This window comes from Coregonus clupeaformis, chromosome 18, assembly GCF_020615455.1.
Source record: "Coregonus clupeaformis isolate EN_2021a chromosome 18, ASM2061545v1, whole genome shotgun sequence".
NCBI classification, from domain to species: domain Eukaryota; kingdom Metazoa; phylum Chordata; class Actinopteri; order Salmoniformes; family Salmonidae; genus Coregonus; species Coregonus clupeaformis.
Genome location: NC_059209.1, coordinates 32,647,265 through 32,718,570, shown reverse-complemented (window position 1 = coordinate 32,718,570; position 71,306 = coordinate 32,647,265). Strand labels below are relative to the sequence as shown.

General features: G+C 43.1%; 5 protein-coding genes across 8 annotated transcripts; 2 read left to right on the top strand and 3 right to left on the bottom strand.

Annotated features, from left to right (window-relative positions):
* Positions 1–11,832: 11,832 nt before the first annotated feature.
* Positions 11,833–16,614, bottom strand: LOC121583160 (60S ribosomal protein L37). Its single transcript, XM_041899364.1, has 4 exons — positions 16,510–16,614; positions 15,883–16,018; positions 15,439–15,523; positions 11,833–11,939 (listed from the first exon to the last, which is right to left on the bottom strand). Exons 1-4 carry the CDS (start codon positions 16,510–16,512, stop codon positions 11,870–11,872), a joined length of 294 nt encoding a protein of 97 aa, XP_041755298.1. The 5' UTR covers positions 16,513–16,614; the 3' UTR covers positions 11,833–11,869.
* Positions 16,615–24,203: 7,589 nt separating this feature from the next.
* LOC121583159 (lipoxygenase homology domain-containing protein 1) lies at positions 24,204–25,102 on the top strand. The gene is made up of 3 exons (XM_041899362.2): positions 24,204–24,283; positions 24,367–24,538; positions 24,770–25,102. Exons 2-3 carry the CDS (start codon positions 24,403–24,405, stop codon positions 24,970–24,972), a joined length of 339 nt encoding a protein of 112 aa, XP_041755296.2. The 5' UTR covers positions 24,204–24,283; positions 24,367–24,402; the 3' UTR covers positions 24,973–25,102.
* Positions 25,103–34,923: 9,821 nt separating this feature from the next.
* Positions 34,924–53,408, bottom strand: LOC121581875 (E3 ubiquitin-protein ligase RNF165). Of its 4 annotated transcripts, none has more exons than XM_041897261.2 (9): positions 53,069–53,408; positions 48,262–51,585; positions 47,800–48,115; positions 47,200–47,310; positions 46,564–46,684; positions 46,200–46,304; positions 45,724–45,819; positions 36,076–36,179; positions 34,924–35,941 (listed from the first exon to the last, which is right to left on the bottom strand). In XM_041897261.2, the coding sequence occupies exons 2-9, from the start codon at positions 48,347–48,349 to the stop codon at positions 35,824–35,826; spliced, it is 1,059 nt and encodes a 352-aa protein (XP_041753195.1). In that variant the 5' UTR covers positions 48,350–51,585; positions 53,069–53,408; the 3' UTR covers positions 34,924–35,823. The 4 variants fall into 4 exon arrangements, with proteins under 4 accessions (XP_041753195.1, XP_041753193.1, XP_041753194.1 ...); XM_041897259.1 differs by having other exon boundaries at positions 48,262–48,318; XM_041897260.1 differs by having other exon boundaries at positions 47,200–47,307; positions 48,262–48,318.
* Positions 53,409–53,484: 76 nt separating this feature from the next.
* LOC121581874 (ATP synthase subunit alpha, mitochondrial) lies at positions 53,485–57,866 on the top strand. Its single transcript, XM_041897258.2, has 11 exons — positions 53,485–53,635; positions 54,326–54,407; positions 54,700–54,869; positions 54,995–55,168; positions 55,414–55,580; positions 55,769–56,069; positions 56,207–56,431; positions 56,532–56,639; positions 56,794–56,938; positions 57,026–57,176; positions 57,309–57,866. Exons 1-11 carry the CDS (start codon positions 53,576–53,578, stop codon positions 57,385–57,387), a joined length of 1,662 nt encoding a protein of 553 aa, XP_041753192.1. The 5' UTR covers positions 53,485–53,575; the 3' UTR covers positions 57,388–57,866.
* A 1,091-nt stretch (positions 57,867–58,957) lies between these two features.
* Positions 58,958–69,870, bottom strand: LOC121581873 (phospholipid phosphatase 1). Its single transcript, XM_041897257.2, has 7 exons — positions 69,668–69,870; positions 69,336–69,505; positions 63,218–63,369; positions 62,782–63,065; positions 62,552–62,609; positions 62,260–62,436; positions 58,958–61,800 (listed from the first exon to the last, which is right to left on the bottom strand). Exons 1-7 carry the CDS (start codon positions 69,694–69,696, stop codon positions 61,678–61,680), a joined length of 993 nt encoding a protein of 330 aa, XP_041753191.1. The 5' UTR covers positions 69,697–69,870; the 3' UTR covers positions 58,958–61,677.
* Between the last annotated feature and the right edge of the window lie 1,436 nt (positions 69,871–71,306).

Sequence of the window (71,306 nt, the reverse complement as noted above, 5' to 3'; positions counted from 1 at the left end):
CGTCCGATGACGCCGGTGGTTGGTGGTCCAGAAGTCCTGGGGGAGGAAACACAGACACAACGGGGCGGAATGAAACCAGGCAGCAGTACAGTTCAAGGGAAATCCAAAATACGTAGTAGCAAGGCAGAAGGCTGGTCAGAGTTACCGGGATAGAAGAGTAGTCAGGAGTCGTAATGGCAGAAGCAGGTCTGGATCTCCAGAGGCAGAAGAGTATCCAAAAACCAGGCAGGTCCGGGGTCACAAAACCAGGGTGAGCCAGAAGCGCGAGCAAACAGGTTCCGGGTGTGAGCTTTGCAGACGATCTGACACAGGAGAGCTGAAAGACAGGGCTATAAATACTGGGAGAGGTTAGTGGGTAATGCAGCGCAGCTGGCAGAGTAATTAGAGCCGAGCAGAGCAGGGACAGGTGGAGCTAGTTAGGCTGAGTAGAGAGAGAGTGGTGAGCAGAGTGGAAACAACTTAAGGTGGTAACCCAGTGGAGTGAGAGGGCTCATGACAGAACCCCCCAAGGGACGGCCCCAGAAGTCCCAAGAGCAACACCACGCCGGGCGGGAGGAGGGGAGCCGGAGGAGGGCTAGAACTCCTCCGAACGGTCCGAGCGAACGTCCTCATCCTCGGAGGAAGCCGGAGGGCCGTGGTCGGGAGATGGGACAGGTCCCGAGACAGGATCAGGCACAGGACAGGAAGCCGAGCGGGCAGGACGGTTAGAGACCCCTCTGGGGCGGCCCCTACGGATTGCAGGTTGATCAGGATGCCGTTGGTGGAAAGCGGTGATGAGAGTCCTATCCACAATCCGACTAGCTGGCACCCAGGTCCTTTCCTCAGGTCCATAGCCCTCCCAGTCAATGAGGTACTGGAGACCCCTACCCCTCCATCTGGACCGAAGCAGGCGGCGGACGGTGTAAACCAGACCACCATCGACGAGCCGTGGAGGAGGAGGACAAGGCGCAGCAGGGACCAGCGGACTCCTGGGCACAGGCAGGGCTGCAGCAATCCGGCTGGGGGGCTGGCAGGACGACTTGTGTTGGTTGCAGATGGGGCAGGCTTGGACGAATTCCCGTACATCCTTCCTCAGAGAGGGCCACCAGAACCTCTGGGCGAGCAGGTTGTAAGTGCGGGTGGAGCCAGGGTGACAAGCTAGGCGGGAGTCATGTCCCCACTGAACGACCTGGGACCTCAGGTCTTCGGGGACAAAAAGGCGGTCAGCTGGGCAAGTGCTGGGACCTGGCTGGTTACGGAGAGCCTCCAGCACCTGTTCCTCAACAGCCCAGGTCAGAGCTGCAACGATGCAGGGACTTGGCAGAATCGACACAGGGTCCTTGGAGGGTCAGGAGCGGAGTTAGTAGGTACTGGCCGAGGGGGTAGTGCGGCGGCAAGCAGGCAGGTTCGGTGGCAGTCCTCTCCCCACTCCCTGATCACCCCGGTCACCCAGTCGAGCTGAGGGTTGTGCCAGGCGGAGCCATGGGTAACCCAGGATGAGGGTTGGCCTGGAGAGGGGGAGCAGGTGAAACTGGATAGTTTCTTGATGGTTTCCGGACAGACCCATCGAGACCGGGGCCGTGACATGAGTGACCGATCCGAGTAAGTGTCCGTCCAGTGCCCGGGCAGGAATAGGAGGTGTCAACCGGAGGTTCTCCAGTCCCAGTTGGCGTGCCAGCTTGATGTCCATTATGTTGGCTTCGGCGCCAGAATCCACCAGAGCAGCCAGGGTGTGAGTTGAGTCAGGGAGGCGGAGGTGAACTTGCAGCAGGGGTTTGCGGTCGGAGGACTGGATGGTCATTGAACTCAACCGGACTCCCCTATGCCCGGTGAGCTTCGGCCCTTTAAAGGGCAGGTTACCACACGATGTCCATCACCTCCACAATAGAGGCAGAGGTTTGAGGTGAAGCGTCGCTGGCGCTCTGCAGGAGTGAGAGAGGCTCGCCCAATCTCCATAGGCTCAGACTGATCAAGCTGAACTGGGTGAGTGGCAGTAGATGACAGGAGCCCAGTCGGATCTCTCCGAATGCCGGTAGTAGGTGGACCTTGGCGCCCCCTCTCACGACGACGGGTCTGTATCCCTCTGTCGATCCTGACAGTCAGTGCGATGGCTTCATCAAGAGTGGAAGGCAGTTCATGGGAGACCAACTCGTCCTTGATATAGTCAGCCAAACTATGGAAGAACGCGTCCACCAACGATGGTGTGTTCCAAGAACTTCGTCTAGCCAGGGTTCGGAAGTCGATGGAATGGTCTGCGACTGTACGTCTGCCTTGTCGAATACTGAACAGTTCACGAGACGCCTCTGCGGTTGGTGAATCCAGGTCAAACACCTTCAGCATCTCCTCGGCAAACCGGTCGAAGGTTGCACATGCGGGGGTTTGACGTTCGAACTCTGCTGTTCCCCAGAGTCGAGCTCGGCCCGTCAGGTGAGTGATGGCATACCCAACCTTAGCCCCCTCCGTGGCGAAGGTCCTTGGCTGCAAGGAGAACTGAAGTCGGCAGCTAGTCAGGAATGGCCGGACCTGGGTAGAATCGCCGTTGAACCGCTCGGGGTTTCCAATCTTGGGTTCCGAGCAGCGGCTGCAATGACCGGGGCAGGTAACTCGGGGGCAGGGCTGGTGGGCAGACTGGCTGGGGTCAGGTTGGTGAGGAGTTGAATGATCATGGCGAGTTGTTGTTGCTGCTGCTGGGACTGCTGCTGGTGCTGCTGGAACTGCTGATGCTGTTGGTAGCCGGCCTGAAGCAGAGAGGTGATGTCGCCGCTCATGCGGCCTAGCTCTCTCTCAGTGTGTTCCAGGCGTAGCATGGCGGTGGGTTGCTCAGGTTCTTCGGTTTCCATGTCGGGGGAAGTGTGCTGCTGAGTCCATAATGGTCAGATCGTACTGTCACGGTTCAGACAGACGACAAGAGGACCACAATTAGCGTCACACCAGAAAGTTTATTTAAACTTAAGGGAAAGGGATGTAGGGGAGTGAGTGAAGGCTCCAGGGGTTATCCCCGTCCGATGTGCTGGGTCTGTGCCTCCCCCAGTGGCAGCGATCGTCCGATGACGCCGGTGGTTGGTGGTCCAGAAGTCCTGGGGGGAGGAAACACAGACACAACGGGGCGGAATGAAACCAGGCAGCAGTACAGTTCAAGGGAAATCCAAAATACGTAGTAGCAAGGCAGAAGGCTGGTCAGAGTTACCGGGATAGAAGAGTAGTCAGGAGTCGTAATGGCAGAAGCAGGTCTGGATCTCCAGAGGCAGAAGAGTATCCAAAAACCAGGCAGGTCCGGGGTCACAAAACCAGGGTGAGCCAGAAGCGCGAGCAAACAGGTTCCGGGTGTGAGCTTTGCAGACGATCTGACACAGGAGAGCTGAAAGACAGGGCTATAAATACTGGGAGAGGTTAGTGGGTAATGCAGCGCAGCTGGCAGAGTAATTAGAGCCGAGCAGAGCAGGGACAGGTGGAGCTAGTTAGGCTGAGTAGAGAGAGAGTGGTGAGCAGAGTGGAAACAACTTAAGGTGGTAACCCAGTGGAGTGAGAGGGCTCATGACACTCAGAAGACTGATGTGAAACAGTATTTGTTGGGGAATAATATTTAACATGGCTTCCCTCCCATCAGGTGTGTGATTGAATGAGATAAATGTCTGACAGCCAATGGGAAGTGTGGGAACCTTATAGTAAGCAGTGGACATGGGGAACTGGATCTGGTAGAAGGGTCACCACGGCAGACAAGACAAAACAACAACTGGTCATAGATTCAGCAGCTTTCAGACACCCTGACATGGTTTAACAGTTAACATGAACTCAGTGCTTACCAATATTCTGACTTTTTTATATATATGGGAACTTCTTATTATGTACAATCAAACTATTGTGTGTGTGTGTATGTGTGTTAATGTACTCTATGCAAGCTATTTGTGAAGTTGGTACAGTAAAGTTGCAAACACAAATGTACTGTATTATTGTGAAATAGTGATTTTACTAATTTGATCAAATGTCATAATTTGGATAGAGCTCTGGCATATCTGTCTATGGCTGAAGTCAGCTGTGAGCTTCCCCAACCTCCTTTCTCTCTCTCTCTCCCACTCGTTTCCACTGTTTGGGCCAACGATTCTAATTGTAAGTGGCATTGACCAACACAAATGGTAAGTGCTTTACCAGAGGTTGGGACCGGATGACAAGTGCGCTTACTCACACACTGTATCCAATGTCGCCTCTAAGTGTGTTTGCGGGGAGCTGGGCCTAGCAAATACGTCAAGATCTAAGGGACTGCAGATGTGGGGTGAAGTCCTCCAATGAGGGCCAAGCCAAAAAAGGTTTATGGGGAGGGAGAGCCTTTAAAAGGAGCCATATTAGGGTACTTCTGGTCACAATGAGTTTTATAGGAACTGTGATCTCCTCCACTGTGGTGGTTGCCTCTGAGTACCTCTATCCTTCTTAGTGAGGGAAACCGGACCCTTCACGCTAACAGTGAAGTCATGCTGCTATGATAAGGATATATATTTCATTAAACTTAGAATAGCTGAACTGTAACTTCTTTGTTGTTTTTCATTGTATTATCATTATATTAATCATGTAATACAGATACTTTCTCAGCAATGAACTTTGAGATTTGTCAGTTGAACATTGTTACAGTTCACCTCTGTTCACCTGGAACCCTAAACATATTTCATGTTGAGTATTCACTGGTTGAGGATCAGGTTTTGGAGTCTAACAAATTGCCGTCTCATACAAGGACATGCTGAAACTTGTACTACACACACTATAAAATACAAGGTTAGATCCTCCGGGCTCAGGTGTGCTAATCAGGAATTCACTGTCACTAGGATGTGAAATACAAATAAATAAACCTATAAATAAGTCCCGCTGAATGTGATGAGCAAACAAGGCAATCGGACCAGACAATCCAATTTTAACTCACTTTGAGCTGATGTGAAGAACATGAAAAATAACATATTGCTGCCTAATAACAAACCTGGGTTTGATCATCAATAATGACGTAACCAAAATTAGGAATTATAAAAAAAATACGGTTTGATCATTCTGAACTTTGCACTAATATCAACCACAACCCTAGACTTTCTGTGCCAGTGGTTTCCTTATTCAACTATTTCAAAAGGGCCTACATTCTTTGTAGCAACATTCACTTATTTCCTTTCAGTCCGATTCCAAATTGCAACGACCCTGTCCCACAATAATATCAAGTCTGGCTGTTATGAATCTGAGTGGAAACTAAAGGAGTAGCCTAAATAATGAAACGGCATTTGGACATATCAGGCTGTTTGAAATGGATCCATTGGTAGGCTATATAACCCTTCTACAAAGGGGCCTCTGAAGTCCAGCTATCTTTTGTACCTCGTTGATGCTGACATACCAACAGACTACATTGGAGTAAAATTCCTCACTGTTTGTGCACTTAGTATCAAGTTTAGTCTTTTAAAGAGTTGTCTTATTGCAACACTGTCAGTAAGAAACATGAATGCAGGTCGTTCCTCCTGAGTGTTGACAGACACACACCATAATGATTATCATACTCTCTCCTAACCAGCCACCTCTAGACACACACCATAATGATTATCATACTCTCTCCTAACCAGCCACCTCTAGACTCACACCATAATGATTATCATACTCTCTCCTAACCAGCCACCTCTAGACACACACCATAATGATTATCATACTCTCTCCTAACCAGCCACCTCTAGACACACACCATAATGATTATCATACTCTCTCCTAACCAGCCACCTCTAGACACACACCATAATGATTATCATACTCTCTCCTAACCAGCCACCTCTAGACACACACCATAATGATGATCATACTCTCTCCTAACCAGCCACCTCTAGACACACACCATAATGATTATCATACTCTCTCCTAACCAGCCACCTCTAGACACACACCATAATGATTATCATACTCTCTCCTAACCAGCCACCTCTAGACACACACCATAATGATCATACTCTCTCCTAACCAGCCACCTCTAGACACACACCATAATGATGATCATACTCTCTCCTAACCAGCCACCTCTAGACACACACCATAATGATTATCATACTCTCTCCTAACCAGCCACCTCTAGACACACACCATAATGATTATCATACTCTCTCCTAACCAGCCACCTCTAGACACACACCATAATGATTATCATACTCTCTCCTAACCAGCCACCTCTAGACACACACCATAATGATTATCATACTCTCTCCTAACCAGCCACCTCTAGACTCACACCATAATGATTATCATACTCTCTCCTAACCAGCCACCTCTAGACACACACCATAATGATGATCATACTCTCTCCTAACCAGCCACCTCTAGACACACACCATAATGATTATCATACTCTCTCCTAACCAGCCACCTCTAGACACACACCATAATGATTATCATACTCTCTCCTAACCAGCCACCTCTAGACACACACCATAATGATGATCATACTCTCTCCTAACCAGCCACCTCTAGACACACACCATAATGATTATCATACTCTCTCCTAACCAGCCACCTCTAGACACACACCATAATGATTATCATACTCTCTCCTAACCAGCCACCTCTAGACACACACCATAATGATTATCATACTCTCTCCTAACCAGCCACCTCTAGACACACACCATAATGATTATCATACTCTCTCCTAACCAGCCACCTCTAGACACACACCATAATGATTATCATACTCTCTCCTAACCAGCCACCTCTAGACACACACCATAATGATTATCATACTCTCTCCCTAACCAGCCACCTCTAGACACACACCATAATGATTATCATACTCTCTCCTAACCAGCCACCTCTAGACACACACCATAATGATGATCATACTCTCTCCTAACCAGCCACCTCTAGACACACACCATAATGATTATCATACTCTCTCCTAACCAGCCACCTCTAGACACACACCATAATGATGATCATAGTCTCTCCTAACCAGCCACCTCTAGACACACACCATAATGATGATCATACTCTCTCCTAACCAGCCACCTCTAGACACACACCATAATGATGATCATACTCTCTCCTAACCAGCCACCTCTAGACACACACCATAATGATTATCATACTCTCTCCTAACCAGCCACCTCTAGACTCACACCATAATGATGATCATACTCTCTCCTAACCAGCCACCTCTAGACACACACCATAATGATTATCATACTCTCTCCTAACCAGCCACCTCTAGACACACACCATAATGATGATCATACTCTCTCCTAACCAGCCACCTCTAGACACACACCATAATGATTATCATACTCTCTCCTAACCAGCCACCTCTAGACACACACCATAATGATTATCATACTCTCTCCTAACCAGCCACCTCTAGACACACACCATAATGATTATCATACTCTCTCCTAACCAGCCACCTCTAGACACACACCATAATGATTATCATACTCTCTCCTAACCAGCCACCTCTAGACTCACACCATAATGATTATCATACTCTCTCCTAACCAGCCACCTCTAGACACACACCATAATGATGATCATACTCTCTCCTAACCAGCCACCTCTAGACACACACCATAATGATTATCATACTCTCTCCTAACCAGCCACCTCTAGACACACACCATAATGATTATCATACTCTCTCCTAACCAGCCACCTCTAGACACACACCATAATGATGATCATACTCTCTCCTAACCAGCCACCTCTAGACACACACCATAATGATTATCATACTCTCTCCTAACCAGCCACCTCTAGACACACACCATAATGATTATCATACTCTCTCCTAACCAGCCACCTCTAGACACACACCATAATGATTATCATACTCTCTCCTAACCAGCCACCTCTAGACACACACCATAATGATTATCATACTCTCTCCTAACCAGCCACCTCTAGACACACACCATAATGATTATCATACTCTCTCCTAACCAGCCACCTCTAGACACACACCATAATGATTATCATACTCTCTCCTAACCAGCCACCTCTAGACACACACCATAATGATTATCATACTCTCTCCTAACCAGCCACCTCTAGACACACACCATAATGATGATCATACTCTCTCCTAACCAGCCACCTCTAGACACACACCATAATGATTATCATACTCTCTCCTAACCAGCCACCTCTAGACACACACCATAATGATGATCATAGTCTCTCCTAACCAGCCACCTCTAGACACACACCATAATGATGATCATACTCTCTCCTAACCAGCCACCTCTAGACACACACCATAATGATTATCATACTCTCTCCTAACCAGCCACCTCTAGACACACACCATAATGATGATCATACTCTCTCCTAACCAGCCACCTCTAGACTCACACCATAATGATGATCATACTCTCTCCTAACCAGCCACCTCTAGACACACACCATAATGATTATCATACTCTCTCCTAACCAGCCACCTCTAGACACACACCATAATGATTATCATACTCTCTCCTAACCAGCCACCTCTAGACACACACCATAATGATTATCATACTCTCTCCTAACCAGCCACCTCTAGTTTGAAAATGTTCCAGAATAATTCAACATTTTACCCTGACCCGAGAACCCACATCAACAACTGTCATAATGTCACTATCAAGGTCTTTGACACAAACCGTAGTCGCCGTCTGGCCAACATGATTGACAGGGGACACGTTCTTCTCCTTTCCTGCTGTGACAAACTGTCTCTTAATTTCCGCCTCTACATCCTGTATGGACTTACCATGGTGTTTATTTTGAATGTCTTTTTAGAGTCTTTCCTGTAAAGACCACCAGCTACTTTGTTATGAAAAAGCTCCTTCTGGATTCTGATAGAAAATAAGCATATACAACCATGGAAATCCAATTAAGTTGGAGATCTACTATGCCATGGGCTAAAGGGAAACTGGATAAGACGGAGAGAGAACTTTCACTGTAAGGTAAAACACCACTCCCACCTTATATGGTGTCAGCTACTAATATCGGGCCCATATTCCAATTCTACATTTCTATCAAGCGTCTCAAAAACAGTCTCATGGACATGTTCAAATGTAATATAACTCCACTACCACATACCTTTACACTAAAACACTGTTGACATGTAGATATGAGAAGGTTGGCTTCATCTATTATAAATGAAAGCCAAATAAATGTCCTGTTACAAGGACTTCTTAACTTCTTCTACTGATAATGTTCAGTGAAAGGAAGAGGCAATAAACATTGTGGCTTTGAGACACTCTCCAAGTGGCCATGCTGGAAAACCTTATGTACATCTGGTCTGGCAAACTGACAATGTCACCTGGGAGCTATAGCGCAAGGATGAGCAACTGTAGTCCTCAGGGGCCAGAGAGGTGTCACACTTTCCCCCCATCCTTAGTAAACACCGCTGATTAAACTAATTGCATTCTAAACTGAAGATCATGATTAGTTGAATATTGGAGTCAAGTGTGTTAGCTGGGGCTCGGGCAAAAGTGTGACACCAATCAAGCCCCAGAGGACTGGAGCTGCCCATCCTTGCTATAGAGGATGTATGGGTTTGGGCCTATTGAAAACAGGCACAGCATAATGTTTAGTTAACCACAAGGATCACTGTCTGGATAGCAGCTGTAGTGAAACCCTTTGAATTTACTGTAAAACATATCAGTGATTTGTAGTTAATGCATTGAATCGAGCCGACTAGGTGAAAAATCTGTCGATGTGCCCTTGAGCAAGGCACTTAACCCTAATTGCTCCTGTAAGTCGCTCTGGATAAGAGCGTCTGCTAAATGACTAAAATGTAAATGTTACTATTGCAGTTATAGTCTCTCTCCATGGAGTCACTGAGACCCATGTCATTTTCACATCTCATCTAGTAGTTGTGGGAAATATATTTCTTTATAGAACTGCTAAATATCTATTCAAACATGTTTACCCCATTATTCATGTCTCCTTTGTCACATCACAATACTTTGACTTTTAAAAAATCTTTTTAAAAAAATCTGCCTTTGAAGTATAACAGTGGATTATTTCAAATTGTTTCTAGAAGATCAAAACTTATATACAGGTAAAAGTCAGTAAATTAGAATATTTTGAAACACTTGATTTATTTCAGTAATTGCATTCAAAAGGTGTAACTTGTACATTATATTTATTCATTGCACACAGACTGATGCATTCAAATGTTTATTTCATTTAATTTTGATGATTTGAAGTGGCAACAAATGAAAATCCAAAATTCCGTGTGTCACAAAATTAGAATATTACTTAAGGCTAATACAAAAAAGGGATTTTTTAGAAATGTTGGCCAACTGAAAAGTATGAAAATGAAAAATATGAGCATGTACAATACTCAATACTTGGTTGGAGCTCCTTTTGCCTCAATTACTGCATTAATGCGGCGTGGCATGGAGTCGATGAGTTTCTGGCACTGCTCAGGTGTTATGAGAGCCCAGGTTGCTCTGATAGTGGCCTTCAACTCTTCTGCGTTGTTGGGTCTGGCATTCTGCATCTTCCTTTTCACAATACCCCACAGATTTTCTATGGGGCTAAGGTCAGGGGAGTTGGCTGGCCAATTTAGAACAGAAATACCATGGTCCGTAAACCAGGCACGGGTAGATTTTGCGCTGTGTGCAGGCGCCAAGTCCTGTTGGAACCTGAAATCTCCATCCCCATAGAGCAGGTCAGCAGCAGGAAGCATGAAGTGCTCTAAAACTTGCTGGTAGACGGCTGCGTTGACCCTGGATCTCAGGAAACAGAGTGGACCGACACCAGCAGATGACATGGCACCCCAAACCATCACTGATGGTGGAAACTTTACACTAGACTTCAGGCAACGTGGATCCTGTGCCTCTCCTGTCTTCCTCCAGACTCTGGGACCTCGATTTACAAAGGAAATGCAAAATTTGCTTTCGTCAGAAAACATGACTTTAGACCACTCAGCAGCAGTCCAGCTCTTTTTTTCCTTAGCCCAGGTGAGACGCTTTTGCGCTGTTTCTTGGTCAACAGTGGCTTGACACGAGGTATGCGGCAGTTGAAACCCATGTCTTTCAAGCGTCTCTTGGTGGTGGATCTTGAAGCCCCTGACTCCAGCAGCTGTCCACTCCTTGTGAATCTCCCCCACATTTTTGAATGGGTTTTTTTTCACAATCTTGACTAGGCGCGGTGATCCCTATCGCTTGTACACTTTTTTCTGACCACAGTTTTTCCTTCCCTTTGCCTCTCTATTAATGTGTTTGGACACAGAGCTCTGAGAACAGCCAGCCTCTTCTGCAATAACCTTTTTGTGTCTTTCCCTCCTTGTGCAATGTGTCGATGGTCGCCTTTTGGACAGCTGTCAAATCTGAAGTCTTCCCCATGTTTGTGTAGGCTTCAGAACTGGACTGAGAGACCATTTAAAGCCCTTTGCAGGTGTTTTGAGTTAATCAGCTGATTAGTTTGTGGCACCAGGTGTCTTCAAAATGTAACCCTTACACAATATTCTAATTTTGTGACACACGGAATTTTGGATTTTCATTTGTTGCCACTTCAAATCATCAAAATTAAATGAAATAAACATTTGAATGCATCAGTCTGTGTGCAATGAATAAATATAATGTACAAGTTACACCTTTTGAATGCAATTACTGAAATAAATCAAGTTTTTCAAAATATTCTAATTTACTGACTTTTACCTGTATATATATATATATGAATCATGGAGAAATGAGTCCCTCTGCTGGTTGCAGGAAAACCCTTCCATCAAACAAGTTCTAGTGATACAACGGAATGTCCTATGACTTACTGGTTGCTGCTAGGGTTATTGTCAGAGATAACATTTCAATGTTGCTTATCTTCATTGTATAACTTATAACTGACCAAAGAAGAGGACGAGAGGCCATGAAGTTGTAATTTTATGGTGACTTTATTTCAGACTCAGAGCCTAGGAAGAGGTGGAGGCAGCCACTGCTGCTCTCTTGGGCTTGGGGACAGTTCCCTCACGGAATCCATTCCTGGAAAAGACCAGAGAAAACACATTGAGGAAGGATGACAATGAATTGTAAACTATACTGAACAAAAATATATAAAACGCAACATGTAGTGTTGGTCCCATGTTTCATTAGCTGAAATAAAAGATCCCAGAACATTTCCATATGCACAAAAAAGCTTATTTAGCTCATTTTGTGCACAAATGTATTTACATTCCTGTTAGTGAGCATTTCTCCTTTGCCAAGATAATCCATCCACCTGACAGGTGCGGCATATCAAGAAGTTGATATTTTTACAGATGCACAATTGAGAGCATCCTGTCGGGCTGTATCACCGCCTGGTACGGCAACTGCACCGCCCACAACCGCAGGGCTCTCCAGAGGGTGGTGCGGTCTTCCGAACGCATTACCGGGGGCAAACTACCAGCCCTCCAAGACACCTACAGCACCCGATGTCACAGGAAGGCCAAAAAGATCATCAAGGACAACAACCACCCAAGCCACTGCCTGTTCACCCGCTATCATCCAGAAGGCGAGGTCAGTACAGGTGCATCAAAGCTGGGACCGAGATAATTAAAACCAGCTTCTATCTCAAGGCCATCAGACTGTTAAATAGCCATCACTAGCACATTAGAGGCTGCTGCTGCCTATTGAAATCACTGGCCACTTTAAGAAATGGAACACTAGTCACTTGAATAATGTTTACATATCTTGCACTACTCATCTCATATGTATATACTGCATTCTATTCTATAATATTCTACTGTATCTTAGTCCATGCCGCTCTGTCATTGCTTGTCCATATATGTATATATTCTTAAATTCCATTCCTTACTAGATTTGTGTGTATTGGGTATATGTTGTGAAATTGTTAGATATTACTTGTTAGATATTACTGCACTGTCGGAGCTAGAAGAACAAGCATTTCGCTACACCCGCAATAACATCTGCTAAACACGTGTATGTGACAAATGAAATTTGATTTGATTAAACAGCATGATCATTACACAGGTGCACCTTGTGCTGGGGACAAGAAAAGGCCACACTAAAATGTGCAGTTTTGTTACAACATAATGCCACAGATGTCTCAAGTTGAGGAAGCGTGCAATTGGCATGCTGACTGAAGGAATGTCCAGAGCTGTTGCCAGAGAACTTAATGTTTTTCTCTACCATAAGCCGCATCCAACGTTGTTTTAGAGTATTTGGCAGTATGTCCTACCAGCCTCACAACCACGCCAGCCCAGGACCTCCACATCCCGCTTCTTCACCTGCGGGATTGTCTTGAGACCAGCCACCCGGACAGCAGATGAAACTGTTTACATAACCGAAGAATTTCTGCACAAACTGTCAAAAAACGTCTCAGGTTAGCTCATCTGCATGCTCGTCATCCTCACCGTCGATGGCCACTGGCACGCTGGAGAAGTGTGCGCTTCACAGATGAATCCCGGTTTCAACTGTACCGGGCAGATGGCAGACAGCGTGTATGGTGTCGTGTGGGCGAGCGGTTTGCTGATGTCAACGTTGTGAACAGAGTGCCCCATGGTGGCGGTGGGGTTATGTTATGGGCAGGCATAAGCTACGGACAACTAACACAATTGCATTTTTTCGATGGCAATTTGAATGCACAGAGATACTGTGATGAGATCCTGAGGCCCATTGTCATGCCATTCATCCGCCGCCATCACCTCATGTTTCAGCATGATAATGCACGGCCCCATGTCACAAGAATCTGTAAACAATTCCTGGAAGCTGAAAATGTCCCAGTTCTTCCATGGCCTACATACTCACCAGACAAGTCACCCATTGAGCATGTTTGGGATGCTCTGGATTGATGCTGAACGACCGCATGTTCCAGTTCCCGCTAATATCCAGGCACTTCGCACAGCCATTGAAGAGGAGTGGGACAACATTCCACAGGCCACAATCAACAGCCTGATCAACTCTATGTGAAGCAGATGTGCCGCACTGCATGAGGCAAACGGTGGTCACACCAGATACTGACTGGTTTTCAGATCCACGCCCCTACCTTTTTTTAAGGCATCTGTGACCAACAGATGCGCATCTGTATTCCCAGTCATGTGAACTCCATAGATTAGGGCCTAATGAATTTATTTCAATTGACTGATTTCCTTATATGAACTGTAACTCAGTAAAATCTTTTAAATTGTTGCGTTTATATTTTTGTTCAGTGTACATTTATATAGTGGCCCTTACTGGGTCTCAAAGGTTTTACAGGTAGGTAACCCCATCCATCTACGAACACGTACCACCTGCTAGGAAGACGCCGCAGAATATTGCTATTTTCCTTTCCATATGATACAAGCCTACTCTGCACCTTTACAATCTTCTGGATGTGTTATAAAGCAGTGTCCAACTCCAGACCAATATTTTACATTTTAGCCATTTAGCAGACGCTCTTATCCAGAGCGACTTACAGTAGTGAGTGCATACATTTTCATACTTTTGTCCCATACTGGTCCCCCGTGGGAATCGAACCCACAACCCTGGCGTTGCAAACGCCATGATCTACCAACTGAGCTACATGGGACTATAATATCCAAATCGGAAATAACCTGGAACGTTCAACTTCTGTATGGGTTAAAACTGCTCATAGGAGGATTATACAAGCAATGTGATAGCTACTCACCAATTCAGTATCCCTGCACATTGTACATCTGGTATTGGCACTGACCCTGTATATAGCTTACTTACATTCTCGTGTTCTTATTTCTATTTCTTGTGTGTTTTTGTTCTATTTGCTTTATAGTATAATATTTTTACTACTGATATTGATTAGTGCATTGTTGGGAAAGAGCTTGCAACGAAGGCATTTTACTGTACTTGTGCACGTGACAAAATTTGAAATGAATCTAACATCAAGTCTTAGGTCTGAGTATGTGATATGAGACTGGTCTTTCACCAGCAACATACATAGCAACAATATCTACTCATGCCAGGTAAGCGAAATAAGCCTTCCAATTTAGCATTCACGATATCAAAAAGTCAAATGTTTTGTCAGCAAGCACTTAAGTCACTCACTGCAGTGACACATCATTCATAATGCAGAAAAACACATTTGATGAGTAGTTTACCTAAAAGTCACCAACTCCAATTGTGTATCATATGAACAATCATGCCTATTATCTCAACGTCAACAAAACTGAGAGGGTTCAACCAAGCACTGAAATGCATCTGTGCAGAACAACCTAATCCACTTTAGCAAAACTAGCAAGGGATATCACATCTGTTACATTACATAGGGCCAATTAAGGACAGAAAACATTTGTCTCAACTGATTCCGCAGGTCAGAAATGGGGGGCAAATCAAGTGCTTATCTGCAGTTAAAAACAATACCAATTTCACATTCAACACACACAAAAAGAAGCGAGAAATGGAGATACATAATCCTGCCTAAAGAACAGCTCATCTTTGTATTCCATAGGAAACATTTTTCTTCTGTTTGCACATGATGTATTATGCAAACCAGCCCTGAAATTCAATGCAGGGAGGATGTTGGACTCACCTGAATCTGCGGTATACAACCCTCAGGTGTCTGATACGACCAGACCCGGTGGTGTTGCGTCTCTTGGCCTTGGCACTCCAATTATCTGCAAGAGCGAAAGGATGAGCATGTTTGCTAGAATCGATTAAGAGCAAAACTGCTATACAGACACATACATCAGTGTGACAACAAGGTCAGCTTCACCAAACCCCACCAAAACAAAAGTCTGGAAGTGCAAAAAGTAACTTCTGCGTGCAAGGACATCCGGAATATTTCAGCTTGTTGGACATATGCATCACTGGAAACTTCTGACAGGTTGTGCTCTGGTAAGATCCCTGGTAGGATTACCTGCAGCATTCACCCATCTAGCTAGTGTCACTGATGATGGTCCCTATTGGTAACATGAATGGACTGCACTGACTGATCAAAAACAACAAAACTATCTACCAAGTCAACAGCACTCACACTTTCTCTTGCGCTTTTCGGGGTAACCACACTTTCCGCAGGAGGACTTCTGGAGGTGGTATGCCTTTGAGCCGCACCGACGACACAGGGCGTGCGTCTTGTTGCGACGTTTACCAAATGATGACGTTCCCTTCGTCTGTGAAACAGGTGAAAACATATTTATGGTGACCAATTAGAATTGACAGTTATTCAAAACAATACATGACATACTATGGCTGTATACTTTAACTACATGCTAGAAGGCTAATGTTACATGATGCTAGCTGCTTCCACCAGATAAAACTACACTAGCTACTTTCCCTTTTTTGCAGGATGACATGGGCATGCTAATGAATGCTATTGTCAAAATCGTTTCCTTTATGGGGACCAAAAATAATAGCAGCCAATTTGAGAGGCTGATTTAACATTATTTGTTAGCGTTTGGGACACACGGTAACTAACGTTAAGTGCTTGTTACGTTAGTTAATTCATCGGGTTTGTACCGATTATGAAACCAAAACCGTCAAATACTGGGGTCTGTGAAAATGCATTGCTTTCATCTTCACAACAACAATTTAGATGATACATGTGAACGTTCATTAAAGCGGATGATTTCAGATTTTCAGGGTACACTGCGTCCGAGCTTACCATCTTCTTGCCGAAGTTGACACGATAGAGGCCGGAAAAGGGTTATGTGTTGCAGTAAATTCAGTGCGTACTTATTCCGGTGCAGCACTCTGGTATGCTGTAGCGACACAAGAGCAGCCAATATGTGTTCCTTTCACTAGCACTTGAAGTCACTAAATTAATACTTAAATATAAGTAGAATATACTGTAATACAAGTTGTATTGTATTATAAACTGGCTACCAACGTAATTCGAGCAATATAACAATAAGTGTTTTGTCATACCCATGGTATGTGGTCTGTTATAAACCGGGTGGTTTGATCCCTGAATGCTGATTGGCTGAAAGCCGTGGTATATGAGACCGTATACCACGGGTATGACAAAACATTTATTTTTACTGATCTAATTACGTTTGTAGCCAGTTGTGGGCTCCCGAGTGGCGCAGTGGTCTAAGGCACTGCATCTCAGTGCTTGAGGTGTCAAGTAGCTCAATTGGTAGAGCATGGCACTTGTAACGTCAGGGTAGTGGGTTCGATCCCTGGGACCACCCATATGTAAAAATGTATGCACACATGACTGTAAATTGCTTTGGATAAAAGCGTCTGCTAAATGGCAAATTATTATTATTACTACAGACCCCCTGGTTCGATTCCAGGCTGTATCACAACCAGCTGTGATTGGGAGTCTCATAGGGCGGCGCACAATTGTCCGGGTTTGGCCAGTGTAGGCCATCATTGTAAATAAGAATTTGTTCTTAACTGACTTGCCTAGTTAAATAAATAATAGCAATAAGGCACCTCGGGGGTTTGTGGTATATGGCCAATATACCACGGCTAAGGGCTGTATCCAGGCACTCCGCGTTGTGCATAAGAACAGCCCTTAGACGTGGTATATTGGCCATATACCACACCTTTTCTTCTTCTGTGGGTGTTATGGCGGACTACAACCCAAAAAGGTGTATTGTCGTGTATTTTGGTTGAAAAACCAAAATAAGGTAAAAATAAAATCCATATGTGATAGGTAACCTAACTTAATCTACCCAAATAAAAATAGTACATTGACAGAAACAAAACAAAACTCCCACTTCTTCCTTATTTAAAATCTCCATATCTCCCTTATGAGGCTCTAGGGCCTGAGAGGGTGGTACGGCTTGTGACAATATTCCATGTAACTCCTCCGCCGAGAAATCTTTCAGTCCCAGGAACCACTCCGCCGCATCCACAATGATATCTATCTTCCTGGACCTTCTCTCCACCTTGGCAGTGCCATTAATCACCATAGCTATAAAGGCCACAAAGTCCACCTTCTTAACCTTTAAAATATAAGGGTCCTGCTGGTGAAAGGCAACCCCTGCAGCCTGCAATGAAGGCCTATCCACCACCATGGACTCTTCAGGAGCACCATTCATACCCTCAACCCTTTTAACAACTGCTGCATATGAAATGCTCTGGACAGCCCTGACTTTGGCCACCTCGTTCTCTTTCACTCTTGTCTGGCAATCGAAAGATGTAGCTTCATGGTTCCCACCACAATTGCAACATGTCACATTTTCCTCACTTTTAAAACACATGATATGATATTTTCCACAACTTGGACATCTCGGCTTCTCCCTTCTGCAAACACTTGAAACATGACCAAAAGCTTTACAATGATCACACTACATTGGTCTTGGGATAAATGCTCTGAATCTGTAGTTTATATACCCCAACTGCACTTGAGTAGGGAGAGACTCCATATCAAAAAACAAAAGAACAGATAGACTCTTCACTTTTTCACCAATCACCAGACGATTCATCCGACATGCATCAATCACTCCAGATATATTTTTAATCTCTTCAAAATCGACTTCCCACTAGACCCCAGATTTAACCCCCTTGAGGGGTGCCCTGTTCCGAAGAGACACACACGACATTTCAAACGTATCAAATCGGGTGAGATGCAACGCATGTTCCTTCTGATCCGCAGAAGCACAAAAAATCTAAACAAGCCCGCCTCTCGTAATCTTCACAGCCTTCACTTTACCCAGCACTCTCTCCACCAGTTTGGATATCTCAAATGGATTCCTCAAGATTGGTACTCTGCTCAGCTGCTCCTCATTAACAAACCGTACTCCTACTAGATACGAAGGGACATTCTCATCACTGTATACTACTTTGCTCCGTTTTCCATTCTTTTGGACAATACTACAATTCTCCTTGATTCTACCGCCATTAGATTCAGAATCCACTTCATCGTCCGCTTCCGCTATCTTTCTTCCGTAGTCTGGACGTCTATACCACACCCCCTCGTGCCTTATTGCTTAAATATATCACAGATTTCAGCCAATCAGCATTCATGCCAGCTGCCAACTTAGCCTCGAGAGACAGGAACAACAGCGACCGCTAGCGGTCTGTCGAGGCTACTGCCACAACTCTGTCCAGAAAATGGACGAGACATTTACAGTATAATTTTCATCTCCCATGCTTGTGCCTAGCATTAGTTTACTTCTGTCTTTATGGATCTGTCTCAGGACTACATGGAAGTTGATGTAACGATTTAGGAGGTAATGTGGTCCTCTGTAGCTCAGCTGGTAGAGCACGGCGCTTGTAACGCCAAGGTAGTGGGTTCGATCCCTGGGACCACCCATACACAAAAATGTATGCACGCATGACTGTAAGTCGCTTTGGATAAAAGCGTCTGCTAAATGGCATATTATTATTATATTTTTATAGTAGTCAATAGTCATCAGGGAGTCATGTCATCAGGGAGTCATAATAAATTAATGATCTACCTGTTGACTCTTATTATAACCTAAATGTCTCTTGTTCAGCTGTTTTACCCCCATCAGAACCCATAATATAAGCTTGTTTCACTCCATTGTTTGTAAACGAAGTAATTGTAAACAAACACTGTATTGTCTCAAAACATTAAAACTATAATGTTTATATCATGGATGGTCAGTCCTTGCATCCATAGCTCTGTCTATGAATTTGAGAGTGGTTACATTTCACCAGCCGCATCCCTCAGGTGTTTACCAAAGCAGTGGGAGGGTGACGGAATTTTCTGGCATGTTCTCGATTTTCACAGGGGCTTTCTCGTCTGGTCAGGTGACAACCCAGTGGTAGTAATTGTTTATGAGGTTAGTGGCTGTTTCAGGTGGGGAACAACAGCAGGAGAAGGCTGCCCCAGCCCCCCTGCAGTCTGCTCTACCCAGGAGTCTGTGCGGCTCTGGCCCCATCCTGCCGGTGCCGGCGGTTCACTGCGTTGTCAGAATGGGTGACATGTACGGAGGAGGGACTGACGAAATCGTGTTTCTCACCATCTACAGAGACCTGGGAGACACGGGAATGCAAGTCAGAGCAACAGCAACAACTTTGAAAGAGGGGCAGTATGTGTGTTATTATTTGGTCACACTTTACATGAAGTTGCAAAGATACAATGTAGTTTACCGTGTAGTTTCATGGAGTACTAAAACCAAAGACAGTACAGTATGTGCTAAAACCGTGTAATTTCATGAGGTTAACTAATTCATGTAAAGTGTGTCTGTTTCTGAATTCCCTAAAGCCTCTCAGTCCATCATAGTGAATAAGAGCAGTCAGGTTGATTTTACTTTACTACATGGGTCCCTTTCCTCTAACCCTAATCCTAACCCTAACCCTGGTGAATAAGTTCTCCATCGAGGTGGTGGATCTTGGCCAGGTGTTTAAGATCCGTATCCGTCACGACAACTCAGACTGGATGGGAGCCGACTGGTACCTGGACCAGGTAGAGGTGGTGGACATGGAAACAGAGGAGGTGTATGTTCCTGTGTGAGTGTTGGCTCTCCAAGAAGAAGGAGGACAAGCGCATTGTGAGAACCTACTACGTCAAGGTACAGTACCAGTGTATATCTCAGGTTGTTTCACAGTCGGGATGTAAAGGGACCCAACGACATCGAGACGGAGCGGCTGTGACTGGACAGTTAGTGCTATCCGGAATCCTTAGGACGTCCCTACCCTAAACCCTAACCGTAACCCCTACCCTTACCCTAACCCTAACCTTAACTCTTACTTCAATGGGGTGAAGTCAGAGTTGGGACGTCCCAAGGATACCGTTTACACTTTTCCGTGGCTGGACCTACCTGAGAGGTGTGGTAGAATTACATCATTATGTTAATCACATTACTTTTATATTTGAATGTATTCCTATATTAGTACTTTCACAATGTCTGTGTGAACTGAGAGGAGCCACTGAAGCTTGGGCTGGCAACTGATTGAGTGATGGCTTGGTGATAAGACCACATTCCATTCCATGATTAGTGTCTGTGTGAAATGCTGGTCTGTCTGCCAGGGTGAGGAGAACCCTCCCTCCAGGTTATTAATGAATACTGGGCTTCATAAATTAAGGGAAGGACCTAGTGTTATATGTTAACATTAGTATTTCTGTATAAACAAGTAGTAAATGACTAGAGACAGATATTTGGCCAAATGTAAATTTTGCTGTATGTTGCATGAGAGCATAATGTACCTTTGTATAATTTCACGAATCTGTTCTTTGTCACGAGGACTCAGAAAGACTATAAAGAGTTGTAACCCAACCCTGCTTATTTGGGCCTTAACTCTACACCATTTGGTGACCGTTAACGCTCCATTACTGCAGTAATTATTAATACAGTTTTGATTAGAAGAATTACCACGACAGAGGAAGAAGAGCTTCTCTGCAGGGACCATCTAGAACTTCCAGTGTTATGGAACTGAAGTGGGAGAGATCAAGAGGGTGGAGGTGAGGATGGGGACCCTACTCACTAGGCTTATCATGCAGGAAGTACATGAGCTGTTCATTACCCATGTAGGGTTAGGATTAAGCTAAGAATAAAGCTGATATATGAATTTAATAGTTTAACGGCTTTTGTGATTGTCTACCTCTCACTCTCACTCTCTCGCTTTCTCTCTCCCACAGCTGGGTCATAACGGCGTCACCCCAGAGAGCTGTTGGTTGGTGGATGAGCTGTCGGTTGCCGTGCCGACCAAAGGCATCAAGTACATCTTCCAATGTAAATGCTTGTTGGCCAAGGACAGAGGCAATGGTCTCACCAGGACACTGTTCAACGTACTAGACACAAACATAATCCGGAAGGTGAGTTTGTTAGGGCAATAAGACACTAAATACCACTATATGACTGAGAGGTGCTTTCAATTTGTATACTTGTGCTTGTGATGCTCCTTCATGGTGAGGACTTCCTTGAAAGAGATTCTACTATCTCAATGGGACTTCAATACAGGATACATAGACGTGTGTTTCCCCTCCAGATCATCTATGTTGCCAAGGTCATCACAAGCAACACCCAGGACACATAGCAACATCTTCCCATCTGTGTTTGGAGCTAATGGGAGCATAGAGGAGATGCTGCTGCCGTCCAAGAACAAGGACAGGTGACATCATACTGTCATTCAATAGAGTGCCTATGGTGTTTACATTTTAGTCATTTAGCAGATGCTCTTATCCAGAGCGACTTACAGATGCAATTTGAGTTTTCAGCCATGTATCCCTCCCCCAAGGTTTGAGAGAGATCAAGACGGCACATTTAACCTGGAGATAGATGACATCGCTTCTCTGAAGAAGATCAGGGTTTGCATCGACGGCTCTGGCAGTCGCCCCGACTGGTTCCTTGACAGGGTTGGGACTCAAACTTACCATACTTATACTGTATCTTTACGTGTTCATTTGCAGCCTCCTTATCTCACAACAGTTACTGTAAGTTGCTCTGAGAGTCTACTAATTGACTAAAATATCAATGTAAATGTCTGGGATGTATGGGATATTGTGTCCCCTACATCCTGATGTGTAGCCTGTGTTTACCTATGAGAACTGGCTGTCGAACACCAAAGGGTCCAAAAGGACTAAGATCTGTGAGCTGGCAGCGGTGGTGGATGAGATAATAATAATAATTTGGTGGTATATTTGTCCTATTGGTGGCGAGGTGGAGAGGACCACCTACAGGGGGGAAAAAAAGTATTTAGTCAGCCACCAATTGTGCAAGTTCTCCCACTTAAAAAGATGAGAGAGGCCTGTAATTTTCATCATAGGTACACGTCAACTATGACAGACAAAATGAGAAAAAAAAATCCTGAAAATCACATTGTAGGATTTTTAATGAATTTATTTGCAAATTATGGTGGAAAATAAGTATTTGGTCAATAACAAAAGTTACTCAATACTTTGTTATATACCCTTTGTTGGCAATGACACAGGTCAAACGTTTTCTGTAAGTCTTCACAAGGTTTTCACACACTGTTGCTGGTATTTTGGCCCATTCCTCCATGCAGATCTCCTCTAGAGCAGTGATGTTTTGGGGCTGTCGCTGGGCAACACGGACTTTCAACTCCCTCCAAAGATTTTCTATGGGGTTGAGATCTGGAGACTGGCTAGGCCACTCCAGGACCTTGAAATGCTTCTTACGAAGCCACTCCTTCGTTGCCTGGGCGGTGTGTTTGGGATCATTGTCATGCTGAAAGACCCAGCCATGTTTCATCTTCAATGCCCTTGCTGATGGAAGGAGGTTTTCACTCAAAATCTCACGATACATGGCCCCATTCATTCTTTCCTTTACACGGATCAGTCGTCCTGGTCCCTTTGCAGAAAAACAGCCCCAATGCATGATGTTTCCACCCCCATGCTTCACAGTAGGTATGGTGTTCTTTGGATGCAACTCAGCATTCTTTGTCCTCCAAACACGACAAGTTGAGTTTTTACCAAAAAGTTCTATTTTGGTTTCATCTGACCATATGACATTCTCCCAATCCTCTTCTGGATCATCCAAATGCACTCTAGGAAACTTCAGACGGGCCTGGACATGTACTGGCTTAAGCAGGGGGACACGTCTGGCACTGCAGGATTTGAGTCCCTGGCGGCGTAGTGTGTTACTGATGGTAGGCTTTGTTACTTTGGTCCCAGCTCTCTGCAGGTCATTCACTAGGTCCCCCCATGTGGTTCTGGGATTTTTGCTCACCGTTCTTGTGATCATTTTGACCCCACGGGGTGAGATCTTGCGTGGAGCCACAGATCGAGGGAGATTATCAGTGGTCTTGTATGTATTCCATTTCATAATAATTGCTCCCACAGTTGATTTCTTCAAACCAAGCTGCTTACCTATTGCAGATTCAGTCTTCCCAGCCTGGTGCAGGTCTACAATTTTGTTTCTGGTTCCTTTGACAGCTCTTTGGTCTTGGCCATTGTGGAGTTTGGAGTGTGACTGTTTGAGGTTGTGGACAGGTGTCTTTTATACTGATAACAAGTTCAAACAGGTGCCATTAATACAGGTAACGAGTGGAGGACAGAGGAACCTCTTAAAGAAGAAGTTACAGGTCTGTGAGAGCCAGAAATCTTGCTTGTTTGTAGGTGACCAAATACTTATTTTCCACCATAATTTGCAAATAAATTCATAAAAAATCCTACAATGTGATTTTCTGGATTTTTTTTTCTCAATTTGTCTGTCATAGTTGACGTGTACCTATGATGAAAATTACAGGCCTCTCTCATTACATTTACATTTTAGTCATTTAGCAGACGCTCTTATCCAGAGCGACTTACAGTTAGTGCATACATTATTTTATCGAACCCACAACCCTGGCGTTGCAAACGCCATGCTCTACCAACTGAGCTACATCCCCTGCCGGCCAAATCCCTCCCCTACCCTGGACGACGCTGGGCCAATTGTGCGCGCCGCCCCATGGGTCTCCTCATCTTTTTAAGTGGGGGAACTTGCACAATTGGTGGCTGACTAAATACTTTTTTCCCCCACTGTACATCATCCAGGTCCAGACAAGCGACATCAGAGGTGGGTTAAAACTCCACATGGGAAAAACTCCTGCACCCACCAGGCACCCCCTAGTTCTACCTTTAATCTCCCCTTTGTTCCAGGCGTGGGCACTGATGCCAACGTGTTCCCGATAGTGTATGGGGATTACGGGGACAGTGAAGGAGGCCGGTAGCAGGAACAAGTTTGAGCGGAAGTCGAAAGACATGTTCCGCTTCCCAGACAACCTCAGCCTGGGACAGCTGTCCAAGATCCGCGTGTGGCACGACAACAAGGGTAAGGAGCAGGTTTTCATGTCGCTTTGTGTCATCACTAACGGTGATGACGGTGATGGCGGTGTAACAGTGGCATCTTTGTCAATTATGATATATTTATTTATTGGCAACTGCAGTTCTGTACACAGGATCTCCAGCAAGGGAAAAACAAAACTAAGTCTTGAAGTGGCTGATTGGTGATGATTGGTGTAGTGGCAAGCAGATAATCCATTCTAACCTGTGTTTCTCTCAGGTCCTGCCCCGCGTTGGCACCTGGAGTACATTGATGTGAGAGATGAGACCATGGACCAGAATTTCCTTTGCCCATGTGACCACTGGCTGGCCAAGAATGCAGACGACGGGCAGATCATGAGAGAGCTGGCCTGTGCCAACAATGACACCCTGGACTTCAGTGACAAGACCAATGAGTTCACCTCTGACCCTGATGTAGGCTAGTGATGAAATGACCAAACATTTTGGATGAATGAAGATGTCCCACTGGGCACAGATGTCAGTTCAATGTCTAGTTTTGATTTAGATTTGGTTGTCAACTAACCTGAATGCAACATGAAATGTACCCAAGAAAGCAAAGGTAACTGAACTAAATGACTATCGCCCCGTAGCAAGCACTTCTGTCATCATGAAGTGCTTTGAGAGACTAGTCAAGGATCATATCACCTCTACCTTACCTGTCACCCTAGACCCACTTCAATTTGCTTACCGCCCCCAATAGATTCACAGACGATGCAATCGCCATCACACTGCACACTGCCCTATCCAATCTGGACAAGAGGAATACCTACAGTTGAAGTCGGAATTTTACATACACTTAGGTTGGAGTCATTAAAACTCGTTTTTCAACCACTCCACAAATTTCTTTTTAACAAACTATAGTTTTGGCAAGTCGGTTAGGACATCTACTTTGTGCATGACACAAGTAATTTTTCCAACAATTGTTTACGTACAGATTATTTCACTTATAATTCACTGTATCACAATTCCAGTGGGTCAGAAGTTTACATACACTATGTTGACTGTGCCTTTAAACAGCTTGGAAAATTCCAGAAAATTATGTCATGGCTTTAGAAGCTTCTGACAGGCTAATTTACATTATTTGAGTCAATTGGAGGTGCACCTGTGGATGTATTTCAAGGCCTACCTTCAAACTCAGTGCCTCTTTGCTTGACATCTTGGGAAAATCAAAATAAATCAGCCAAGACCTCAGAAAAAAATGGTAGACCTCCACAAGTCTGGTTCATCCTTGGGAGCAATTTCCAAACGCCTGAAGGTACCACGTTCATCTGTTCAAACAATAGTACGCAAGTATAAACACCATGGTAACACACAGCCGTCATACCGCTCAGGAAGGAGACGTGTTCTGTCTCCTAGAGATGAACATACTTTGGTGTGAAAAGTGCAAATCAATCCCAGAACAACAGCAAAGGACCTTGTGAAGATGCTGGAGGAAACAGGTACAAAAGTATCTATATCCACAACCACTCAGACCGTTTACCATTGAACAAGAATTGTCTTACTTTTTTTAACAGGGTGGCTCTCCCATTGGCACCAGTGCATTAGCAGCTGGGTTTGGTCTGCTTAGTTCATTGACTGTATATGGTCTCTGACATGACCAACGAGTTAGTCTCTGACCCTGATGTAGACTATTGAGCCAAGAAAACTCCAGAGAAATAGAAGTTTGTTCTATGATTGTGGTGAGTGATTTTGAAGGAGTCAGGCGCAGGAAGGTAAATCACAGAATAAAAGGGTTTATTCCGAAAACACAGCGGTATGCAGCAATGCGTCAAACACTCCAGTGCGCACTGGGAAACAACAAGGCACACGGGTGAAATATCCCGGCGAAACAAAATACAAGGTGCTTCACAGAGCTAAACAAACCTCCACAATAAACAATCACACACAAAGACAAGGGGGCAGAGGGAACACTTATACAGGTACTGATGAGGGGATATGAACCAGGTGTGTGTAATAAACAAGACAAAACAAATGGAATGATGAGATGAGGAGCGGCAGTGGCTAGAAGGCCGGTGATGACGAATGCCGAAGCCTGCCCGAACAAGGAGAGGAGGCAGCTTCGGAGGAAGTCGTGACAAAGATAAGTGGATGGCCACTATATTAGATTAATTGATACCATTTAAATTAATATCACCATATAAATGAATGTAGTCTACCAGGTCAGTTTACTTTTCCTATCAATCCTCACACCTAACATCTAGGTTAGGGGTTGTAGATCCATTTCTTACTTTTTTTACATGGCAGGCACTGATGTTCTGAATAAATAAAGTTGGAATTTATACGAGGCTGTATTTTTTATTCTTTCTCCAGAATAAGAAATTGCCACTACAACAGCTAACACAGATGATGCAGACACCTAGGATAATGTGTGGATCGTGCTGGAAGGAAAGAAGGGATGTTCAAAGTAGTTTGTGCTGGAGAATACTTCAAAGAAAAATAGGTTTCTTTGGTATACTTCAAGCCATTCTCTTGTTATTGGTGCCGCTAAAGAATACTCTCTTCTCTTTCAAGTGCTCTGGCATTCTACCTTTTTCTCTTGATCTGTTTTTAGCAAGTCATTAATTTCAGGAAAGTTAAGTCCATACAGTGCCTTCTTTTACAGATATCAAAGAAGGCAGGGGTAATATCGACTTATCTCTTGTGGTTGTCTCTTTTTAGTGGAGCCACAGATGCATTTGAGTTGTCTTCCAAGCATATGGGTGACATAGCTGGCATCTGCGTAGCCCGTGGGGCACAGTAAGCAAGAAGGGGAGTAGGTTGGCATTTATTGTCGTGAAACTTGCCCTGGAGGCAGCTCTGCAGAGTGGTCACAAGCTGGCACAGACACAAAGTCATAAAATCAGATTTTAAACCTAAACCTAACCCACACTGCTAACACTAATGCCTAACCACTAATGCCTAACCCTAATTTGAAATTAAGACCAAAAAGTAAATGTTTGTTTTTGAGAATTGTTATGATATATCCAATTTTGCCTTTGCAGCTGGCCTATCTAGCGGAAATCGCTCAGTTCGGCCTCCAGGACAAGATTCATGACAACAGACGTCAACCTGCGAAGGGGATGGGTGAGGCCTTCTGGCATGTCCTGGAGGTTGTGGTGACAGAGAAGGAACTGGGAAACAAGTGAGTGAAAACTTCTGGGGATCAAGGACAGAAGCTATTTTTCTCAAAATGGACTCTCATCATGTCTAGACTCATGTCATCATGCTTCTGTTTCTGTTCCTGTTCATACCTGCCTTTCTTCCAATGTGATACCCAGATCCCTCTAGCACAGTGTTTCTCAATCCTGGTCCTGGGGACCCATAGGGGTGCACATTTTAGTTTTTGCCATAGCACTCACACACTTCATTCAACTAATCATCTCCTCATCAAGCCTTCGATTTGAATCACCATATACAGTTGAAGTCTGAAGTTTACATACATCTTAGCCAAATACATTTAAACTCAGTTTTTCACAATTCCTAACATTTAATCCTAGTTTAAATTCCCTGTCTTAGGTCAGTTAGGATCACCACTTTATTTTAAGAATGTGAAATGTCAGAATAATAGTAGAGAGAATGATTTATTTAAGCTTTTATTTCTTTCATCACATTCCCAGTGGGTCAGAAGTTTACATACACTCAATTAGTATTTGGTAGCATTGCCTTTAAATAGTTAACTTGGGTCAAATGTTTCGGGTAGCCTTCCACAAGCTTCCCACAATAAGTTGGATGAATTTTGGCCCATTCCTCCTGACAGAGCTGGTGTAACTGAATCAGGTTTGTAGGCCTCCTTGCTTGCACGCGCTTTTTCAGTTCTGCCCACAACTTTTCTATAGGATTGAGGTCAGGGCTTTGTGATGGCCACTCCAATACCTTGACTTTGTTGTCCTTAAGCCATTTTGCCACAACTTTGGAAGTATGCTTGGGGTCATTGTCCATTTGGAAGTCCCATTTGCGACCAAGCTTTAACTTCCTGACTGATGTCTTGAGATGTTGCTTCAATATATCCACATAATTTTCCTTCCTCATGATGCCATCTATTTTGTGAAGTGCACCAGTCCATCCTGCAGCAAAGCACCCCCACAGCATGATGCTGCCACCCCCGTGCTTCACGGTTGGGATGGTGTTCTTCGGCTTGCAAGCAACCCTCTTTTTCCTCCAAACTTAACGATGGTCATTATGGCCAAACAGTTCTATTTTTGTTTCATCAGACCAGAGGATATTTCTCCAAAAAGTACGATCTTTGTCCCCATGTGCAGTTGCAAACCGTAGTCTGGCTTTTTTATGGCGGTTTTGGAGCAGTGGCTTCTTCCTTGCTGAGTGGCCTTTCAGGTTGTGTCGATATAGGACTCGTTTTACTGTGGATATAGATACTTTGACTGTACTTTGGTACAGTCAAGTCAACCTCCAAGAGTACACAAGGAAGCATGAAGATACGTGTAACCTAACACAAGCTAAGCTAGAACAAGGAGACGCCACACCACCAAATCTATTTCAGGCATCCCCATATAGTGCATTTACAAAACAAAACTAGATTATTTGTCCCCATGTGCAGTTGAAAACCGTAGTCTGGCTTTTCTATGGCGTTTTTGGAGCAGTGGCTTCTTCCTTGCTGAGCGGCCTTTCAGGTTGTGTCGATATAGGACTCGTTTTACTGTGGATATAGATACTTTGGTACCTGTTTCCTCCAGCATCTTCACAAGGTCCTTTGCTGTTGTTCTGGGATTGATTTGCACTTTTCGCACCAAAGTACTTTCATCTCTAGGAGATAGAACGCGTCTCCTTCCTGAGCGGTATGGCGGCTGCGTGGTCCCATGGTGTTTATACTTGCGTACTATTGTTTGTACAGATGAACATGGTACCTTCAGGCGTTTGGAAATTGCTACGAAGGATGGAACAGACTTGTGGAGGTCTCAAATTTTTTTTCTGAGGTCTTGGCTGATTTCTTTTGATTTTCCCATGATGTCAAGCAAAGAGGCACTGAGTTTGAAGGTAGGCCTTGAAATACATCCACAGGTACAACTCCAATTGACTCAAATGATGTCAATTAGCCTATCAGAAGCTTCTAAAGCCATGACATAATTTTCCAAGCTGTTTAAAGGCTATAGTTTGTTAACAAGAAATGTGTGAAGTGGTTAAAAAACGAGTTGTAATGACTCCAACCTAAGTGTATGTACATTTCCGACTTCAACTGTATGGCTCCAACGGGGATTCCGGAAGGCATGCCCTTAAAGTAGGAGTTGTGGAACAAGCATATGACATGTCATAAGCTATGATAAAAAATTATATATGTATATAAACAGTGGGGAGAACAAGTATTTGATACACTGCCGATTTTGCAGGTTTTCCTACTTACAAAACATGTAGAGGTCTGTAATTTTTATCATAGGTACACTTCAACTGTGAGAGACGGAATCTAAAACAAAAATCTAGAAAATCACATTGTATGATTTTTAAGTAATTAATTTGCATTTTATTGCATGACATAAGTATTTGATCACCTACCAACCAGTATGAATTCCGGCTCTCACAGACCTGTTAGTTTTTCTTTAAGAAGCCCTCCTGTTCTCCACTCATTACCTGTATTAACTGCACCTGTTTGAACTCGTTACCTGTATAAAAGACACCTGTCCACACACTCAATCAAACAGACTCCAACCTCTCCACAATGGTCAAGACCAGAGAGCTGTGTAAGGACATCAGGGATACAATTGTAGACCTGCACAAGGCTGGGATGGGCTACATGACAATAGGCAAGCAGCTTGGTGAGAAGGCAACAACTGTTGGCGCAATTATTAGAAAATGGAAGAAGTTGACGGTCAATCACCCTCGGTCTGGGGCTCCATGCAAGATCTCACCTCGTGGGGCATCAATGATCATGAGGAAGGTGAGGGATCAGCCCAGAACTACACGGCAGGACCTGGTCAATGACCTGAAGAGAGCTGGGACCACAGTCTCAAAGAAAACCATTAGTAACACACCACGCCGTCATGGATTAAAATCCTGCAGCGCACGCAAGGTCCCTCTGCTCAAGCCAGCGCATGTCCAGGCCCGTCTGAAGTTTGCCAATGACCATCTGGATGATCCAGAGGAGGAATGGGAGAAGGTCATGTGGTCTGATGAGACAAAAATAGAGCTTTTTGGTCTAAACTCCACTCGCCGTGTTTGGAGGAAGAAGAAGGATGAGTACAACCCCAAGAACACCATCCCAACCGTGAAGCATGGAGGTGGAAACATCATTCTTTGGGGATGCTTTTCTGCAAAGGGGACAGGACGACTGCACCGTATTGAGGGGAGGATGGATGGGGCCATGTATCGCGAGATCTTGGCCAACAACCTCATTCCCTCAGTAAGAGCATTGAAGATGGGTTGTGACTGGGTCTTCCAGCATGACAACGACCTGAAACACACAGCCAGGGCAACTAAGGAGTGGCTCCATAAGAAGCATCTCAAGGTCCTGGAGTGGCCTAGCCAGTCTCCAGACCTGAACCCAATAGAACATCTTTGGAGGGAGCTGAAAGTCTGTATTGCCCAGCTACAGCCCCGAAACCTGAAGGATCTGGAGAAGGTCTGTATGGAGGAGTGGGCCAAAATCCCTGCTGCAGTGTGTGCAAACCTGGTCAAGACCTAACAAAGGTTTCTGTACCAAATATTAAGTTCTGCTTTTCTGATGTATCAAATACTTATGTCATGCAATAAAATGCAAATTAATTACTTAAAAATCATACAGTGTGATTTTCTGGATTTTTGTTTTAGATTCCGTCTCTTACAGTTGAAGTGTACCTATGATAAAAATTAGAGACCTCTACATGCTTTGTAAGTAGGAAAACCTGCAAAATCGGCAGTGTATGAAATACTTGTTCTCCCCACTGTATATATATATGGGAAATTAGCTTTAAAACTGCTGAATGTTCTCTCAGCCTCATGGCAAAATGTGTAGAATAGCAGGAAATTTGCTACAAAATTAATAAAACAGCAACATACTTTTCAATCTGAAAACATGTTTGTATGTTTGAATATTCAACTTTATGTGAAGAACATAAACGGAGGTGAAGGTTACTATGTAGAAACAAATTATACTTGGAAGCGTATTCATATGTAATTGAATTCACTCATGCTGGACTGGAAACACCACTTTTTACATGTACAGGCCCTGTATGTCCATCTAGCCTAACTGGCAGTGCTAATTGCCAGTGCTTATTAATATATATATATGATTTTATCATTGCTTTATGTGTTTATAAACGTTTAGTACCAGTTCTTGTGTTAAGTTATTTACTAGAAAAATGTAATAATCCTTAACCAGGTCTTTTCAGCATTTTAGGGAGTTTATTTGAAAAACACATAGAAAAAGATCATATACAATCAGACAATAAATAAAAGAGGAGACAGAACAGTTTGGGTTAAGCTATGCAACTTCTTGCATCATCATTAGTAATAAATACAGTACAAAATCCACCAAAAGTGAATCTAAAGATTTTCCACAACATTCACTGATCCATGTTATTTTTCCTTATAATGTAGCTATTGCTTTTCATATTATTGATACATATTTCTAGTGTCTATAAAATACTCCAGCTCATAAAACATTGCGAGGTTACAGCAAAACAGCAGTGTGTTGTACAAAGATGGCCACTTCCCTTTAAATCACTGGCAGGTTAGTTTAATCAACAGTTTATCAGCAGCAAAGAAACATATCTGTAATATTCAAGAAGGTACAGCCTCATATTAAACATGTCTACAGCTACGCCCATGTACACATATGAAAACCTGAGAAGGATACATGCATTAGAAAGCTTGTGCTTTAGGATTCTACTGTTCATTCCCCTTCACCAGCTTGAGTTATTATACTATGGCTACTGTCCAGTTTTCCTCTGCAGTAACAACCCAGTATACAGTCTGTGGAGGACAGAGGTAAGGCCAGGTTGTCACTATTTACCACATCCAAAGTCAGAAACTCTGCCTACTTCTACAATTTCTCATGCTCTGATGAAGGTCGACTGACCGAAAGCTCAGCTATAATAAAAATAAATTTGCATCTGACTGGAAGTGTGCGGATACTTTTTTTCAGTTTCTACAATTTATCTTTTAAAATGTGATTCTAACCCTAACCCGGACCACACTGCTAACCTTATGCCTAACCTTAAATTAAGACCAAAAAGCAAATTTTTGTTTTCATGAATTTTTACGATATAGCCAATTTGACTTTGTGGCTGTGGTAACTAGTGACAACCGTAAGGCCAGGAGTTTTTCCCTGACCATGTGACCTGACCAAGAAGTAGACATGGGGTCAGGCCAGTGACAGCAGGAAAAATGAAAATAAGACCAGTCAGCTTCATTCCAATTAGATATATGTAGGATTAATACATTGTTATTATTATTAAGAAAACGCACACAGAAAACAGGTGGTTGGCTTATTATACCCAGGTATAAAACTACTACCTAGAGTATCACATCAGGAAAACATAAGATCAATAGCTCAAGTTTATCATGTTAGCCACCTCCCAAACCTAACCACACAAACACAGCATTTGCCAGCAATACAAAGTACCCAATAATGCAGTTATTAATTCATATGGGAAGAGTTAACATAGCTGGACAGAGAAACGTACACTGAATGGAGACACCGAATATCCAGATATAATATGGTGACATATACAAACGAGGTCAAACAAAACAAAATGAAAACAAACTGTGAAACGGGTAATGATCAGGGATAAATATGAAAAATAAAAGTATCATGTTTCCTCTATGCCAGCGAGGGGTTTAGCCATGCTAGGAGTGCAATGACGGAGGTTTACATGCTAAAACATTTGCACCTAGTCAGTCTGTCCACTAGATTAAAGCAGAGTGTGGGAATCTTCTAAATTACATTGAATGGAATGGAATCAAGATAAACAGCACCACGTTGGCTATAGACAGCACCCATAACATCTAGTCACCCTTCCAAATGACTATTTTTCTTCTTCTGAAAAACACAACTTGCATGCAAAGCATCCCCACCAACCTATGCATAATGAGGTATTTTCCCCTGCAACATTTTGTGTTATTTCTAAATAAATAGATTGATTCAATTGCGGAATCATGAGGAAAAAATACATTAAATATGCCTCCACAAAAGATTGTTAAATACTTAAGGCATTTCAACTCACAGCATCCTATGTGAAGTAGCAACCTTCCTTGTCTGTCTGTAGTTTTTTTGGATGGAGGGTTTGGACAAAGGAAAATAAAAAACGCAACACACAGTCAAGTCAACCTCCAAGAGTACACAAGGAAGCATGAAGATACGTGTAACCGAACACAAGCTAAGCTAGAACAAGGAGACCCCACACCACCAAATCTATTTCAGGCATCCCCATATAGTGCATTTACAAAACAAAACTAGATTATTGCAACAATAAATGTTTTCTGCAGCATTGCAGCAATTTCTTCAAAATTGTAAAAAATGGACGAGGACTTGGCATGAGTGCTCAAAACAAATTGATAGAAAGAAAATCAAAATGAAGAAAGGACTAAAAACAAATCAAATAAATCCAAATACTAAGAATAATTGTTTGGTATTTTTAAACAAATGGCTTTTTCTCCCTTTAACCCTCTTTCAAGTGAACTACACCAACATGATTCATGCACGATATAGGGAAAACGGCTTCCATCACTGAATAGTTTACAGTTGTTCTAGCAATACCATAAGACTACCATCATGGGGGCCCATCTTACACATTCTAGAACACAGAACAAAGGCTTACTAGTTGGATAACTCCCCGGAACACCAGCTGTATTCCTATATCGAAAAACGGGAGCAACTGAGATTGAAAAAAAGGGAACCGAAACACAATGGAGGTTGTTTGCTATGTACTGTATAAATCACGTGCTTGTTCTGTAGGCAATAAGGTACTGGTATATGTTAGAAAATAATTACATTGTATTCACTCTAAAGACAATACACAGACACGGCATCCTCCAGCCCATGCCAGCCTTAAAGATCGTGCTATGGATGAGGCTGTGAGTAGAAGTTGCCCATAGGCACAGTTCTAGAATCAGCATTCCCCTCCACCAATTATAATCTTAATCATTAGGAGGGGAGACGCAACACTGACCTAAGATCAGCATCTAAGGGAAACTTAATCCTGCTCCATGGATGAGGGAGAGAGTCATACTGTTTATGGTTCACATGCAGAGATACTGCAGACATTGCATTTTTTTTTCTTTTTCATCATGAAACTTGCCCTGGAGGCAGCTCTGCAGAGTGGTCACTAGCTGGCACAGCCACAAATCCATTTAATCTGATTTTAAACCTAACCACACTGCTAACCCTAACCTTAAATTAAGACCAAAAAGCTATTTTTTGTTTTAATACATTTTCACAATATAGCCAATTCTGACTTTGCAGCTGGTCCATCTAGCGGAAATCGCTGAGTTCTGCCTCCAGGACAAGACTCATGACAATAAACGTCAACCTGCGCAGACATCCTACTGCTCCACAATCACAAGACAGCCCAAGCCTGCCATACAGCATGCATATCTGGGGCCTCAGTTCTAGGGTATAGAGGCCCCACTACAGCACAATACAAACCACTGAAGCCATGCCTGGTTAGCATCTCTAGCATCCACTGTGATAGCAGAGATCTACTGTACCGGAAACCCACCGATTGATTGGCCTTTGTACATAGCTAGCACTTCCTCATTGCCTAAAGGCTGCCTGTTAAAGAGGAGTATTTCCCCCCTTTTTTATTTATTTTTTCAATAACAAGACTACTACACTCCATAACACCATATGCATTAGGCCACAGAGCTCATTTCAAGAAACATCCCCCTGCTGAGTTCATATCTTGTCATGTTTCGCACAGATGTGCTGTAGCTAGAGCTCAGCGTTTGGGTTTCATCAGAGGGAGTGAGACCAGTCCACATCAGCGGTAGAGAATAGGCCTATATACAAACCCAACAACACAATACATACACACGCTAGGGGTGTTTGATGGAGGATCTCATCTCTGAGTAGGTGTATGGAGAAGCTAATGCTACGGTGCACAACCCGATGGAGACTCATCAAGCCCCTGCACATCTGTCCATACATTCTGCCACCCTTCTGCCTCTCTTCTTCATCCATCCATCGGCCTCTTTTGTTTCTCTATTGTTTGGATCAGTGTGCTTTGTTAATTCCTCCCGTTCATTGTCTTCTTCGGCTGGCTCAGAAGGCAGGCTCACAAGTGATGCAGATGGGAAGGGGGACGTTTGGCAGAGCTCCCCCTAGGGATGAGGTGGGGTATTACAAGATGGGGGCAGGGAGAGGAGGCATCAGCTGTCTGGTGTCAGCTGGGTCTCAATGTCCACCCTGCATATGGGGCATTTCCTACTGGTGGCCAGCCATTGGTCCACACACGCCTGGTGGAAGAGGTGCATGCAGGGTAATCTCCTGGTGGCGGAGGAAGAGGATGAAGAGTGTTAATATGAATTACCATAGATACAGAGATCTGCAAACTGTAGTCTGTGTTGGCACCGAATATTCCATGATAATAACATTGTCTTTAGCATTGTGACTAAACCCACCTGACATCCTCTCCATCCTCCAGCATTGATAGACAGATGGTACACTTCTCATCTGTATCCAGTTCCTCATCCTCCAGCCCTAGCTTAAGGTCCTGAGGTATCCTCTAGAAAATAAAATATACAACAACATGTAATTACCAAAAGCTAGTACCAGTCAAATGTTAGGACACACCTACTCATTCAAGGGTTTTTCTTTATTTTTACTATTTTCTACATTGTAGAATAATAGTGAAGACATCAAAACTATGAAATAACACATATGTAGTAACCAAAAAAGTGTTAAACAAATCAAAATATATTTTATAATTGAGATTCTTCAAAGTAGCCACCCTTTGCCTTGATGACAGCTTTACACACTCTTGGTATTCTCTCAACCAGCTTCATGAGGTAGTCACCTGGAATGCATTTCAATTAACAGGTGTGCCTTCTTAAAAGTTCATTTGTGGAATTTCTTTCCTTCTTAATGTGTTTGAGCCAATCAGTTGTGTTGTGACAAGGTAGGGGGGTATACAGAAGATAGCCCCATTTGGTAAAAGACCAAATCCATTTTATGGCAAGAACAGCTCAAATAAGCAAAGAGAAACGACAGTCCATCATTACTCTAAAGGGAAATGGAAACACTTTAGGAAGTAAATCTAAGCAAAGAGATGTATTCAATCGACTAATACTAAACATGTGCATTTAATATATATATATATTTTTTATATTTAGTATTTTGATCGTCGACAAGGTTTATTTGAGCTATGGTCAGCGTCATTTTAAATTGCCATAGTAACGACTGACGCCAGTGCGTCACAGGCAGGAATCATCTAATTGTCTGTGGCATTGAGTTTTCGCGCAGAGAGTGACTCGAAGACAGTGAGGTTAGGTGCGGACAAGAAGTAGTAAATCAAACATGAACTGTATAGCGCCTGGCTGTATGAATTGGCGGCAAAAAAAAATCCATCGATAAGCTACCATCGGCTGCCGAAGGACCCACAACTTTTGAAAAAGTGTCTCCATGTCCTGAAGAGGACAGACGTGCCAGCTCGAGCTAGCAGGATCTGCAGACAGCACTTTGCGGAGGCAGACTTCGCGATTTCAGGCACTTTCGATGCGGCAACCGGGAGTTTCCGAATGGAAAGGAGTCATAGGCCTACAATGAAGGCATCTGCTTGCGCCTCCATTTGAAATTTCGAGGGTTATGGTGTTTATTTTATTTTATTTATTTCAACTTTATTTAACCAGGTAAGCCAGTTGAGAACAAGTTCTCATTTACAACTGCGACCTGGCCAAGATAAAGCAAAGCAGTGCGATAAAAACAACAACACAGAGTTACATATGGGGTAAAACAAAACAAAGTCAAAAATACAACAGAAAAATATATATACAGTGTGTGCAAATGTAGCAAGTTATGGAGGTAAAGCAATAAATAGGCTATAGTGCAAAATAATTACAATTAGTATTAACACTGGAATGATAGATGTGCAAGAGATGATGTGCAAATAGAGATACTGGGGTACAAATGAGCAAAATAAATAACAATATATGTGTACAGGTGCAGTGATCGGTAAGGTGCTCTGACAACTGATGCTTAAAGTTAGTGAGGGAGATAAGTGTCTCCAGCTTCAGAGATTTTTGCAATTTGTTCCAGTCATTGGCAGCAGAGAACTGGAAGGAATGGTGGCCAAAGGAGGTGTTGGCTTTGGGGATGACCAGTGAGATATACCTGCTGGAGCGCATACTACGGGTGGGTGTTGCTATGGTGACCAATGAGCTAAGATAAGGCGGGGATTTGCCTAGCAGTGATTTATAGATGGCCTGGAGCCAGTGGGTTTGGCGACGAATATGTAGTGAGGACCAGCCAACAAGAGCGTACAGGTCACAGTGGTGGGTAGTATATGGGGCTTTGGAGACAAAACGGATGGCACTGTGATAGACTACATCCAATTTGCTGAGTAGAGTGTTGGAGGCTATTTTGTAAATGACATCGCTGAAGTCAAAGATCGGTAGGATAGTCAGTTTTACGAGGGCATGTTTGGCAGCATGAGTGAAGGAGGCTTTGTTGCGAAATAGGAAACCGATTCTAGATTTAACTTTGGATTGGAGATTCTTAATGTGAGTCTGGAAGGAGAGTTTACAGTCTAACCAGACACCTAGGTATTTGTAGTTGTCCACATACTCTAGGTCAGACCCGTCGAGAGTAGTGATTCTAGTCGGGTGGGTGGGTGCGAGCAGTGTTCGGTTGAAGAGCATGCATTTAGTTTTACTAGTGTTGAAGAGCAGTTGGAGGCTACTGAAGGAGTGTTGTATGGCATTCAAGCTCGTTTGGAGGTTTGTTAACACAGTGTCCAATGAAGGGCCAGATGTATACAAAATGGTGTCGTCTGCGTAGAGGTGGATCTGAGAGTCACCAGCAGCAAGAGCGACATCATTGATATACACAGAGAAAAGAGTCGGCCCAAGAATTGAACCCTGTGGCACCCCCATAGAGACTGCCATAGGTCCAGACAACAGGCCCTCCGATTTGACACATTGAACTCTATCTGAGAAGTAGTTGGTGAACCAGGCGAGGCAGTCATTTGAGAAACCAAGGCTATTTACTCTGCCAATAAGAATGCGGTGGTTGACAGAGTCGAAAGCCTTGGCCAGGTCAATGAAAACGGCTGCACAGTACTGTCTATTATCGATCGCGGTTATAATATCGTTTAGGACCTTGAGCGTGGCTGAAGTGCACCCATGACCAGCTCGGAAACCGGATTGCATAGCGGAGAAGGTACGGTGGGATTCGAAATGGTCGGTGATCTGTTTGTTAACTTGGCTTTCAAAAACTTTTGAAGGGCAGGATGGATATAGGTCTGTAACAGTTTGGATCTAGAGTGTCACCCCCTTTGAAGAGGGGGATGACCGCGGCAGCTTTCCAATCTCTGGGGATCTCAGACGTTACGAAAGAGAGGTTGAACAGGCTAGTAATAGGGGTTGCGACAATTTCGCGGCTAGTTTTAGAAAGAAAGGGTCCAGATTGTCTAGCCCAGATGATTTGTAGGGGTCCAGATTTTGCAGCTCTTTCAGAACATCAGCTGTCTGGATTTGTGTGAAGGAGAAGCGGGGGGGGGCATGGGCAAGTTGCAGCGGAGGGTGCAGAGCTGGTGGCCGGGGTAGTGGTAGCCAGGTGGAAAGCATGGCCAGCCGTAGCAAAATGCTTGTTGAAATTCTCGATTATTGTAGATTTATCGGTGGTGATAGTGTTTCCTAGCCTCAGTGCAGTGGGCAGCTGGGAGGAAGTGCTCTTATTCTCCATGGACTCCATGGTGTAGGGCAGGGTTCTTCAATTCCGGTCCTGGAGGGCCGAAACACCTCTGTTTTTCATCCTCTCCTTCTAATCAGGGGCTAATTCAGACCTGGGACACCAGGTGAGTGCAATTAACTACCAGGTAGAAATATAAAACAGAAGTGTTTCGGCCCTCCAGGACCGGAATTGAAGAACCCTGGTGTAGGTTACCGGCCGACCATCATCAACATCACTGACTTCGGAGTCAAGCAAAAGCAAGACTGAACGGAGGAGGCGACGCGAGTCATTGCAATGGAGCCTGAGGTAACGTTAACCGGTCATGACTGTTTTTGACTAGGCTAGCATTAGACACTGGACAACTTTGTTGCAACTCCAGTTGAAGTTAACTAGCTAATTGCGTCTGAAGTGTTTTGTGTAACATCCCCAGCAAAGAACGTTAGCAAGCAATTCAACTGCAACTAAAATTGCAACAGTTTCTCCGTGTCCCCTGTTGTTAGGTAGTTACTGTAGCTAGCTTCCGCCTCAGATTTTGTTGACTGATTTTATAATAATAATAATAATAATAATAATAATATGGATTTTATTTTGTTTTTGTAATGTTTTGTTAGCGCCACCTCATTTAGCTAGACTGAAGTTGACATAGCTAATGTTTGCTGAAAAACATGTCCCTGTATTTGCTGTGTGTGTGTTGACAAAGCATACAAGACAGGTAGCTTGTTAATGCCAACTAATATATTTGGGTTCAGTTGTCTTAACAAAACGTTTGTTTGTTTTCAGGATGACATCTTCATCCCTGAAAAGGTTTTCATCCTGGAGGAGACTGCAGGAGGCAGAGGAGGTACATGTAAATCCATGCTATTTCTAAGGCTATTATTTATTTCAAGACACAATCTGTCATCCCTGAGGCCATTTTGGATATAAAATGGACAATATACAGTATATGCAGTGGTTCTTGAATATAACTATAGCCTAATAGATGCCTTAATTGTTTTCTACCAACAGGAAAGAACTGTTAGTACAGCATGCCAAACTGACCCCTGGGTACCAGAGTGTTCCTGTGCTGCAGTGGAGAAGAGGTCCACCGGGACCATCACTAAAGAGCTCGGGGCCCAGCTAGACTGCGCTCACGACCATCAGTATACAACCGAGTCCTGCCCCTATATGCCACAGATGGAGCTGACGAAGAGTGAGATCAGTGAAGACCATAACTCGCTGTATGAACCTGAGAGCTCAGAATCACAATCATCATAGTGCGAGCCAAGATATACTATCGATCACTTTGGGGGAGCGGGCTGGTGTTTTGAAAATGGAGAAGGAGCAGGCCATTCAACAGCGAATTCAAAGATAGACACATCCATAAAGGGAATCGTAGGGGAATTGTTTTTCCATGTGTTATTTCATAGTTTTAATGTCTTCACTATTTTTTTACCCGTTTCAACGGATGTGCTGCCTTGTCCCGGTCCTGCTGTTTCGACTCTCTCTCAAGCCATGAAAAGCCAACTGACATTTGCTCCAGAGGTGTTGAACTGTTGCACCCTCTATAACCACTGTGGTTATTATTTTGATGTAAAAAGGGCTTTTGTAAAATACATTTGATTGATTATTTTCTGTGCAGGATGCTGTGTATTCACTAACTGTCTGAGTGATGAGACATTTTTATAGTATCTGTAACATATTTTGGTGTGTATTTAATCTGCATCTTAACTTCTTAAAGTGGCAAACAATAACAAAGTGTCTCCCTGCTCCTCTTTTGGTAAAAAGCTGAGGGATGGGGCTGGAGAAATGTAACCACTCTCAAATTCATAGACAGCTATAGATGAAAGGACTGTCCATCCATGATATCAAAATTGTAATCCTGTTTCTATGATCTGTTTCCACTACCATGTACCCAGTTCTCTTTGGATAAAGGCATCTGCTAAATGGCATATATTATAAAAGTCTACCATTCCTTTCCAATAGATGGCAGCCAAAGCTAGTTGAAGTCACTTCTCTAGCGACAGGGACACAGGGTTAGTGCGCGTTGAAAGTAGTTTTATCTTCAAAGCAAGTTTCTGGTTACGCTTGAACCTGTTGTTATAGTAGACAAGCTAAGTAATACTCTTTTTACATAAGATACAGGCATTAGGTCTATGTCTTGAAAAAAAATTACAGCAGGCTAGATTTACTAAATGAACTGGTTCTTCTATTCAAACTCAAACCCTACGTAAATGCCTTTGCTTCTGGGTATGTGCGCCTTATGGAAGAAACGACACACACAGGGATGAGACGCCGTCCATCTCGTCCAATTATCCTTTGTTCCCATAGGGTGAACTGGCGATAAACTGCCAGCCTATATGCTCTGCAAACAAAATCATAAGAAAAGTTAGTCTGATACCGAAACTAAATCATAATGTATTTATAATGGTTAGAATGAGATTTCATGAATCATTATGCTGTCTGCGATTCGAACTCCGGTCGTCTAACCAAAAGGTAAATGTGTTACCATCGCGCCAAACACTGATGATGATGATAAACAGCGTTATAGGATACTGCCTATATATATTTCGCACCCACCCACTACTGATATTAACCTTAAACAATTTATAATCATTATTTAACTGGCATATCGGCTGCTGACTGGTCGAGTAACCTCTTCTGCCAGGAAGTCCTTCATAAGGATTAGTGACACGTCCAATAAATACATCGCCATCCAGACAGACTGACAGGAACCTCAGACTGGATGTAATACAGCCACCATCCGTTGGGATTTTGTGCTGTATCGCCACCATCTCTCTACAACACACACACTCATACTCTAGTCATTATCTGGCAGCATCCGGACTCACACCAGTTTGTGTCACCGCTACGCAGACCCTCTAGCTGAGGTGTTTCAGGCGGTATATCTGTGTTGTTAATGCTACGAGAACAAACTGTGATCAGGTGCAACGATCGGCTCAAACATGAACGGCTTCAGTAGGTTTATTGGCTCTCTAACATTATTTCATTATCGGTAATAAACTTATTCTCAGACTCGGAGCTACTCAGTAAATTCAGCCATTTTTGGGAGTTCCAACATTTTCTCTCCTGCCAGTGACGCAACAATGCCAATATGGTGATTTACAGTTACAGTTAGCTGGCGTTCTAAATCCTAGTGTTTCCATTCCCCTTTAAGACATGGTCTGTCAATCCAGAAAATTTCAAGAACTTTTAAAGTTTCTTCAAGTGCAGTTGCAAAAACCATCAAGCGCTATGATGAAACTGGCTCTCATGAGGACCGCCACAGGAAAGGAAGACCCAGAGTTACCTCTGCTGCAGTGGATAAGTTCATTAGAGTTAGGCTAACTGCACCTCAGATTGCAGCCCAAATAAATGCTTCACAGAGTTCAAGTAACAGACACATTTCAACATCAACTGTTCAGAGAAGACTGCGTGAATCAGGCCTTCATGGTCGAATTGCTGCAAAGAAACCACTACTAAAGGACACCAATAAGAAGAAGAGACTTGCTTGGGCCAAGAAACACGAGCAATGGCCATTGACCAGTGGAAATCTGTCCTTTGGTCTGACGAGTCCAAATGTGAGATTTTTGGTTCCAACCGCCGTGTCTTTGTGAGATGCAGAGTAGGTGAACGGATGATCTCTGGATGTGTGGTTCCCACCGTGAAGCATGGAGGAGGAGGTGTGATGGTGCTTTGCTGGTGACACTGTCAGTGATTTCTTTAGAATTCAAGGCACACTTAACCAGCATGGCTACCACAGCATTCTGCAGTGATACGCCATCCCATCTGGTTTGCGCTTAGTGAGACTATAATTTGTTTTCCAACAGGACAATGACCCAAAACAGAACTCCAGGCTGTGTAAGGGCTATTTCACCAAGAAGGAGAGTGATGTAGTGCTGCAATTGAGATGGTTTGGGATGAGTTGGACAGCAGAGTGAAGGAAAAACAGCCAACAAGTGCTCAGCATATGTGGGAACTCCTTCAAGACTGTTGTAAAAGCATTCCTCATGAAGCTGGTTGAGAGAATGCCAAGAGTGTGAAATGCTGTCATCAAGGCAAAGAGTGGCTACTTTGAAGAATCTCAAATATAAAATATATTTTGATTTGTTTAAGACTTGTTGGTTAATACATGATTCCATATGTGTTATTTCATAGTTTTGATGTCTTCACTATTATTCTACAATGTAGAAAATAGTAAAAATAAAGAAAAACCCTTGAATGAGTAGGTGTGTCCAAACTTTTGACTGGTACTGTACATATTTTCAATTGTAACTCAATTTCATTCGCAAAGTTTTGATAGTTCACATGAAAAGAGAAAGATGCTTGATGTCCACATACAGTGAGGGAAAAAAGTATTTGATCCCCTGCTGATTTTGTACGTTTGCCCACTGACAAAGAAATGATCAGTCTATAATTTTAATGGTAGGTTTATGTGAACAGTGAGAGACAGAATAACAACAACAAAATCCAGAAAAACGCATGTCAAAAATGTTATACATTGATTTGCATTTTAAATGAGGGAAATAAGTATTTGACCCCCCTCTCAATCAGAAAGATTTCTGGCTCCCAGGTGTCTTTTATGCAGGTAACGAGCTGAGATTAGGAGCACACTCTTAAAAGGAGTGCTCCTAATCTCAGTTTGTTACCTGTATAAAAGTCACCTGTCCACAGAAGCAATCAATCAGATTCCAAACTCTCCACCATGGCCAAGACCAAAGAGCTCTCCAAGGATGTCAGGGACAAGATTGTAGACCTACACAAGGCTGGAATGGGCTACAAGACCATCGCCAAGCAGCTTGGTGAGAAGGTGACAACAGTTGGTGCGATTATTCGCAAATGGAAGAAACACAAAATAACTGTCAAACTCCCTCGGCCTGGGGCTCCATGCAAGATCTCACCTCGTGGAGTTGCAATGATCATGAGAACGGTGAGGAATCAGCCCAGAACTACACGGGAGGATCTTGTCAATGATCTCAAGGCAGCTGGGACCATAGTCACCTAGAAAACAATTGGTAACACACTACGCCGTGAAGGACTGAAATCCTGCAGCGCCCACAAGGTCCCCCTGCTCAAGAAAGCACATACACAGGCCCGTCTGAAGTTTGCCAATGAACATTTGAATGATTCAGAGGAGTACTGGGTGAAAGTGTTGTGGTCAGATGAGACCAAAATCGAGCTCTTTGGCATCAACTCAACTCGCCGTGTTTGGAGGAGGAGGAGGAATGCTGCCTATGACCCCAAGAACACCATCCCCACCGTCAAACATGGAGGTGGAAACATTATGCTTTGGGGGTGTTTTTCTGCTAAGGGGACAGGACAACTTCACTGCATCAAAGGGACGATGGACGGCGCCATGTACCGTCAAATCTTGGGTGAGAACCTCCTTCCCTCAGCCAGGGCATTGAAAATGGGTCGTGGATGGGTATTCCAGCATGACAATGACCCAAAACACACGGCCAAGGCAACAAAGGAGTGGCTCAAGAAGAAGCACATTAAGGTCCTGGAGTGGCCTAGCCAGTCTCCAGACCTTAATCCCATAGAAAATCTGTGGAGGGAGCTCAAGGTTCGAGTTGCCAAACGTCAGGCTCGAAACTTTAATGACTTGGAGAAGATCTGCAAAGAGGAGTGGGACAAAATCCCTCCTGAGATGTGTGCAAACCTGGTGGCCAACTACAAGAAACGTCTGACCTCTGTGATTGCCAACAAGGGTTTTGCCACCAAGTACTAAGTCATGTTTTGCAGAGGGGTCAAATACTTATTTCCCTCATTAAAATGCAAATCAATTTATAACATTTTCGACATGCGTTTTTCTGGATTTTTTTGTTGTTATTCTGTCTCTCACTGTTCAAATAAACCTACCATTAAAATTATAGACTGATCATGTCTTTGTCAGTGGGCAAACGTACAAAATCAGCAGGGGATCAAATACTTTTTTCCCTCACTGTACTGTAGTTCAGATATATGACTAGGGATGCACTGACAAACCCTGTTTAGTACCATTTCCCTTATATATACTGCATATACTGCTGACACAATTAAAAAGTGTGCTTCAGGTTCCAGTCTCATTGGATCACTAAGATATCATCCATGCCTATGATTCCTTCAGTATATTCAAATAATATTCACAAGACTCAACAGCTTTATAATAATTTGTCCTTTCACCTGCAACAGCAGTCATCCGTGGTCTTAAATTGGGTACACTCCAGACCATCTGACTGTTGTGTCAATAACAAGTCTGTTTGGACTGAAAGGAGACAGGATTCTTTGGATAGATTATGTGGCTAACAATGACCTAAAATGAGACGGCAATGTTCATCCATGTCATTCTACTCTATGGTGCTTTATTACATTTTCTGCCTCAGTACATCAGTTACTGAAACGACCTGAGGGCATATTCTTACCTTCTGGTATTTGTGAGGGTAGGTAAACCTTTCAATAGTGGTCTGGATGGCCCCTCGGTTCACACTGCCCAGCCTGTCCTCCAGCTGCAGTAGCTCCTACAGGCAACACATGGGGAAAGACCGTGAAACATCTGGAACAAGCATTTGTCTCTACTTCAGCAATGTAGGATTTCAAGGGTTATTTTAGGTCAAGACACTTCATTAATACTGGCTCTTATTTCAGTCTGATAAAAACGACAAATGAACAAAGCAAAATAAAACAATAGCTTTTCGATTCAGAAGCATCTGGAGAACAGAACTAGTGGAAAAGAGAAGAGCAGTCCCACATGAGGCTGTCCACAGCATTGGTCACAGAGAGGCAGGGACGGATGCGTGAGGACAGCCGTGTGATTACCAGAGAGTGTGTGTGTGTGTGTGTCGGGGTGACAGTGTGACAGGGTTGATTGGAGTTGGCCATGTGACTGGGATGACAGTACCTCGTAGCTCTCTCTCACAGCGGATGCGTGGCGGGAGGGGTTGAGGCCCTGCAGAGCCAGCAGGTGTAACTGAGGATACGGGTAGTTTCTGATCTCATGGACAACCTGGAGAGAAAATACAGAGAGACTGGATACATTCTCCTCAACTCATCTCTTAGAAAACATATTTGAATTTCATACAGATGCCAGCCATCCCTGAACCCGGTCTCTACAATGATCTATGGTGTTAAGACCAAATCAAACACTCCAGGTGGTACAACAAATATGGACGCCATCAGTGCACAGATCATGAAACATCGCTTTAATTGTAAATGTATATTCTGTTAATTTAAATATTATGGCAAAATAGTTGTGATGATCTCACCACTTGGGTGGAGGCGTTGTTCCTGGGGAAGTGATGCATCCTGGGAGATGTCAGGTAGTGCTGGGGCAGCGGGCGGACGTGGTACTGAGGAGGAGGCAGCCCTGTGTCCACACTCAAATCCCTGACCAACCACACAACACAGAAGGAGAGATGAGAGAGGAACCAGTTAAACACAGACCCAACAACAATCAATAACATGATTGTCCTTGGATTACATCATGCCTGTGGGAGCGGGTGACTCAAATTAGAAAATTAAGATTTCCACAGTCCAGGAGTAATGTATTAGACTTAAATGGATACTTCAGGATGTTGGCAATGAGGCCCTTTATCTACTTCCCCAGAGTCAAATGAACTTGTGAATACCATTTTTATGTCTCTGTGTCCAGTATGAAGGAAGTTAGAGGTAGTTTCGCAAGCCAATGCTAACTAGAGTTAGCGCAATGACTGGAAGTCTATGGGTATCTGCTAGCATGCTACCTCTAACTTCCTTTATACTGGATGACAAAGACATACAAATGGTATCCACAAGTTCATCTGACTTTGGGGAAGTAGATAAAGGGCATCTTTGCCAGAATCCTGAAGTATCCCTTTAACTATGAAGCCACATTATTGTATGAGTGCAAGCTGGCGTCTTACCAGTCTGTGCCTTCGGCCAGGTAGCGAGGCTGCTGGGCCGCAGGCTGTGGGGGGACGTGGAGGGCAGGAGCAAACTCGTAACCCGGGCGCAGTCTGTGGGGCTGGTGTCTGCTGACAGAGGACAACCAAATAAGGTTTCTGTACACATGATATTCCATGCCAGATGTTGTGTGGATCTACAGATCCAATGGGCTCCCGAGTGGCGAAGGTCTAAGGTACTGCCTCTCAGTGCTAGTGGCGTCACTACAGACCCTGGTTCAATTCCAGGCTATATCACAATTGGCTGTGATTGGGAGTCCCATAGGGCGGCGCACAATTGGCCCAGCATTGTCCGGGTTTGGCTGGGGTAGGCAGTCATTGTTAATAATAATTTGTTCTTGACTTGCCTGGTTAAATAACAATGGAAATTTGGACTCAATTTGAAAGCACTTTTGAGGTGTGAAAACACATGCTAAACTTTGGGGTGAACTACCCCTTTACCAGGGGCACATTAATATAATTAGCCTCAAACTATACAGCAGTTGTTCGTACAAACCTTGACTTTTCTATAGCTTATGGAGGTACCCTAGTTACTATGGGAGTGAAACCAGGTTCCCATACCTGGAAGGTGGCATGATGCGCCGGTGCTGGGCCTCTAGAATCTGCTGCTGGAGGAGGTACTGCTGGTGTAAGGCCGGAGGTAGGAAAGGGTGGACAGAGAGGTCCTGGAACTGGGGCGCGGGGGGTAGGGGGTTGAGTGGCGGGTGGAGCTGGGGAGAATGCTGGTGGCCAGGGGGAGCCAGATGGGGGTTGATGCCCGACTGGGGCTGACCTGGGTGGGGCATTGGGAAGTCAATGGGTAGCTGGGCCTGGGGGCCTAGCTGGAAGTGCCGGCAAGAGGTAGCATGGCTATGTTGCTGCCGGTTAAAGTGGGATCCTGTGGAAACAATGAGAGGGAGTCAGACACCTGAGAGAGAGAAACGGTAGGTTAGAATTGATTGTGTATTAGACATGGTGTGTGTGTGATTCTGTGATGTAATTGTGTTTCTGTAGGAGGATCTTAACAGAAGCCCTAACTCTTACCTATGGTGAAACTTACATCAGGGGATAGGGAGATATGGTGAAGTAACACATTCAATCCTGCATGGAAAATGTTAATATTTCCAAACATGAATGGTCTTTTATGGCATCATGTCACATTTGACCCTCTGGTTGGATTCTCACCTCTGGGCATCTGACTCTTCGGCAATGTACACGCCCAGGACTGTGCATTTAAATTGTGTAACAAAGCTTTTCAAATTAATTAATTAACCATGTGTACCGGTAATATATCTGAATGACCTTGAATCCCTTTGATAGAAGTGCTGCCAGAATTGTTCTGTAATATATCTGAATGACCTTGAATCCCTTTGATAGAAGTGTTCAGTTATATATCTGAATGACCTTGAATCCCTTTGATAGAAGTGCTGCCAGAAGTGTTCTGTAATATATCTGGATGACCTTGAATCTCTTTGATAGAAGCGCTGCCAGAAGTGTTCTGTAATATATCTGAATAACCTTGAATCCCTTTGATAGAAGTGTTCTGTTATAGCTGGATGACCTTGAATCCCTTTGATAGAAGTGCTGCCAGAAGTGTTCTGCAACTTCAAGATCTACAGTGTGACATTCTGATGAATGACATCATTGATCCACAATAGGACAAAAGACATAACATCTGTTCCTAAGATGTTTTTTTTCCCCTTCTTCTAATGACACTAAAACTGTTAATCCTTTATAGTCACTGAGGATTTTAACAATGTGATAGCATTGCTGTGAGTGAGTCCTTTTTCTAACTTTTTCACCTGCTGAACTGTGGGTAACATTATATAGCACAACATCAATGATGTGTCTGTTGATCTATCACTACCCAGAAATCTCTAACAGCAAATGCCAAGGCCTAGGCTACAAAAAGCCTACAACATTTTTGTCTATCTCCTTCCAGAAATCAAAATCGATTTAAATACTGCCTAGGCCTGTATCTATCTCTTAGTCTCACTCAGACACACAGTGCTACCCAAAGCTTTCCCATGTGTAGATTCCTTGGTGCAGGGGAAAATAGCTTGGCAGTACTTTTTCCCCTCTTCCAACCACAGATATTTGGCAGCTGAAGAGAACATGTTGCTGTTGAGGCTTGAGGGTGAGAATCAGATACTAGTACAGTGCACTACAGTTACAGTACACTGTCTAGGTTTCCATACCTAATAGGGCTGACAATTCTAATGGAAATAACATTGATTATTGATAGGAATGGATTGCAATTTAATTGAAGAAGGCCTAGGCTACATTGATGGCAATATGACAAAATATGTTTGAAAGGGGAGAACACAATTTATATGAGGAGATTTCGTAGTCAGTGACATGTTTTCCATTGCGGTAAAATGTATTTTGGACTCGAGCAGCAAGAGAAGTCCTGGAAAAAGAACATCAAACAAATGTAAACTAAATCTATCCACTGAGCTATATGCAGCTCAGCACAAACACTGTGGGACAGACCTACATCTAGGCCTTTGTGAAAGTCACCTTCAACTTTTCTAACATGAAGAACATGCTAAAGTGTTGGTGGAAGAGTGGATAACACATTCAGATGAAAACAGGTGAAAGCCCTACAATTGAGAAATAGGCCAACGTCTACATTGCATTTTGGGTCATTAAGTTGGAGTAGACTTGAAGGTGCAGTGCTACAAAATGCTTTGTAAAATAGTCAAGGCTCTGTAATCTTTCAGAAACATCTGATTGGGGTGGGTTATTTTTTGTCACATTCAGCTCATAACCAGTCACTAATTAATCAGAATGGTTAAATCCTAATAGAGTAGCATTTGATCCAAGGCTTAGGATCAACAGTGGCACACTGCACTTTCAATTGTCTCAGTGGTACAATCACTATGAATGACAGGGGATAGACTCATTCAGGCCTTGTGATGATAAAAGCCTTGAAATCGTCTATCTTCGTCACAGCGGGAGAGGAGGTGGGTGGGGTGGAGGGGGGCAGGTAGGGACGAGGGGAGGTCTAAAGACAATAAATGGAAATCAGCAAGAAGCACACTGAAGGTTAGGAAAAATACTATATTCTTTATTGAAAAATATTAGTTTGTGGAATTTGTGTTTTTGTAATAATGATAATAATATAAATACCATGCAACAAAAATAAACAACATTGACTGAAGGCAAGGCCCACCATGCTCCATATAGGGTTAATAAGAACAAAAGCAGCATCTAATGAGCAGATGTGGTTGGCTACAGCACAGTACAGCAGGGAACATCTTTACTACAGAAAGATTACATTGGAATTTACTATTCAATGTAAAAAACAAAATCATATGAATCATAATGTGACCATGCATTGAAAGTACCATTACCAGAACAAAAAGGTAAAGAGAGACCACAACCAAACAATAAAAAGACGTTATTACTCTACTAGAAGATTTACTGTAGCAGTGCAGGAGATAAGCATCCCTGTGAAATGGATAGCATTTTGTACTTTTTGTTAGTGGGGAGGATCATTGGGAAGTGATGAACAACCAGTGAGAGTATCTACTACTACTTATAGCATTATGATTTGGTTTCAGCTTTAGTGAGCAAAAGGCCTGATAATTCAGTGTGTTTCATAGATTTTAATTTTCAAGAAGAACAAAAGGGTTACACAAATGGAGGCGGTTATGACAGGTTGTCAGGAAGAGGTGAAGTGTACCAGTATTTATACAATTTTGATGTGTTGTCTATTTTGAAATCACTCAGATGACCACATGAGGTTAATTATAATTGTGTGTGTGATCATATTCAATGAAATATGACAGTGCATAGGCTTTACATGTAAATTGTACATGTAAAAAATGCCAATTGGAGCATTAGATACTATTACTTAGCTAAATTTGTACAATGCACCTTCCATGGAGAAAATAAGGAAATGAACCAAATTCTGGTGTTCAGTAAAGCAGTGCAGAAATAGAATCCATGCTAAATGTATCCACTTTACAGGGATTTACAGTAGGCTATGTTGTCATTATCAAGACTGGATGGGAGGTACACAATGACATTCATTTGATTCTCTATAAGAGCTAAAATGGGTTAACTCTACAACAACTTGACAAAGACACAACAAGTTATCCTATAGGTGTTAGTTATTTGTTTTAGTTTTTCCACATATACTCTATGGTTGAATTATACATTGTTTAAAAAAAAAATATATATATATATACACCAATGTTGTCTTCTGATGGAAAGAGGAAATGAAGAAGGGATTCAATACAGCTAAATGCAGAGAACAGGCAGAGGCCACGCCACACCACACAGCAGCAGATGATCATTAGCTACACAATGGGAGGGACGACAAAGATCTGATAAATGCAGAATGTAGAGCCAGCCTCGAAACTATGAAACAGGAAATAAGAACAGAAATAAAAGCACAATGTGAAATAAATGATGCCACTCTATGAACTTAATACGCTACACTGTAGCCTAGATGGTTTATGCAACTGTATGTTTTGGTACTGAATCAATGGAAAATGACTGTCTAAAATCACCTGGTGGATCAGCCTGGTCTCATAGACTAGACGTAACATAGTAAAGGTACATCTGGGACACTTAAATTAGTATGATATGTTACGTTTGGTATGGTTACATAAGAATGTCAAACAACCCAAAGGTTGCGAGTTCGAATCTCATTCCAGATAACTTAAGCAACTTTTCAACTACTTACTAGCTACTTTGCAACTACTTAGCATGTTAGCTAACCCTTAACCTAACTACTAAACTCAACCCTAACCCCTAGCCTAGCTAACGTTAGCCAGCTAGCTATAATTCGTAACATATTGTACGTCTTGCTAATTCTTAACATAATACGAATTGTAATTTGTAACATATCATACGAATTGGGCGATGGACATCCACACCATACATAACATATCATAGTAAATATATGTCTCTGATTTACTGTGAATACAGAATAATACGAAATCTCAGACCAGGTTGGGTCAATAGCTCATTTTGAAGATTTGAAAAACAACCTACATAACTAGCTAATTTAGCTACGTGTTTAAAGATCTTCCTGACATTTTTAAATATGACAATTTAGCCTGTTTGTTAGCCAGTAGTTGCGATATAGCTAACATTATTTAGCTAGCTAGCTAATTGAATTAGTCGTGAAATCCTCTTGGCAAACAGTAAAGATTATCTTCAAATGACATCATCCTGGGATTAAATAGATTCTCCCTACAAAGAGACCGAGATAGCATTTTGCCAGCTAACCTTCAAACAAGTTTAAACAGGTTTCACGCATTCCTCTCTGTTGTCTGACATTTCACCACTGCCATTAATGTCAATGGGTATGCTTATAAGTATGTATTGAAATAGAGCTGACTAGCTACAATATATCATATCAAAAAATTGCGAAACGTTTAACGGTAGCTAGCTAGCGTTAGTTAGCTAAATAGCATCGGTCAACGCGCGTCCTAGTTAGAAATTAGCTAGCTAACGTTAGTTAGCTATCAACAGCTACCTGAAAAGGCAATATATTTGTATATACGATCAGGCCCATACTACCAAAATGTGTAGTATGGTCTTGCAATTGTTAATAAAATGTAACGTTAGCTAACTGAAGCGAATGAGAACATAATAGCCTTGTATGGCAAACATACTGTTTTGTCCTAGCTAGCTATCATTAGCTTTATATAGAACGGAACAGCTGTTTGGTAGCCAGCTAGGTAGTTGGCTCAGCGCTGGACAACAACACAGTCGCTTACTAGTGTTGGAATGGATTCTAAAAGAGATTTTCCGACTAGGTTAGCGAGCAGCTTCAGTGATATTAAGATGAACAGGGCACACGTAATTGTTAAAGATAAATATATATAAATACCTCTATTTCTTACTGAGCCAAATACAGGAAGAACCAGATATCCGACATGCACTAAAACCATTATTGGATCCTTGTCTTGCCGCTGGGTTGATGAGAGAAATAGCCCATGCAGATGATCCGTTCCAACCTACATTCAAGCAGTTCTAGCACTGGGCTGGCAGGCAACTGCTTCGTTGACAAGGCGTCGATGGCTCGGTATTATTACGTTTAGGAAATATGAAGTACCACACATGGCCATAGGTTGTGCCAAATCACCAATAAATGTTTTTCAGGCCCACTATGATCGCTAGAGAGCGCTATTGTACCACTCATACATAGCAGCTGAAAAGTGAACTCCGCTGCAGTAGATGGCAGTAATCCTTTGAAATGACAGGCTGTCATCACGGATGACATAAAAAGAAGAAGAACGGATTCTTTTTAGGTCATTCGCATACGTAGGACACCCTCTAAGTACAACTAGTTGGTCTTTGCAGGTGGTGGAGGACAAGTCACATTCGCCCATTAGAGATGTTATCCGTGCGAGTTGCAGCGGCTCTGGCCAGAAGCCTGCCCAGACAGGCTGGATTTGTGAGTATTTATTTGGTTGTGGAATAGAAGACAATTTGCAGTGCACGAATTAAAATGTCAATGTAGTGGGTGTATGAAGGGTAGGCCTACAGGCCGCCACCTTCACATGCTCGTCTAGAACGTTATGTCCCAGTAAGGCAACGCATTCCACTCGACCTACTGTCTTGATATTTATTTGATGACGTTACATCGCTGGATTTTATAACTCGTTCATTGCACATTTCATCTAGTTTTGCCCTTTCAATGCGCTAATGCGCGCTTGAACTACACTGCGGTCCCATAAAATGGCTGTGCTAGTTAGGTAGTTTAGCATGCTATCCGATAGCTAGCTAAGCTCTGTGAAGGTCAGGATCGTTTACATACAGAATGCTCTGTCTTGTATACACCATACATTTCTTAAATTATATTTAGCTAACTGCAGTGTAGTTATTTGCTTTGAAATATGTGTTTGTAGGTGTGGCATAACTGGTTTTGGATTATTCAAAGGCCAGCTGTCAAAAGAAAGAGGACATCTTGCGGACGAGCTAGCTAACTTTGGGGCATATGCTTTGGGGCATATGTCATGTTTTGATTTCAGTTCATTGTAACGCAACTAGCGATTCCAATATACATCGTGCGATTTATTTACCATTGCATCATACAGTAACACTGGTCTTGAACAATAACTGATCATGCTCTCATTCATTCTAGGTGGCCAAGAATGTTGCCGCCGCCACCAGCGTAGGAGTGAATCACCTCCACACACATAGACCATGTCTTGCTGCAAAGACTGGTGCGTAGAGAGAATGGGGGCTCAATGACTGACTCAACGAATGACCTTTCGTTATTGACACTTACTATTTGGGTCAGAAATCCTGTTTTTCCACAATGTACCTCTTGTAATGAGCAGGGGACATCAGGATGTAATGACATTTGAAAACACAATAAAATTGCTGCTACCATTTCCCCCTGTACAAATGTATAAAAGGGATTCCTCTATGGCTATATTATACTAACAAATTATACTAACAAAACCAAGGAGATATGTTGACTTCCTGTTTTGATGAGCGGATTCTTCCTACCAGGCACGGCTGAGGTGTCCTCAATCTTGGAGGAGAAGATCCTGGGTGCTGACACCAGTGCTGCTCTGGAGGAGACTGGCCGTGTGCTCTCCATCGGTGATGGTATTGCCAGAGTGTACGGTCTCAGGAATGTTCAGGCTGAGGAGATGGTGGAGTTCTCCTCTGGACTCAAGGTGCAGATCTAGACAGTTTAAGAATCTTTAACTGAACCATGTTGCAGTGGAAGCGCTTGTTCTGTTCAACCTAACCACTGTCGTCAATCAGCATAATTTGAACAATGTGTTCTATCGTCTTCTAGGGTATGTCTCTGAACTTGGAGCCTGACAATGTTGGTGTTGTGGTGTTCGGTAATGACAAGCTGATCAAAGAGGGCGACATCGTGAAGAGGACTGGTGCCATCGTGGACGTGCCAGTTGGTGAGGAGCTGCTGGGTCGCGTGGTGGATGCTTTGGGCAATGCCATCGATGGAAAGGTGAGGGCTGATTTGTTATAAAAAAAAATAAAGTGAATTGCTAGTTATTAATAGAATTTGACTTTATTGTCCATTTTTTTATGAATTAATGTGAAATGGAACTGTCTTTCACCACACAAGAAAAAGGATCACCCATCTGATCCTTTCAGATCTAGGCAGTGTCCTTGGGTTGTGACTAGAGGTTGACAACAGCCTGGGCATATCAGGTCTGATCAGAATGACATTAACCCTTCCCTATCCCTCAGGGTCCTCTTGGATCTAGCATCCGTAGGCGTGTGGGTCTGAAGGCCCCTGGCATCATCCCCCGTATCTCTGTGAAGGAACCTATGCAGACTGGCATCAAGGCCGTGGACAGCCTGGTGCCCATTGGCCGTGGCCAGCGTGAGCTGATCATCGGTGACAGACAGACTGGGTAAACACAGATGGCCAGATCCATCTTAGAAAATAGCTCTATTCCTTTAGTCGGGCTAACTGGGGCTTGAGAATATGGTCTTTCCATTCAACTTCTGTCTCTTTTCAAATGTATTCCCCAGACACTCCAGAGCCCAAATATACCAGCACTGTAATCTAATACAAATACCCTCTTTTCCAATCTAACAGCAAAACCGCTATTGCCATTGACACCATCATCAACCAGCGACGTTTCAACGAAGGCAAAGATGAGAAGAAGAAGCTTTACTGTATCTACGTTGCCATTGGCCAGAAGAGATCCACTGTGGCCCAGCTGGTGAAGAGGTTGACTGATGCTGATGCTATGAAGTACACCATTGTGGTTTCTGCTACAGCCTCTGATGCTGCTCCCCTGCAGTACTTGGCCCCCTACTCTGGCTGCTCCATGGGAGAGTTCTTCAGAGACAATGGCAAGCACGGCCTCATCATCTATGATGATTTGTCCAAGCAGGTGAGAAGGGGAAGTCAGGGCTGAGTGGAGTCTCGAGTGTGATGCTACTTCATGGAGGAAAAAAGAATGGAACTGGGCTCACACAGTAAATTCATCCATGTTCAACAGCTGTATTCTCTCCCCTCCCTACTCTCCAGGCTGTAGCCTACCGTCAGATGTCCCTGCTGCTGCGTCGTCCCCCCGGTCGTGAGGCTTACCCCGGTGATGTGTTCTACCTGCACTCCCGTCTGCTGGAGAGGGCCGCCAAGATGCACGACAACTTTGGCGGCGGCTCCCTGACCGCTCTGCCCGTCATTGAGACCCAGGCCGGAGACGTGTCTGCCTACATCCCCACCAACGTCATCTCAATCACTGATGGACAGGTGGGGTCATTTCATTGAAGGGCCTCACTTGCCTAATTTCCAGTCAACATGTCAAAGATTAATGTAATCCCTAAACCGAGTTGTGCTCTCTCCCCGGCAGATCTTCTTGGAGACTGAGTTGTTCTACAAAGGTATCCGCCCAGCCATCAACGTGGGTCTGTCTGTGTCCAGAGTTGGATCCGCTGCCCAGACCAAGGCCATGAAGCAGGTATGGACTGTGGCTCTGAAGGAGACTGTCATCGGATAAATGCAGATAAACTTCCTTGCAGTGCATTTCACCATTTAGCCCACAGTATTAATTTTTTTCCCCACTTGAATCCGTCTCCTAAATCCATGATGTAATTGTGGTCCTGTCTGTGTAGGTGGCCGGTACCATGAAGCTGGAGCTGGCCCAGTACCGTGAGGTGGCTGCCTTCGCCCAGTTCGGCTCTGACCTGGACGCTGCCACCCAGCAGCTGCTCAACAGGGGCGTCCGTCTCACCGAGCTGCTCAAGCAGGGACAGTACTGTGAGTGTCGCCACCAGTGTGCTAATAAAGTTTGACATCTTGTTGTCAGCAAGGCCCACAAAATAAAACTTTCTCTCCCTCCCCTAGGCCCAATGGCCATTGAGGAGCAGGTGACTGTCATCTACGCCGGTGTCAGAGGTTACTTGGACAAGCTGGACCCTTCCAAGATCACAAAGTTTGAGAAGGCCTTCCTTGGGCACGTCCTCAGCCAGCACCAGGACCTGCTCACCACCATCAGGTAACAGACATGGGACCACCGGAGTACTACCAGTCTGATCTGAGCTTTAAGTTGACAGTGGTTGATGTTAAAATGTTAACATACGTTGATATACACTTCATCTGAACTGATGGGACACCCTTGTCTTTCCAGGACCGATGGCATGATCTCACCGACATCTGATGCCAAACTGAAGGAGATTGTGTTGACCTTCCTGGCCAGCTTTGAGTAATGTGTGAAACTGCTCCTGGTCCTTCAGTGTGCTACCTGTCTCGGTCCCCATTGTCCTAATATTATATGTGAACTACTGAAGGCCAGAACCTCCATGTACAGATTTCTCCTAAGAATAAATAACATTTTACAACCCTAGAGAGCTGTGGTGAAATGTGACTTTATGGTAAGGTGTGCAGGTCCAGCAGATTTTCCACTTGGAAGGGTATAAATTATCACTTGAATTCCTGTATTATGTTCTAATGCAGTAATGTTTCACCACTGTGGATCTTTATATAGTCAAACTACCCTAAATACAGTTTCTTAACTTCGTTCATGAAATTCACTTCCATCTTGTCAGAATAAAAACGTGGTTTCAAAATATATTGATTAACAGGACATGGATTGTCATTTTTGCCCCTCAAGGAAAAATGCAGCGCTTTCAGTCAAGCATGGCGCATTTCAGATTTGATTCAAATAAATGTATATTTAAATACCGTTGCTGCAATGTCTGTTGGGTAGTTCCTGTCAGGGCTCATGAGTAAACGTTTCTGTAAAGCAGGAATGGTGGGTGTTACTTGTTTAATACAATGGCAATAAAGGTATCCACATTTACTGTAAAACGCTTGCTATCACGTTTCCCATATCTAGTACAGCTCTTGGCACATTAATGTGGACCAATACGGCTCTGCTTTCGTTTGGATTCATTCAACATGGTAAGTCCTAGACGGCACATGATTGTCAATTATATTCTTATTTGCTCTTGCGTTCCAAATGAGACTGAGGGGTTGTTCATAATCCCTAAATTGGAATAAGATACAGATTTACTCTTGAACATGGAATCTGTCATCTATTTGCCTCTATAACCACCTACTGCTATGCTACTTTTCTCCACCAGATGGTGGTAGCTAGCCTGGCTAACGTTCCACTCCTTGCCAGTGCAACTCCTGTCAATTGGTAAATGACAGGAGTGGAATGTTAGCTAAAAAAAACAAGTAGCTGTACTAGGTTGTAGTTTTGTATTTATTAGGGTGCCCCATTATCTGTTGCCAAGGCAGCAGCTACTCTTCCTGGGGTCCAAACACATTAAGGCACTTACATTACACAAAACAGTACGTGTAACATTACACCTGTATGATACCACTATACAACAATATTACAATGTGCGTGTGCTAGCGTATGTGTGTGTCCACAGTCCCCGCTGTTCCATAAGGTGTATCTTTATCTGTTTTTTAAATCTGCTTTGATCAGTTACCTGATGTAGAATATGGCTCTATGTAGTACTGTGCGCCTCCCATAGTCTGTTCTGGACTTGGGGATCGTGAAGAGACCTCTGGTGGCATGTCTTGTCGGGTATGTATGGGTGTCCGAGCTGTGTGCTAGTAGTTTATACAACACTTCTTGACAATCTCTCCTCCACTTTGAGCCATGAGAGATTGACGTGCATATTAATGTTAGCTCTCGGTGTACATTTAAAGGCCAGCCGTGCTGCCCTGTTCTGAGCCAACAAAGTCCCTCTTTGTGGCACTTGACCACACGACTGAACTGTAGTCCAGGTGCGACAAAACTAGGTCCTGCCTTGTTGTTAGTGTTAAGAAGGCAGAGCCGAGCTTTATTGTGGACAGACTTCTCCCCATCTTAGCTACTGTTGTATCAACATGTAGTTGATCTTCTGGTTGACTTTACTTCAGGAGTGTAGGCAATATCATCTATATAACAAACATGAGAAATGTCTGGTAGTTTTTTAAATTTATTTAAAACTGTTCTAAACAGTGTATTTTAGAGAATTTCCCTAGTTGATTCATTTGAACATTTCTGTTGTAGTGTGCATCACCCAAAGCATCACTCATTGCTTGGCAAGAGGAAGAGAGCAACATGTGACAGTTTGAATGGGGCTTCTGTCAAAGAGGACTATTGTCTGGGTCAAAATAGTCTCGTTCCCAGCCGTGTGTACCACTATTATCTGGGTCAGAACAACGTGTGATAAAGGAAAAAAACAAAATAGGCATCCAGGTGTCAGACATAGTTGCATTTCGTATTTAGGTGATGCTGTGTGTATATATATATAAAAAAAACTCATCACAATTTTACCATGAGTGAGTCCAACATTTCCCTCCAAAAAGTCAGTAGAAATGTACTGGTTAAAAAAAAACATGAATCTATACATGCAATGTTTCTTTGCATTTAGTACCCCGCACCTGGAATTTCAATTAGTCCAGACAGACTGCAGCCTTGTGTTTATGGTATTAAAAACAGCAGATTTATACCACTTTACACATTTCACGCATACTTTCTTAACCATGTAATAAATATGTTATACCATGTAATATATGGAACACTTAAAACTTAACTGGTTCATCTAGTAGAGATATAGTGTAGTATTTTATCCTAAAGATCTTTCTCAGGCATGCGCTGAGGCATGAGATCAGCTGTTTTGACCCTTTATTAAATCAACTAAACTATACCAGCTTTTATAGTCGGTTTCCAAATGCAAAAGTAACATGAACATAAATGTATTTGTCATGTGATCATTTCACATGAACATCACACGATGAACATGACGTTTCCGTCTATTCAATATCTTAGATTTTACATGCAGTATGTTTACCTTTGTAGTCTCATGACAACATTGAATCAGATTTTTTAAATAATGTCCTTTCAATATTATGAAAATCATCTCTTTGTAAATTGTCATTCTCTGGATAGGTCACCCATTCATCTTTAGTATAAAGCTCTACCTTCGTGAGAGAGGCTGTCCTTTAAAACATCAGATATTGATTCACAGAGGAATAGAACATGTCTGGTAGGCTGGAAGGTAGCAAACGGCTCCTACTTTCACACAACATAGAAGTGATCTCTTTTCGGACCAAAATCACAATGGAGAAAATCTGGGCCACCATTATGTCCTATAATTTCCTGGTCAGATCCCAGGATCAGGAAAAACTCCTGGCCCTAGTAATGGGACTTGAAAGTCATGTACGGGGTAAAGGAGAGACCAAAAGGAGAAATTCCTCAACCTTATAACGCTCTGTAATTAGACATGGCATTAAGACATTGTTAAAACAGATCCCTAGCAGGGGATCATGCTGGTATCCAATCCATGTTATAATGTCCTTCTCTGAGTACTCTACAGGTAATAGTTGCAGAGAGCAGGCCATACTGAAAGCCTATAGCTTACACAGATAGTAAAAATGGTAGTACCTCACTGCTTGAGCGGTAATTTACGTAAAATACGTTTTTACCGGACAGCAACTAAGCACCGACAGCAGTTGTTAGTTATAGAACTAAGGTGAATTATGGTGCAAGTTACATAAGAATGTGTTTGATTTTAATGTGATTTTGTTTTCATTTGCATGCCCATAGTTTATATGTGTGTGGCTGACAGGTGAGGACCCACCCACATTGGGAAAAGGGTTGAACAACTGAGAGTGAGACAGAACACAAATATTTCCAGACTTGTGGTGAGTAGCCTATGCCTCTAGTCTGTATTGTGGCTTTTGAGGAGTCATTAGGAATATGTTCCTTGCGTTTAGACCTCACCCTGCCTTGTGTCCTGGGCCTCTGCGGCTCGGAGGCCCCACTTAACTCTCATTTCAAAAAGACACCCTTTATGTCAATGGGACATCCTGGTTAATTAAAGGTTGAATAAATAACAAAAGCATCCTTCCCAGGCTATTTGACAGGTATGGGTTTGGCCTTTCTGTATGGGTAGTTTCTGTCTCTCATGATCTCACAAAAACAATGCACATATTTCTACAGTTTACAAAATGTGTCTCAGACACAGCACTTTTCCTCGTACAAATGGAATGCCATCTTTCTTTATAACTAGCCTTTTGTTTTCTGAATATCTCAGATCACAGATACAGTCTTGGACACATTTGTTAGGACTTTGCAGGGAGCTTTGAGCAAGTAGCAGCAACAATCTGGCTAAGGCAATATAAAAAAAATATATACAGTACATAGTACGTCATTTCAGATTTCCGAAAGGCTCCTGGCTTTCATTTAAGCTTTGGGACAGTCAGTCCTTGGCAATATTACGTTCACAGGTGTAAGACTTATTATTGGCCAGGCTGCACACATGGACACTCTGCTTACTGTAACAACTGAGATTTCATTCATTTCAAACAAAAGCTTCAAACACAACAGCTCCAACAAATTCAGACCTCACAGCGTAACTGCACACAAAGACCAGAAACCCAATCCACGGATCATTAGCTCAACACACCCAACCAAAGAAGTCAGTGTTATCTCACTGAGCTAAAGCCTTTGCAAGATCATTGGCTCTGCGATTGGCAAGATTGTGGCCAGAGCTTCAGTCTGTGCTTCCATAGTGGTTCTCATTATCTGGGTTGTCCTGGAGACTGGTTTGGGATGTCTCCTCTTGTATCTCTACTGGATCAACAGGCCTCTTGAAGAAGTCAGATGCATAGAACACCTGTGTTGGTAGAGCAGAGGACATTATTTTTCTTTATACAATGGAGACTGAAACTGAGAAAACAACTTACAGTGATATAACCATGAATGTATGTGATGTTGTCTCTAAGGGAATGAGAAAGGGAAAGGGAATACATGGTTTGTTAGCGAAGGAACAAATGGACATTCTCTCAGCCTGGGTGCCAGTCTGTTTCTGCATCAGCCAACTTGTCATTGCCTTGCCAAACAGGACATTGCAGCATTTGCTTGGATAGGAAATGATGTAGCACTGTTGAATGCAGTAACATCATGTGCCCACTATTATAACTAGCTACAGTACCTGTGTCAATGTGAGTAATGAACTTCAGTGCCTATACATTTACTTTATGTTTTTATCTTAATTGGCTGGGCTTGTGCCAGTGCCCCTGGTGTTAGCCTGTTCATTGCTGTATTAAACCATAGCCTATAGCTAGCTACCCACCGTGAGTATTGCGACTATCGCCCCCTGCAGGAGGCCAGTAAGTACGTCACTCCAGTGGTGTTTGTAGTCGGAGACGCGCGACAGCCCCACATAGACGGACGCTGCGATCAGGAAGAACTGGATGGTGGGTCTGAGGAGCCTGGCCCACTCTGTCTGCAGTCTGGCCTGGATGTACAGCTACAAGAGAGGGCAGAAGGACACCATCAACATCATGAAAGGGAACTATTGCTCAGGGACGAAGGAACTGTTGTAGCCTCCCTGTACGTATGTAACAATGATCTACTATACTTACTGCAAGGAACAGCATACAGTACATAGAGAAAGATGAGTGACCAGAAAAGAAGGAAAGCCTGTTAAAAAAAAAAAAAAGACAAAATAGATTAGGGGAAGCTACAGCATCGCAAACACCATTTGAGCTCGCATTTCCCAGTTAAGAGTTTTGCAGTTATGATTTTGCAGCAATGCCTTCTCTTGGGATGTATCCCAGGCTTTGAGATGTAACCCGAGGAGCCCTTACTGTACCTGGCCTCATCCACCATGTTCTTGTCCCCGGTACAGGTGAAGTTCTCGATGTAGCCTCCGGCCTTGCAGTTGATGCGGTCCCACACAGGCTTACACACAGCCAGGAAGTGGGGCCGCAGTCGACCAATCGAGTACTTGGCAATGTCCGTCAGTGATTGGCTAGCAGCAGCCCCGAATAGGAAGCTGGCCACTGCTTTATAAACGCACGCCACGTAGTTAGTCCCCAAGGATGATTTGGTCTTGAGACGAGTCATATAGACGCCAAAGCACTCACCACTGACCACCTGTAAAAGCAAGAAAGTGATCTTTAACTGAGGTCAATTGAATATATTAACATATTGTCTCATATAATTGTAGTTTTACCACAAACCTTTAAAACACAAATGCCGATATTTTTAAGAGAATATCTGAGAACAGGGCAGAGGTAATGTCTTACCACAATCAGTGTGAAAGGAATCATGACTCCCCCCAGTAACTGATAGGATATGGTGTCCTCTTTCAGGGGGTATCTGATGGACTCATCATTACAGAAGAAACCCCTTTTGAAGGGATTGTGCTGAGGGGTGAGGATCGCAAAGGGAAGTCCAACTGGAGAGAGAGAGAGACAAAGAAAGAGAGAGATAATCAGCAATAGTCTCCTTATTCAAACTATCTTTCGTAATTCTTTACAACGAGCTTTTGACCAAACTTTTTTTTTTCAAAAGTCACAGGAGAAATGAACTTGCTAGGCAAAACCTGATACAAAACAATATCCAAGGTAGAGTCTTCTAAATAACTAATAGAGTCCGGGATGTGAGTGGACAGCACATCAACCACCATAACTGGCCAAAAACCATAGGAAAATCACAGAACAGCTGTTTCTAAAATGAACGAGAGCCGTGCCTAACTTCGGTGAAATAGACTGGCTGGCACCCAGGCTAGCCAGTCGATGAGTCAGCGCGGGATGTTTCAGTTGAGGTTAGCTGACCTAACTAATGATAACATGATTTGACAGAGTTGTCATGGAGATGTTGGCATGGATGTCTAAATGCTTCTGGCACTGTAATAATGTCAGTCAGACTCACTCAGGCACACAGTCTAACTGACCTCTAACAGATAGGATCACTTTCTCACACTGCTCTGCTCTCATATGATTTCTATCTCGCCCTTTAATTCACTGTCCACAACATTAGGCCTTTACCAAGAGAAATATGGAAATCTAGGCATAACTATCCAATGTGATACCAATGGGATATTACCCATTGGTAACCAATGTCAGAAGCCTGGCATTCTCAACCACACTAACAGAAAAATATAGAATAGTTTGTGGGGGTGCTGCTGTGGCCCAGGAGTAGTGAATGCAGACAGTGAAAGCAAATGCTGAAAAAAAAGTTCAAAAGAGTGGCAGTAGAATTCCATGTCTTGATATCTTGATATCTCTTTCTGTCTCTCTTGTATCATTAATTTGTACAGCGCAGAAGGCTACATACACTAGTACGGCCCACTGTTTCCAATTCACAGTGTTAGTGTTCATCAGCTTCGAAGTTTAACAGTATTTAAACTTCAAGTATTTTGTAAGTTCAAAGTAGGTTTGCTGTTTCTTAATATATCCTTCTATTCAACCCACTTCCTCTCTTCAAAGATACAGTAACTTCACTTCATTTCCTGTTTGAATCAAGCAGGTTACACAACCATTCATTGTTCTAAGCATTAGAGTGTACGTGAATAGGAGTGCTTCAATTAGCTATCCATTCCACCCTCTGTCCTGATTCTGGCCAGTAAGGCACATTCCACTACGTCAGCAGATTCCAGCCAAAATGAGATAACTAGCAGTCACAGGTCTTTGATTAGAGCTTGTCCTGTTATGTTGGGGAGTATGGACACCATATGCCATCTTTGTTAAACATTCTGACTGCTTCTAATTGATCACAAAGGGTGAAAAAAATTCCAGAATAATTCCAGCATAGAACATTGCTCAAAGGGTTTTAAAAGTGCTCCACGTTGCACGTAGACACATATTTAGGATCAGTTTAGCCTTATTCTTAGGACCATGATCTGAAATATAGGGATTTGGCCAAAGGGTAATCACCAAAACACTGGTTTTTAGAGGTTTGAGTTGTTTCTTGTTTTTGCTCATTCTTTTTGTGTAACTAAAGATGGTGCAGGATTTTGTGATTTTGTGTAATGAATGACAGTATAACACTACTATAGTATGAGAAAAATGTGTTTGTTTATGTCATTGAGCAGAGATGGAATCAAAACCAGAACTCTGTGAAAAGAACAAGACCAGACCAGACCCAGGTCAACTATCTTAAAACATCATAAAAATAAGAAATGTTTGTGTTGTCTCACAACTACTTAGTCACATAACTCTGACAAGTCTTGTCAAGACACAGTACTCAGTGTTGACAACATGAGTACAGAGACTACAAAAACGATGGTCTTGTCGAAAAACCATTAAATGCGACCAAGACCCTTACCCAGAGTATCAAGACCCATATCCAAACCGAGTTTAGATCAAGACCAGTTGCGGACTTACCATTTGCCTCAGGCCACACATCATTAAGGGGCTTCGTGAGCTGGACATAATTACAAATAATAATTAATAATTTTCCCGCTTGAGGCCCACAGACGCTACGCTGGATTTAATTGTCATTTTTTGACAATGATCTACACAACATAGTCTGTCATGTCAAAGTGAGAGAGAAAAAATTACCATAATGAAAAATAAAACACTAATACAGTGGGGAAAAAAAGTATTTAGTCAGCCACCAATTGTGCAAGTTCTCCCACTTAAAAAGATGAGAGAGGCCTGTAATTTTCATCATAGGTACACGTCAACTATGACAGACAAAATGAAAATTTTCTTTCCAGAAAATCACATTGTAGGATTTTTTATGAATTTATTGGCATATGATGGTGGAAAATAAGTATTTGGTCAATAACAAAAGTTTCTCAATACTTTGTTATATACCGTTTGTTGGCAATGACACAGGTCAAACGTTTTCTGTAAGTCTTCACAAGGTTTTCACACACCGTTGCTGGTATTTTGGCCCATTCCTCCATGCAGATCTCCTCTAGAGCAGTGATGTTTTGGGGCTGTCGCTGGGCAACACAGACTTTCAACTCCCTCCAAAGATTTTCTATGGGGTTGAGATCTGGAGACTGGCTAGGCCACTCCAGGACCTTGAAATGCTTCTTACGAAGCCACTCCTTCGTTGCCCGGGCGGTGTGTTTGGGATCATTGTCATGCTGAAAGACCCAGCCACGTTTCATCTTCAATGCCCTTGCTGATGGAAGGAGGGTTTCACTCAAAATCTCACGATACATGGCCCCATTCATTCTTTCCTTTACACGGATCAGTCGTCCTGGTCCCTTTGCAGAAAAACAGCCCCAAAGCATGATGTTTCCAACCCCATGCTTCACAGTAGGTATGGTGTTCTTTGGATGCAACTCAGCATTCTTTGTCCTCCAAACATGACGAGTTGAGTTTTTACCAAAAAAGTTATATTTTGGTTTCATCTGACCATATGACATTCTCCCAATCCTCTTCTGGATCATCCAAATGCACTTCAGACGGGCCTGGACATGTACTGGCTTAAGCAGGGGACACGTCTCGCATTGCAGGATTTGAGTCCCTGGCGGCGTAGTGTGTTACTGATGGTTGGCTTTGTTACTTTGGTCCCAGCTCTCTGCAGGTCATTCACTAGGTCCCCCCGTGTGGTTCTGGGATTTTTGCTCACCGTTCTTGTGATCATTTTGACCCCAAGGGGTGAGATCTTGCGTGGAGCCCCAGATCGAGGGAGATTATCAGTGGTCTTGTATGTCTTCCATTTCCTAATAATTGCTCCCACAGTTGATTTCTTCAAACCAAGCTGCTTACCTATTGCAGATTCAGTCTTCCCAGCCTGGTGCAGGTCTACAATTTAGTTTCTGGTGTCCTTTGACAGCTCTTTGGTCTTGGCCATTGTGAAATTTGGAGTGTGACTGTTTGAGGTTGTGGACAGGTGTCTTTTATACTGATAACAAGTTCAAACAGGTGCCATTAATACAGGTAACGAGTGGAGGACAGAGGAGCCTCTTAAAGAAGAAGTTACAGGTCTGTGAGAGCCAGAAATCTTGCTTGTTTGTAGGTGACCAAATACTTATTTTCCACCATAATTTGCAAATAAATTCATTAAAAATCCTACAATGGGATTTTCTGGAATTTTTTCTCTCAATTTGTCTGTCATAGTTGACGTGTACCTATGATGAAAATTAAGCAGTTTAACTTTAGTGCCTTATTGCAAACAGGATGCATGTTTTGGAATATTTGTATTCTGTACAGGATTCCTTCTTTTCACTCTGTTAATTAGGTTAGTATTGTGGAGTAACTACAATGTTGTTGATCCATCTTCAGTTTTCTCCTATCACAGCCATTAAACTCTGTAACTGTTTTAAAGTCACCATTGGCCTCATGGTGAAATCCCTGAGCGGTTTCCTTCCTCTTTGGCAACTGAGTTAGGAAGGACGCCTGTATATTTGTAGTGACTGGTTGTATTGACACAATCCAAAATGTAATTAATAACTTCACCTTGCTCAAAGGGATATTCAATCTCTCCTTTTTTTTTACCCATCTACCAATTGGTGGCCTTCTTTGCAAGGCGATGGAAAACCTTGGTCTTTGTGGTTGAATCTGTGTTTGAAATTCACTGCTCGACTGAGGGACCTTACAGATAATTGTATGTGTGGGGTACAGAGATGAGGTAGTCATTCAAAAGTCATGTTAAACACTATTATTGCACACAGAGTGAGTCCATGCAACTTATTATGTGACTTGTTAAGCATATTTTTACTCCTGAACCCATAACAAAGGGGTTGAATACTTATTGATTCAAGACATTTCAGCTTTTCATTTTTAATTAATTTGTAAAAATGTCTATAAACATAATTCCACTTTGACATTATGTGGTGTTGTGTGTAGGCCAGTGACACATCATCTCAATTTAATCAATTTCAAATTCAGGTTGTAACACAACAAAATGTGGAAAAAGTCAAGGGGTGTGAATACTTTCTGAAGCCACTGTAGGTCATTTTTCTGTTAAAATCTTCTTCTTTTTTATTTTCTCTGTCCCGCTCTGAAAGCGCTTCATTGCTGCAGTTTAATTTAAATGAAAGTCACACTTGCAATCATATCATGTGAAACAATGCACAGGAACTATGTCATGGTGGAATACAATACATTTTATAGATTACAAAAATAAGTAGCATATTATTTTTAAATGTGTGCATGTTTTTATCCTCTGACAAAACAAAAGCTGATTCAAAGGGGGTGTGGAAGATTTCGAAACTCCTCCGTGGTAGGATACACATGAGTATCCTTGATGAAAGGTAGGCTTCTGCCTGAGGCCTCCAAATCACTAAGTCCACCCCTGAAGACTCCATCTTTGCAGTCGAGGGACACAAAAATGTACCCCAATTTGAGAATCACTCATATACACTTTAGACAGACACTGAGTGTACAAAACATTAGGAACACCTTCCCCCCAATTTTTATTTTGCACAGCCTTTTGACCTTAGAACAGGCTCAATTCCTCGGGGCATCGACTCTACAAGGTGTCGAAAGCATTCCACAGGGATGCTGGCCCATGTTGACTCCAATACTTCCAACAGTTGTGTCAAGTTGGCTGGATGTCCTTTGGATGGTGGACCATTTATGATACACACTGGAAACTTTTGAGTGTGAAAAACCCAGCAGCGTTGCAGTTCTTGACACACTCAAATCAGTGACATCAATAAGGGATCATATCTTTCACCTGGATTCACCTGGTCAATCTATGTCAATGAAAAGAGCATGACATAGCTGTTCCTAATGTTTTGTACACTCAGTGTATAAACCCAGGGGGGAAAACTACTGATAATGGCATGATCATGTTCTGGTCAAATGTAATAACTGAACCCAAGATCTACCCCTCTGACTCTCTTGTTTAATACACAACCAGAAGGCTATATTCAAATAAACCTTGCGGGTCTGAATGATCTCATACAATATAGGCTATAGGTTATGAAAGTGGATGTTTCTTTTTTTTCAGGTATACAGTATTTTCAACATAACTTTTGTTTCCCCTGAAAAACGGAAGTGGGGACTCTGCTCAGGCGTTTTCCTATGCATGCTATGTAAGGTTATAAGCTAAGTTATAGCCTAGCTAAAACTAGAGCACAAAGTTATTACCTGGTCAAGACATGGTAAGGAAAAACTCCTGGTTATTATATTATACAGTCTTACTGTGTGTTGTCTTGTATGCTATTATAACAGTGATATTGACCACAGCAGTGTAGCCTATCTCTAGTGGATGATCACTGGAATGGATCAGCAGCGGAATAGGACACCCATTCATTCACAGACATAGACACTGATTGTTAGTTACCCATGCACCTAAGCAAAGCATATTTGCAATAGAGCTGTAATAAAGAGATACCTCAGTAGGACTGGTGTTTAGGCTGCAGTGGGCTAGTGCAGAATAACTTCTCACAGAAAAGGGAACTATAGGCCTTGACACTGCCAACAACAACAGTATGGTACGTAGGCTACATACCGAGGATAAGGCAGGTAACGTCGAGAAGGACGAGTGGGGTTCTGCCAGTCTTAAACATGTTGCGTCTCAGGACTTCTGTCTTTGACAAATCCGTAAACTCCCGAGCGTTCGGCTGCTGTCGGCTTTCTTTCGGCGAGATGAGAGACAGCCTATTGGTCGAACATGCCTGGCTATTTGTAGAAAACAATTAAAAACATCGTTTTTAATATTGTAGGTGTTAGCCTACACTAAGCCTAAAACCCAAAAAAAACGGTTTGTTTGAACCCAGGGGAAACAGTATACTGTCTAGTTTATCAACTATTCCTAAAACCTTTACGTTTTCAATCCCTTACCCTTTAAAATTGGCACAGCCCAACTTCATAATAAACGGATTCTTCAGCGAAATACGCTGATAATCTTCTGGCCCGTCCGGTACGATGCTCCGGAAATAACACAGGCAGGCCTCCAGTTGTGATAATGGTAGGGCGGTGGGCTCAGGTGAAGAGCCTATCGTGTGCTTGCAAGGGGAAAACGACAGCAGTCGCACGATGCTCGACTCGCTCCATCCCCTCCCCTTTTGCTATGCAAAGTTGAGGTAACGTCACTGTTGCTATTATTGGAAACTCCACGGCTAGAATGTGGGAAAAGTGTTAAATGGAACAGCACCCAACATTATCAATTAATTTACTCTGATTATGTTGACCAATTCTTACTAGAAGGATGATGATAACAGAGGTGTACATTTTTCCATACCTTTTTACAGGGGCGCAACTTTCATTGAAATTGCATTTTTGTCCCCACCAGTTTTATAATTGGAATGTGACAGTGGCGACCCCTCATTCTTCTTTTTTTGGTGGGGGGTGTTATTTTGACATTAATACGTGTCACATATCAGTTTGCAAACAATGTCATTTAAAAATGTTTATCATTGAGTTAATAAAGCTGCATACAAACTTGGTCTCTTTTTTGCTTTCTTGAGTAAGGCAGCTCCAAAATGCAGGTGTTTCAGCCTAGCTCAGTGCTTTCTGTGGTGGTGGGGCAGCCAGCGGAAAATACGGAGCGTAGGGGTTGGTAATGTTCTCTAGTTGCGCATTGATTGGGTAATGTTCTCTAGTTGTGTCGTCATTGGCTCAGTGTTCTGTCACTCATGGGGACACTATGTCACCGCCAAATCTAAGGGTAGCGCAAAAAAATTCAACCCCCTTGGGTGATGCCATAGAGTTACATTAGAAGTGCCCATCCAAGAAGGCTCAAGGTCATTGGCCACAGATAAAATGACGTGAAATCACATTATATCTACAGTAGCTTTGATTGGACTGATCATGTCAACATCATACTTTCAAAATCTTAGCTAGCAAGCTAGCAGTCATCATCATGAATCAAGTCGACAATCTACTGGCAAATGCTTTTTAATCCTTGTCATATGAAGAGAAATAATGAAGAGAAATCATATATAAAACGTATTGGTGCTCATCGGCCATTGGACATAAACATTACACAACAAGTTGGAAATCGCAAATTCAACAATGAGTGGTTTGGAAGGAATTAGTGGCTAACTGCAAGCATTGCAAAGTGATCACTAGCCTGCTATTCAGTGGAGTGGGTTTGTGGTTCCAAGTCTGGGTTTAAGGGTCTCTTTTCCAAGCTTAAAAGGATAAACTTTCAACATTGTTGTCAATCCAGCATGACTTCTGCTGTGCTCAAAACAACTGTAAACTCAGAACTGGGAAATCTGACTTCAGTGAGTTCAAGACAACTGGGAACTCTGAAAGAAACTAGCTCTGACTGGGAAAATACGTTTTCAACGGTCATCCAACTCGGAATTGCAAGTCGGGAACTCTGGCCTCTTTCTAGATCTCCGACCTGAAGATCACTGACGTCATTATGATTCAACCTTGTTTTTTTCAGAGTTCCCAGTTTCTTGAAAGTACCATAAATCCAGAGAATGCCAGACTTTGATGACAAAATTTGCCCACGAAGGACCGCTGCGCC

What these genes read in the sequence shown, in the direction of transcription:
- LOC121583160 (XM_041899364.1), bottom strand. An exon ending in CGAAAAGCGCAAGAGAAAGT is followed by an intron (nt 15,524 to 15,882) that starts GTGAGTGCTGTT and finishes TCGCTCTTGCAG; the next exon opens with ATAATTGGAGTGCCAAGGCC. An exon ending in GTTGTATACCGCAGATTCAG is followed by an intron (nt 11,940 to 15,438) that starts GTGAGTCCAACA and finishes GGTCTTTTCCAG; the next exon opens with GAATGGATTCCGTGAGGGAA.
- LOC121583159 (XM_041899362.2), top strand. Translation starts at nt 24,403, where the DNA reads ATGGGGATTACGGGGACAGTGAAGGAGGCCGGTAGCAGGAACAAGTTT. An exon ending in CGTGTGGCACGACAACAAGG is followed by an intron (nt 24,539 to 24,769) that starts GTAAGGAGCAGG and finishes TGTTTCTCTCAG; the next exon opens with GTCCTGCCCCGCGTTGGCAC.
- LOC121581875 (XM_041897259.1), bottom strand. Translation starts at nt 53,129, where the DNA reads ATGGTTTTAGTGCATGTCGGATATCTGGTTCTTCCTGTATTTGGCTCA. An exon ending in CTGGCCGAAGGCACAGACTG is followed by an intron (nt 46,685 to 47,199) that starts GTAAGACGCCAG and finishes GTGGTTGGTCAG; the next exon opens with GGATTTGAGTGTGGACACAG. An exon ending in GAGGATGGAGAGGATGTCAG is followed by an intron (nt 35,942 to 36,075) that starts GTGGGTTTAGTC and finishes CTCCGCCACCAG; the next exon opens with GAGATTACCCTGCATGCACC.
- LOC121581874 (XM_041897258.2), top strand. Translation starts at nt 53,576, where the DNA reads ATGTTATCCGTGCGAGTTGCAGCGGCTCTGGCCAGAAGCCTGCCCAGA. An exon ending in ATGTCTTGCTGCAAAGACTG is followed by an intron (nt 54,408 to 54,699) that starts GTGCGTAGAGAG and finishes TCTTCCTACCAG; the next exon opens with GCACGGCTGAGGTGTCCTCA. An exon ending in GCTCAAGCAGGGACAGTACT is followed by an intron (nt 56,939 to 57,025) that starts GTGAGTGTCGCC and finishes TCCCTCCCCTAG; the next exon opens with GCCCAATGGCCATTGAGGAG.
- LOC121581873 (XM_041897257.2), bottom strand. Translation starts at nt 69,696, where the DNA reads ATGAAGTTGGGCTGTGCCAATTTTAAAGG. An exon ending in GGCTGTGCCAATTTTAAAGG is followed by an intron (nt 69,506 to 69,667) that starts GTAAGGGATTGA and finishes TTCTACAAATAG; the next exon opens with CCAGGCATGTTCGACCAATA. An exon ending in CGATAGTCGCAATACTCACG is followed by an intron (nt 61,801 to 62,259) that starts GTGGGTAGCTAG and finishes CTACCAACACAG; the next exon opens with GTGTTCTATGCATCTGACTT.